At 40.8% G+C, this 72,089-nt stretch overlaps 1 protein-coding gene across 2 annotated transcripts; it reads right to left on the reverse strand.

The window, feature by feature from the left end:
* Positions 1-22,874: 22,874 nt before the first annotated feature.
* On the reverse strand, positions 22,875-39,981 carry LOC103039471 (uncharacterized). Of its 2 annotated transcripts, XM_049471691.1 has the most exons (6): positions 39,840-39,981; positions 34,767-34,891; positions 25,016-25,187; positions 24,172-24,578; positions 23,952-24,081; positions 22,875-23,261 (listed from the first exon to the last, which is right to left on the reverse strand). In XM_049471691.1, the coding sequence occupies exons 3-6, from the start codon at positions 25,140-25,142 to the stop codon at positions 22,981-22,983; spliced, it is 945 nt and encodes a 314-aa protein (XP_049327648.1). In that variant the 5' UTR covers positions 25,143-25,187; positions 34,767-34,891; positions 39,840-39,981; the 3' UTR covers positions 22,875-22,980. The 2 variants fall into 2 exon arrangements, with proteins under 2 accessions (XP_049327648.1, XP_007240610.3); XM_007240548.4 differs by lacking the exons at positions 34,767-34,891; positions 39,840-39,981 and having other exon boundaries at positions 25,016-25,435.
* Positions 39,982-72,089: the final 32,108 nt, after the last annotated feature.

Here is a 72,089-nt window from a genome sequence, read left to right on the forward strand (position 1 = left end):
GCAGAGGTATTGCAAGGGGGCCGTAGGCCAAAATTCTTTTTTTCCATATTTTGCAAAGTAAAAATGATTTTAAAATATATAAATAGTTTAGCAAATGTATTTATAATGTGATGTCAATTAGTACTGATGCACACATTGAATTGTTAAATATGACATAGGTGTACTATAACGCTGCTCTTAGGGCAGCAGATCTTTGATTTTGTTTTACATTATGCGTTACACAACTGCTTCCAATGTACTGTAAGTTTGGCCTTTATCTGTTACGGTTTAGTGGGGGGAGGTGGACTCAAATGCAGAGTTATTTTATTTGTTAATTTATTTTTTTTTTGCTTATTTATTATTTATTGGTAATATTATATTTGATATATATAGTGTGTGCAGTTGGTTTGGTGTATCTGTGATGAAGTGCTTGAACCGGGATTTGAACTCCCAACCTTTGGAACTCCAGACAGGTGTGCTACCACTGCACTACTTAGAGTGTGTGCAGTGGCTTTGGATGAGGGCCTTAAATGTGGCAGGGGAGAAAAAGGGCGGGAAAATCAAACAAAGGATCTGCTGCCACATGGCATGGCTCAAACAAAGGAAATGAAATCAAACTTTAAGAAACTTAGGAAAGACTTCTTGAAAACCAAAAGTTCAAAAATAAACTGGAGATCTTTTCTCTCTCTTTTTGTGGCTTCTTTTAAGATCTCTCTTTTTTGTGAGCCTTTGTTTCTTTTGAGATCTCTTTTTTTTGTGAGCCTTTATTTATTTTAAGATTTTTTTTTTGTGGCTTCTTTTACGATCTCTTTTTTTTGTGAGCCTTTGTTTCTTTTTGGATCTCTTCTTTTCTTTGTGGCTTCTTTTAAGAGTTCTTTTCTTTCTAATCTCTTTTCTTCAATACCCACTGTTACCAGTCACCCCTCTACAAAGGTGTGACAGTGAACTGAGGTTTGGCTGGGGTTTTTAAGCTGTGTTCACAGCTGAGCCTGATCTGAACTAATTACCGCTGGGGATTCTGGGACTTGGAGTTTTTTGCCCCAGATCCACCAGCTCTTCCACCGCAGTGTCCAGGCCCTCTGCTGGTGGTTGGCGGCGCATGCCGCTTTCTTACATTATCATCCTGATTATCATCATGATTAATGTTGCATTTTGATTTGATTTAATCATATATTGACATAGGTTTGTTTAATTGAAGAATATCTGATTACATACAGCTTATTGCTGCTCTTGGAGCAGCAGAATTGAACCATTGGCAAAATGACAGATTCAGATGTGCATTTGAAATTAGTGCACAGCATAATGCTGCTCTTGGGGCAGGAAAACTGAAACATGTACAAGAATAATCTGTAGGGTTAGCATTACCACTTTATATAGAGGCTAACGCTGCTCTCAGGACAGGAAAGCAGTGGTTTAACAATCAGAAGTAATTTATTATGTTTGGGCTTTTTTATACTGAATAATTTTAATGCAGATTTTGGGTCTGTAAAATTGAGCAATACCAATATTCAATTCTGAAATTTAGCATGTTTATATTATATAAAAAATACTGCTAGTCTTGGGTACAGGGTTATGTTCTGGGGCAGCAGAACAGTAGTTTTTGCTGTAAATCTTCATTACATACCTGTTGTAAAGGTGGCGGCAATGTACTATAAATTTGAACTGCATCTTACTGTATCTTACTGATTTATACTAATGTTCATTTTGGGTCAGTAGAATTGATTCATAGCCATATTTAGCAGTAATATATTTTATACCAAATAGTGCTGCTCTTGGGGCAGCAGAACTGTTGTTTTGGTGTAAATCATGTTAGATTAAAATGTTTTTAAAGCTGTAGGTATGGCTTTTATCATGTTGATTTAGATTAATGTTGCATTTTGGGTAAGGAGGATTAAATCATATTTTGACATAGGTTTGTTTATTGAAGAATATTTGACTACATACAGCTTATTGCTGCTCTTGGAGCAGCAGAATTGAACCATTGGCAAAATGACAGATTCAGATGTACATTTAAACCTAGTGCACAGCATAATGCTGCTCTTGGGGCAGGAAAAAATCTAAAAACAGTAAATCTAAATAACTTAACTTATATTAAACAATCATATCCAGACTGTAGTACTAACATTTCAAGCCTAAAGATTGGTTTACTTAATATTAGATCTCTAAATTCAAAAGCAGTTCTGGTGAATGAAATGATAACTGATCAGAAATTCAATATTCTGTGTCTGACAGAAACCTGGATTAGGCCAAATGAATATGTAGCATTAAATGAAGCCACCCCTGCAGGCTATAATTATATACACAATCCGAGACTGTCCGGTAGAGGAGGTGGGGTCTGCATATTTTTCCAAAGTACCTTAGTTAGCAATCAGAAACACTATGATAATTTTACTTCTTTTGAGCTTCTTTACACCAGTATAATTAATCCAGTTACAAAAAAGAATGCATTTTCTTTAATTAACATCTACAGACCACCAGGGCCCTATTTAGAATTTTTAAAAGAATTTAGTGATTTTGTCACAGACTTAGCAGTAAGTAATGATAAAGTGATTATAGTTGGAGACTTCAACATTCATTTTCGAAAAATTGGATGATCCATTAAAAAAGGCATTCACATCGATTTTAGACTCAGTTGGTATTATTCAAAATATAACAGGACCTACTCATTACTGTAATCATACTCTGGATTTAGTTTTGACCCTGGGTGTGAGCATAGATAACCCGAATATTCGTTCTCAAACCTCCGCAATTTCAGATCATTACCTTATTTCATTTAAATTACATCTTAGTCATAATATACGTACATCCCCTAGCTACTCTGTAAAACGTTCAATTACGCCTTTTACAGCCCAACAATTTACAGATAAGCTTCCAGACTTATCAACTCTAATGTACTCTCCTATATACCCAGTAGAACTAGACAAACTAACCGAAGGTTTAGAAAATACCTTTCGCTCTACCTTAGATGTTGTAGCACCCCTTAAACACAAAATAGAGAGACAGAAAAAGCTCGCACCATGGTACAATGATCAAACTCGTACCTTAAAGCAGTTAGTACGAAATTTAGAGCGTAAATATCGATCAACTAAACTGGAAGTGTTTCACTCTGCGTGGAAAGACAGTCTTGTTAAATATAGAAAAGAACTAAATAAAGCCCGCTCAGCGTATCTGGCCTCACAGATCGAGATAAATAAAAATAATCCTAGAGTTCTCTTTAGTGTTATTTCCAAATTAACTAAAAACCAGGCAGGTACTGAACCTCAGATTCCAGCCATTTACACCAGCAACGATTTTATGGACTTCAATAGTAAAATTGAAAACATTCGGGATAAAATTAAACAGATAAATATTACATCCTCTCTGTCATCTGGTCTGGCTGATCTAGAACAAAACCCTGTTACTGAAGTTAGGTTGGAAGTCTTTAACCCACTTCCACAGCTAGAACTAGAGAAAATTATCTCCTCTTCAAACAGCACAACCTGCACACTTGATGCTGTTCCCACAAAATTATTAAAACAGGTACTGCCAGATATAATTAAACCTCTGTTAATGATAGTAAACTCATCGCTCGCCCTGGGCCATGTACCTGTCAGGGTTGACCCAGGCAGAGAGACGAGGAGGCGGACGTATGTGCAGGTAAGGTGAGAATTTAATAAACAAAGAACAGCGAAACAAACCAAAACAAACTAAACAAACGAGGGAGGCTAGAGAACATAAAACTAAACAAACGCTGGAAAATAAACTTAGGAATAAACAAGAGAGAGAGACTAATGATAAATAAACAAATAAACAAGTAAACAAGAAACAAATAAATAAACAAGAAACGGAGGCAAGATAAAACTAAAACAAATAGGGAGGCTACTAAACCAGAAACTAAACAGAGCTAAGAACATAAACAGGGAATAACTAAAGACTAAACACTAAGCAGGTGAATAGGGAACACGGAAACAAACGAGATACTAATGATAAACTAAAACCGGGCAAGGAAAATAAACTAGGGAAAACACAGGGAACTAAAAAATAACAGAATAAACAAAAGATATACAAAGATATATATATATACTAAGGAGGGAACTAAGGAGCACGAGAATAAACAAGAAGAATAATATAAACTACAAACAAAGAGGGGGGCTATACAAGGAAAACAAATGAATAATGAAACAAGACTATGAACTAAACAGAGCAAGGATAATTACAAGGATTAAACTATAAAAGATAGACACGGAGAGAAACACTGAGAGAAACACTGAGAGAAACACTGAGAGAAACACTGAGAGAAACACTGAGAGAAAATCTGGGAACACGGGAAGACAAACGACAGGAGACAGTGCAAAGACCGACCAGGACAAGTGACAGAGGAAGTCTTTTTAACTAAACAGGAAACACACTGGGAGTGGAAACACCTGGGGAAGGGGTGGAGCTACAAATGAGACATGAGGTAATGGAAAATCACAGGCAGAACACAGGGGCACGGGTCACGTGGGACAACACAGGCATGAGGACAGACAGGAAACAGGGCCAGGCGTGACAGAAACCTCCCCCTAAACGCGCAGCTCCCGAGGCGCGCAAAAACAAACCCCGGGGGCTGGCGGCAGGGAGAGGCCGGGGAAAACAGGAGACCGAACGGGAGACTGGACAGGGAACTGGACAGGCGACGGAGACTGGACGGGGAACTGGACAGGAGACAGAGACTGGACGGGGAACTGGACAGGTGACGGAGACTGGACATGAGACGGAGACTGGACGGGGAACTGGACGGGTGACGGAGACTGGACATGAGACGGAGACTGGACGGGTGACGGAGACTGGACATGAGACGGAGACTGGACGGGGAACTGGACGGGTGACTGAGACTGGACATGAGACGGAGACTGGACGGGGAACTGGACAGGTGACGGAGACTGGACATGAGACGGAGACTGGACGGGGAAATGGACAGGAGACTGAGACTGGACGGGACCGGACATGGGAACAGGGACGAGAACATTGATGGGGACGGACACAAACACGGTGACTGGGACAGGAACAGTAAAACCACAGGGGACAGGAACAGGAACGAACACAGATACAGGGACCAGGACAGGGAGAGACAGGGGAACAAAAAACAAAGGTGGGTGCCCAGGACTGGCAAAAGTCTGTGGGGATAGCCTGGGCACATAACTGGGGGCAAAGTCAGGAGGCCTAGGAGCAGGCCTGGAAATACGGGGCCTGGGCCCAAACATAGTTCTGGGAGCTGCAGGTGCTTGGGCTGGGGCCGGAGCAGCTGGAACTGCTGGTGCTTGAGCTGGAGCCGGAACAGCTGGAACTGCTGGTGCTTGAGCTGGAGTTGGAGCAGCTGGGACTGCTGATGCTTGAGCTGGAGCTGCAGCAGCTGGGACTGCTGGTGCTTGAGCTGGAGCTGGAGCAGCTGGAACTGCTGGTGCTTGAGCTGGAGCTGGAGCAGCTGGGACTGCTGATGCTTGAGCTGGAGCAGCTGGGACTGCTGGTGCTTGGGAGAACGGCGCGGCCGCCGCTGAAATCTCGGAGAGCGGCGCTGCCGCCGCTGCAGTCTGTGAGCACGGCGCGTCCGCCGCTGTAGTCTGGGAGAGCGGCGCGGCCGCCGCTGCAGTCTGTGAGCGCGGCTCGGCCGCCGCTGAAGTCTCGGAGAGCGGCGCGGCCGCCGCTGAAATCTCGGAGAGCAGCGCTGCCGCCGCTGCAGTCTCGGGGAGCGGCGCGGCCGCCGCTGAAGTCTCGGAGAGCGGCGCGGCCGCCGCTGAAGTCTCGGAGAGCGGCGCGGCCGCCGCTTGTATCATGGGGTGCAGCGTTTCAGACGCGTGCTTCACGGGGCGTGGCATGAAGAGATCCGACGCTGCAGTACTGGAGCCTGAAGCTGCGGTTGAAGTAAAATCCCGGACTGGAGTCCTACTCTCTCGTGCAGCGTCAGGTGTGAGTAGCGCGGGGAGCGCTGGTTCGCCGGTGAAAGCTGGCGCGGGGAAAGTCTTTGACCGCGGCTGGCTCGCCGCGCAGGGGGTCTCGGAGCGCGGTTCAGCTGCTACCGCGGGAATCACGGGCTGCGGTTCGGCTGCCACCGCGAAAGACACAGGGCGCGGATCGGCAGCTACCGCAGGAGGAAGTAGCGGCTGGCGGGCTGGTGCAGGAGGGCAGTCCTCAAACTCCTCTTCACTGGACGCAGGTGTGAGGAGATCGGAGTAGTCCCAGGAATAGGACTCCTCACAGCCTGCATCCATGCCACCCCCGTCCTCGTCGGGGCGAGGATCGAGGCTGACCGCACACAGCCCAAGCGCCCCCCCAAGAAAATCCTCCCCGGAAACGGGCTCCTCCTCCGGCTGGCGGGACCCCTTAAAACGTCTACCCCGAGGCCTGCGGCGTCCTTGGGGCCTCGGGGATTCCAACGCCGGGGTCCCGAATGGAGCATGGCGGATTGCCATCCTGGAGCCAGTCCACGGGCTCCCCTCGTGGGTCTCGGTGGGCGCCACTGAAGCTGGGCTCCAACCCGAGGAAAGGCGCTGGGAGCGGGTCATCTCCCCGGATTTGCTCGGCCAGGAGACGGAGAAACTCCAGGTCCGCCTTCCTTGCAGCGTGCCATTCTGCTACATCCATGGGTCGGTCTTTTTGTCAGGGTTGACCCAGGCAGAGAGACGAGGAGGCGGACGTATGTGCAGGTAAGGTGAGAATTTAATAAACAAAGAACAGCGAAACAAACCAAAACAAACTAAACAAACGAGGGAGGCTAGAGAACATAAAACTAAACAAACGCTGGAAAATAAACTTAGGAATAAACAAGAGAGAGAGACTAATGATAAATAAACAAATAAACAAGTAAACAAGAAACAAATAAATAAACAAGAAACGGAGGCAAGATAAAACTAAAACAAATAGGGAGGCTACTAAACCAGAAACTAAACAGAGCTAAGAACATAAACAGGGAATAACTAAAGACTAAACACTAAGCAGGTGAATAGGGAACACGGAAACAAACAAGAGATACTAATGATCAACTAAAACCGGGCAAGGGAAAATAAACTAGGGAAAACACAGGGAACTAAAAAATAACAGAATAAACAAAAGATATACAAAGATATATATATATATATACTAAGGAGGGAACTAAGGAGCACGAGAATAAACAAGAAGAATAATATAAACTACAAACAAAGAGGGGGGCTATACAAGGAAAACAAATGAATAATAAAACAAGACTATGAACTAAACAGAGCAAGGATAATTACAAGGATTAAACTATAAAAGATAGACACGGAGAGAAACACTGAGAGAAAGACTGAGAGAAACACTGAGAGAAACACTGAGAGAAACACTGAGAGAAACACTGAGAGAAACACTGAGAGAAAATCTGGGAACACGGGAAGACAAACGACAGGAGACAGTGCAAAGACCGACCAGGACAAGTGACAGAGGAAGTCTTTTTAACTAAACAGGAAACACACTGGGAGTGGAAACACCTGGGGAAGGGGTGGAGCTACAAATGAGACATGAGGTAATGGAAAATCACAGGCAGAACACAGGGGCACGGGTCACATGGGACAACACAGGCATGAGGACAGACAGGAAACAGGGCCAGGCGTGACAGTACCCAAAGCCTTTAAAACAGCTGTAATTAAACCTCTGATCAAGAAACCAAATCTTGATCCTAGTGTACTGTCTAACTATAGACCTATTTCAAACGTACCCTTTATTTCTAAGATTTTAGAAAAAGCTGTAGCCCAACAACTTTGCTCTTACCTGCAAAGAAACCAGATCTATGAAAAATTTCAATCTGGATTTAGGCCTTATCATAGCACTGAGACAGCTTTAGTTAGAATAACAAACGATCTACTTATAGCCGCCGACCAAGGCTGTGTTTCCCTACTCGTACTTCTCGATCTGAGCGCAGCCTTTGATACAATAGATCATACTATCCTTTTAGAAAGACTAGAGAACATGGTCGGTGTAAACGGAACTGCCTTAGCATGGTTTAAATCGTACTTAACCGATCGCTATCAGTTTGTGAGGATAAATGATATGTCTTCCAGTTATACCAAGGTAAGATATGGAATCCCACAAGGCTCTATATTAGGACCGTTATTATTTACATTATATATGCTCCCACTGGGCAAAGTTATTAGAAAACACAATGTGAATTTTCATTGTTATGCGGATGACACGCAGCTCTACATATCAGCCAAACCTGAGGACAGAGTGAGATTAAAGAAAATCGAGGATTGTGTAGAAGATGTAAAATCATGGATGTCGCACAACTTCCTCCTATTAAATAGTGATAAAACAGAAGTTCTCCTATTAGGCCCCAAAGCTGCTAGAAATAAATTATCAGACTTAATGCTAAATCTGGCTGACTTCTCAGCCACCCCTGGTTCAGCAGCTAAAAATCTTGGAGTTATTATAGATTCAGATCTAGCATTCGATAAACACATATCTAATGTTACTAGAACAGCTTTTCTACACCTCCGTAATATTGCCAAGCTAAGAAATGCCCTATCACTGCATGACGCAGAAAAATTAGTACATGCCTTTATTACCTCAAGGCTAGATTATTGTAATGCGCTACTGTCTGGATGTTCCGGCAGTAACTTAAATAAACTTCAGCTAGTTCAAAATGCTGCAGCCAGGGTCCTTACTAAAACTAGAAAATTTGACCATATTAGTCCAGTACTATCAGCACTGCACTGGCTTCCAGTCAAATTCCGCATAGACTATAAAATTCTCCTGTTAACGTATAAAGCCCTACACGGACTCGCTCCTGAGTATTTACAAGACCTCATCTCCTGTTATGAACCACCGCGATTACTCAGATCTCAGGGTGCTGGTTTATTAGTAGTTCCTAAAATTCAGAGGAGCTCTGCAGGAGGAAGAGCTTTCTCTTATAAAGCGCCTCAACTCTGGAATAATCTCCCCGAATATGTTCGGGACTCAGACACAGTCTCAATCTTTAAGTCTAGACTGAAAACTTACTTGTTTAGTTTAGCTTTTGGTAATTAATGTTTTTCCCTTTAGATAAGGCTGCAGATTCAGGGGTTCATGGACAGAGGAAATTGTGGTAAACTGAGATGCTGGTGCTGTTGTTCTCCCACTGCACACGGTCACTCAGGTTTGTGGACGGTGGAGTGGGTGGATGCTGGTGTTTCAGGGTGCCTCCATGTCTATGTTACCTTCTGGCTCTCTGCCTTTAGTTAGGCTGTTTTATTCAGTTCTGCCGGAGTCATTTGCCACACTCTGATAATGTTTTAATATTCTCAGTTTTGCATAAATCCAGTCAAAACTAATTCCATCTCTCTGCTTTCCTCCGAGTTACTGACTGCCCACCTGTCTGACCCGATACCGATGTTGGACCCTCAGGCTCTCGCGTCTCCTGTCCGGCCAGACTGATGGAAGTTTCTGAAGTCAGCTCTTCTCCACCACCACCACAGATCAGCTGCTCATCGTCCATCTTATTCTCCACTACTCCACTCCATTACATCCAAGCCATTAGTGGCGCTATTACACTCCTGAGTACATAAAACCTATATGGATGTATAAAAGACTTTTTAAATTTTAATTTAAAAGCCGTTTGACCAGTGGTAGGATGGTCCCCCCTCAAATGTGAGTCTTGGTCCTCCCAAGGTTTCTTCCTCCTCCTGCAGCTCTGAGGGAGTTTTTCCTTGCCTCCGCGCTCACTGGGGGTTCTATATTATGTATATTCTATGTTTAATGTTTTGCCTGATTCTTTGTCCTGTAATCATGTTTCTGTAAAGCTGCTTTGTGCCAACACCTGTTGTAAAAAGCGCTATACAAATAAATTTTGATTTGATTTGATTTGAAAACTGAAACATGTACAAGAATAGTCTGTAGGGTTAGCATTACCACTTTATATAGAGGCTAACGCTGCTCTCAGGACAGCAAAGCAGTGGTTTAAAAATCGCAGTAGTAATGTACTGTATGTTTGAACTGCATCTTATTGATTCATATTCATTGGGTCATAACTAACTCATGGTAATATATATCAATAGTGTATTTTTCTTCAAATCATGAGCTTTGCTACTGGCATAATGGTCAACTTTTTGTAAGAAAAAATTTGGAATGGGCACTGTAACTCCTGTATAGAAGTAATGGTACTATTTTTATTGTTTTCATGTTTTGTTTAGTTTTTTTGTTTAGGAAAGAAAATGGAGAATATCTGGATTAAAGGTGTAAGACGAAAGGTGAAGAAGGTTACAGATTACTGATGTCATACAAGAAGTAGTTGTTTTTGACGAGCAATGAGACTTCATGCAATCTTATATCAAGAAATTGGAAGATAAAACTCAAAGCTACTTTAAATCTCCTGTATGTACTCACAAGAACTACAATTACTATGCATTTGAGAGGTCCAGCAAACCAACTGGAAAGAGCAAAGGAAAACCAACACAAACCAGGGCCAACTCTTGTGGGGCCTATGTGTCTTTTAGAATAATAAGAGATGCTGAATTTACAGGTGCTGTTGTGAACAAAATGTTAAAACACCATGGACATGATGTTGACATTCAAGAAGAGGGTGTAAAAAACCCTGTTGACCCAGAGCTACTAGGTTTCATTGAAATGTGGCTTTTCAGTTTCTGAAACACTTTTAAAGAGTGCTGATTGGGAAGAACATCATGGACATGTAGACAAACACAATTGTCGTTACTATGTTACACCAGGAGACATAAGAACAATCAAAAAGAGCATCAATGCACTATTTTTTCCTGATGAGAATGAAAGTGTCAGTGTGGATATTCTAGCCACATCAGAGCTGAAAGAAAATATGGATCTTAAAAAATGGATTTTTTATGGAAAGTTATTTTTTTGCCAATTGTGGGGTATTTCACTTTTTTAACAGAGCCTAGTGACGTATTAGTGTTGTTTCACTTTATGTTTTTGCATTTACTTTTGAGATTTATGGTGATATATATCTATATATATATATATATATCTATATCTATATATATATATATATATATATATATATATATTCTCTTTTCATTCCTCTGTAGGTCAGTGATGGTTGACAAGGACCTAAAAGAGCTCAAGGCAATAGCACAGGTTTTTCCTTCAACAAAGGTCCTCATATGCTGGTTTCTGCAGGTAAACATTAGAAAACATTTGGATGGCAACTGCTACTGATATTCAGAAAGTTTTGCTTGAAATTGTATGTATATATTACTATTATCATTATTGATAACTTTAATACACTATTAAGCATATTTTATTACAACTCCAATTTCAATGAAGTTGGATGTTGTGTAGAACATACATAAAAACAGAATACAATGATTTGCAAATCCTTTTCAACCTACATTCAATACACTACAAAAAAAAACCCGGATAAACATTTAAAAAAAAATATTTATATATATATATATATTTACTCATTTTGAGTTTGATGCTGCAACATGTTCCAAATGGGTCATTCTCACGAAACATCCAGTATGAAAATTTTCAAAATGCATTTAACGACAAATTTCCTTTTGAGGATTTAAGATTAAGGTCTACGCTTACTATAACTTTTAATTTCAGAACATTTTTAATTTTTTTTTTATTTTATTGCATATTTAAATTGCATTTTAAAGATGAAGTGCACAAAAATGTATCATTACCGCAATGTGATATGACATCTAATATAGGGCTAAAAATGTATATTTTTGGCCATTTTGAAAGCAGATTAATGTCACTCATGTACAGGGCTACATAAAACTATTTAGAGTATATTTTTTCATAATTGTTATTTTTAATATTTCTTACATTTTTCTAATTACCACAACATAGTCAATGCTTTATAACTTGTTTTTTTTAGGATATTTAGTTGAAAACTAATGTTTTTTTTTATGAACAGAGATGGTTTATGGATTATGTAAATATGATTGCAGACGAAATATGACCATCTGATTATTAATAACTTTGTAAATAAACAACAATTTCAGTAATGAGAAATGTGTTTCGGAAATGAACATTTCAGAAATGAGACTTATCAAAGTTTAGCAGTTATGTACATTTAGAGTTAAGCTGTTTAGATTACTTTTCTTCTTAGCTTACGTATTGAACACACAATTCTCTATTAAGAAAAGAATGTTTATTTTCCAAGAACATTTAATATTATTTAAGACAATTTAATATGCAAATATATACTACAGCACCATCAACAATAAAACAGCTCATTTAACTAATGGAAACCATCCAACAAATGTCAAAGAAAGACCTCTCAGAAACTCTGAAATCCTGACTATATTTAAGCACCATCCAGCATTTTATGCCTACTAAGACCAGACTTTAATCTTTATTCATTTACATAGTTTTTTTGTGTTTTGCCCATACTTCAGGCAAATATTTTGACAGCCTATCTTTTGCTGCTGCCGTTCTTTTCTCAATAGCTACCTGCCTGTAAACAAATACACATTGCAAATTACAAACCAGATTCCAAAAAAGTTGGGACACTAAAAAAAATTGAAAAAAAATGAAATTAAACTTTACAGTGCAAAGTGGAAGCCATTTCTAAGCAAGCTCCACAAGCTAAAATGGAAGATGTTCTGTGGTCAGATGAGTTACGATTTGAAGTTCTTTATAGAACACTGGGACGCCATGTCATCCGGACCAGAGAGGACAAGGATAACCCAAGTTGTTATCAATGCTCCGTTCAGAAGCCTGCATCACTGATGGTATGGGGTTGCATGAGTGCTTGTGGCTTGGGCAGCTTGCATGTAATGTAGAGAACTATGTTCAGGTTCTAGAACAACATATGCTCCCATCTAGACGTCATCTCTTTCAGGGAAGACCCTGCATTTTTCAACAAGATAATGCCAGACCACATTCTGCAGCAATCACAACATCATGGCTACGTAGAAGAAGGATCCGGGTACTGAAATGGCCAGCCTGCAGTCCAGATCTTTCACCTATAGAGAACATTTGGTGCATCATAAAGAGGAAGGTGCGAAAAAAGAAGGCCCAAGACGATTGAACAGTTAGAGGCCTGTATTAGACATGAATGGGAGAGCTTTCCTATTTCTAAACTTGAGAAACTGGTCTCCTCTTTCCCCAGACGAATGTTGAGTGTTGTAAGAAGAAGGGGGGATACCACACAGTGGGGAAAATGGCCTTGTCCCAACTTATTTGGGATTTGTTGACGCCATGAAATTTTGAAACAACATATTTTTCCCTTACATTGATACATTCTCTCAATTTAAACTTTTGATCTGTGATTTTTGTTCTATTCTGAATAAAATATTGACATTTGCCGTCTCCACATCATTGCATTCAGTTTTTATTCACAATTATTCACAAATTGTTTAGTGACCCAACTTTTTTGGAATCCGGTTTTTACAATAACATATAACAAGATGAAAAAAAACTCTAGTTATGTGGCCTAACATCTAATTCTGTGTATGGATTTAGATTTAGTGTAAGGCCAGATAAAACAGAACATTAGTGACCTCTACTGGTGGTCTGCAATAGCTAAGTTAGAATATTCTACTGTAGAAAATGTTCAGGGTAACGCTCATGTTATGACAGTTAGGAAGTAAAAAGCATTTGTATTATGTTTCCTAATCAAATTCTCATTACCGAAACAGTGCATGTCATCACCGCAACAGGTATTGAAATGTAGCGGTAAGTGAGAATGCGGTTGCGGAGGATGAGTGACTTTAAACTTTTATGCTAACTGTAGAGGCACCATGAGGGCTAGATACATTTTTACTCACATTTTCCATTAAGACCTTTATATTCTATATTATAATCAAAAATAAAAACTGTAAGTTCAAACTGTAAGTTCAAAACTTGATATATCAGTAATGACAATGAAAAAGTCGTGCAGAAGTTGATGAGCAATCTTTTAACTTTTTTTCCAGAAAGACATGGGGGAGCCTTTCAACCACGGAGAAGAAGCTAAATAAGGATTTATAGAACTATAGATCACAGTGAGGTTGATAAAAAATCTTAAACTTACGATTGTTGCTTGATTTGAATAAAAAAAACGTCACGGATACGCCCACATGGCGAGCTGAGTCATCAGGTGTTCTGTCGAGTTGTGCTACCCTGTCAAACCGCGCTACTTTTATGTGTATATTTAAAGGTAAAAATACAAAAGAAGCACAATATTAGAGCATGTTTCCAGTAAGAAGTTGTACTATATTTGGAAACTTTTATAGTGTAGTAACTAACTCAGTTACTTTTTTGGAGGAGTAACTAGTAACTATAACTAATTACTTTTTCAAAGTAAACTTTTTCATCTGGCTGAACTCGACACCTGATTGTCTGACAGACCTCATTTGCATTCCATCACGTGCAGTAGAGTGTGCTCTGTAAGCAGACACCGGACACTCTGCAGAGCGTCGAATAAAACGCTTTTAATAAGGAGTTAAACTTCATATTAATTTCTATCTGCCTGAAATGATATAAAGTGGATATAAATTGGGATTATAGAAGACTGGATTGATGGATTCTCTTAAGTTTGGACGCGTTTTGAAGGTAAGATCTTGGGGGACGCGGTGGTGGGGGTGTGTGTGGTGTGACCTGAGGTAACCCCAGGACTGTAAACATGCGCTCCGACGCGCTCTTTTAGCTATAATTCAGTAACCGTACATCCTACTGTAAAACGGAGCAGCCAGACGGTTCGAATGGTGTATAACCGCATTTGATCCAATATGGACGTACGATAAACGCAAATATGAAAATTATTAATAATATCTTTATGAAACTAGGCATATTTCGCCCTAAATGTTTATTTTCTGAAAGGAGATACTGCTAAATAGGCTAAATAACTAAAAAAAGCAGAGATTCTAAGCTTTAAAATGTTAGGAATAGGTTAACAATTGATTCAGGAGGATTTAATATTGATTAAATTGCAAAAAAAATGCCTCACCTGTCCTTGTATCGAGCGTCCACTAAAGTGGCAACAGCATAGAGTGGCTCACTTTCGATGTCGCTGAAACGCCGGTTCACAGCTTGGAGGAGCGTAGTTTTCATTGTTTTGATGCCGGTACTTGTGTTCTCAGCGAGCAGGTGTTGTAAAACTGTGACGGCTGGAATTACTTCGGCTGCAGTGGAGGTCGCAGAGCTGGTTAATTCCTCGAAGGGCTCCAGTACAGCCGCTGTTTTTTCAAGCAAAGCCCAGTCGTTGGCTGACAGTGTTGCTGGTAAGTTGTGGTCGGTAACGTACGCCTGCTAGCTTGTTGCAAACTATGGCATGGAATTCTTGAACGGAGGCGTGTTTGTGCATTACTCAGATCATTGAGATGACCCGTTTAGGAAATCCATTCCAGATCTTGCAGTAGCAAAGCAGCATACCAGGAACCGTGCGCGGGGAATCTTTTCAGCAGAATGTGTGGATCGGAATCTTAACAGGGTGGATCGGAAATTTCCGATACGTGAATTAGGTTGATATCGGAACCCGATACCGATACTGGATCGGATCGGCCCCATCCCTATCTAAGACTCAATCTAAAGCGGATATATATGCTATAAAAGATACAAACGGACAACTTGTGACTGAACTGTCAGCTGTCAACAAGGGTTTTAGGGATTTCTATTCTGATCTGAAGTCAGAAATTCGCTTTGATCTCTCTCATTACAAATTCCTCGATCAGGTGGATTTACCAAAACTCTCCCCGGACAAAGCGGGTCAGTTAGAAACGGCCTTATCATAGGATTAAATAAGGGATGCACTTACTTCTCTAAATACAGGCAAATCCCCTGGATTAGATGGTCTTCCTCCAGAACATTTTTCAGCCCTTTGGGACATGCTAGGGAATCTTATTTTAAATTCTTTTAATTATGCTCTGGAGTTTGGTCATTTCCATAGAGATCAAAATATGGCCCTTATCTCTCTTATTTTGAAAAAAGGGAAGGATCACCTGGATTGCTCTAATTTTATACCTATTTTGTTGATTAACTGTGATGTAAAACTTTTTGCTAAAGTTTTGGTCCGTAGGATGGAACGTTTTGTGGATAAACTAGTTCATTATGATCTAACGGGTTTTATTAAAGGACGCTCAGCCTCTGACAATTTACGCAGGTTACTGCATATTTTGGAAATGGCAGACTCATGCCCCGACCCTGCAGCTGTTTTCTCATTCGATGCGATGAAAGCTTTTGATAGATTAGAATGGGAATATGTGTGGGCCGTGATGCAAAAGTTTGGTTTTGGACATGGGTTTCTATCTATGAGTAGGACTCTGTATCAGGGTTCAAGGTCATAATCATTGTACATTATTCTTTATCTGTCAAAATGAAATTGTCCCTACCTCAGGTTTTGCAATTGTTTGAAGAGTTGGAAATTTGGAAATGGGATATGTCAGTACTGATGCCGTTTAACAAGATAGCCCCCGCAGCTGTTTCACCTGCCTGCATGCCTATTAAGGATTTCTTCATGTATTTGGGTATTAAAATATACCAGGAGATAACAAAGATTATGAAAAAGAATTTTATCAAAACTCTTCATAAAATATATCCAATTGGATATTCATAGATGGATTAACCTGCCAATATCACTTCAAGGTAAAATTAATATAGTAAAAATGAATATACTGCCCCGGCTTAACTTTCTATTTTTTATGTTACCCCAACCCCCTCCTCAAACTTATTATAAAGACATTGATTCAATTATTTCTAAGTTTATGTGGAACAATAAAAGACCTAGAATACGTTTAGCTACTCCACAATGACCCAAATCACATGGAGGTCTCTCTCTTCCTAATTTTAAATTTTATCATTGGGCTTTTCAATTAAGGGCTCTCTATGTTTTGTGAGACGAACACTCAAGAGTTCCCTGGAGGACTATTGAAGTGGGCTTAGCTAAACCTCACAGACTTCAAGACTTACTGTTCATCGGATATGGTAAATTAAAGCGCAGTTCTAAAATGGGCTGCATAATATTAAACTCTTTGGATATTTGGAGTAAGGTGGAGAAATTTATGAAGGTTCCAAGACAACCCTATGTACATACTCCTTTGTGGCATAACTATAAGTTTTTGATTGGTGGAAAACCTTTTGTAACTCTTCATGGTCTTCTCAAGGTATAAATACAATAGGGGACATGTGTGGCAGTAGTGGCTTGCTCGAATTTCAGGAGCTTCAGGTGCTTTTCTATCTTCAGGCCTCCTGATGGGTACTCTACCCATGGGTAGAGTATCATTTATATATAATGCTTTGGTAGAATATTGCATTAAACCATTGAGTGTGGAACAACTTTGGGATCGAGAGATTTCCTCTACTGGCTCTTCTCTGGATTGGGATACTGTTTGGTTTAACTTAAACCAAACTTTCAAAAACTTGGCTCATCAGCTTATTCATTACAAAATTGTACATAGAGCTTATGCAACACCATATAGGAGATACCAAATGAAACTTATTTCCAGTTATGCTTGTAATATCTGCAAGTCAGCACCTGGGACATTCATTCACATGTTTTGGGAATGTCCAAATGTAGCGAATGTATGGATTAGAATGGAATATTTAACAGCTAAAATTAACAAAGCAAAATTTTCTACAGATGAATTTTTATAAGTCTATCCAGGATTGTGTAGCTATTTGAGTTATTTGTTTCACATTTTCTTATTTGATTGTTCTTTAGTAGCACTTTCATCTTGGATTTTAATACTGTCTTTGTTAAATTTACTGTATGTGGTTGTCTGCTCCCCTTTCCCCACCCCTGTTATTAAAAATGTTTGTATAACAAATAAAAAGTTGATCACAAAAAAAAAGAATAATCTGTAGGGTTAGCAATTACCACTTTATATAGAGGCTAATGCTGCTCTTTGGGCAGCAAAGCAGTGGTTTAAAAATCAGAAGTAATTTACTATATGTTTGGGCTTTTTTATACTGAATAATTTTAATGCAGATTTTGGGTCTGTAAAATTGAGCTATGCCAATATTAAATTCTGAAATTTAGCATGTTTATATTTTATAAATGTGGCAGGATGAGTATTTTGTTTTTGTAGCTTGGAAGCATTTGGGCTAAATAAAGCTATGGGTCATTAAAACATTACTGCTCACTTGTTTATTTGGAAATTGACAGTATTTCTCTACTTTAACTGATGTGTTTTCTTTAAACATTTAGTGAGTCCGTTTTCCTTCCTTGTCAGCCTGCTGTGGGCAGTGTAATTCCTGTGTGCCTAATTACATTCTATCAGTTTCAAGGGCTTTTAGTTCATTGGCTAGGTAATCTTACATAGGGCTATATTTAGGCCAAGTGGCTGCTACCTGTGGCATACCCTCTGTTGTTCCCACCCCCTTCCTTGGCCTGCTGCTTGGTGAGGTCTGCAGCTTGGCCTGGGTGGGTGAATGCTCTCCTTTGTTCTGGAAATTCTCACAAGCGTGCGGTAGGCTGAAGTTTTGCTTCTTGGAGTTTTCTCTGACTAATCCTGGTGCTAAAAGTTTGTCCTGCTCCAAGCTGAGACTTGTGAGGTGAGATTGTTCCAGTGGTTTATGCCACGCTCAAAGGTGCCAGTCAGTGGTAGGTTGTAACTCTCCATCATTCTGATTCTAATTCTATAAATTCCTCGGTGGGTTAAATCCGGTTTGTATCTCTAGTGTGAAGATACTAGAAGCGTTGTGACTTTCCCGCTGTCTGACGTGGAGAAGTGAAGCCTTGGTGGGTATGAGTGAGCTCCCATACACTTTTATTTTTTATAAAAACTGTAGTTCTAACGTTATGGGGTGGTCATAATGTTTTGCAGGAAGCCGGGGTGGCGGAGTACGGGGAGTGTCCAATTCAGCTCTTCCCAATTCAGTGTGTGTGATCACCTGTTCCCCCTATTCTCTGATGCTCCTCACTCTGCAATAGTGCTACTGTTTTTTTTCCCTTATTGTTTTTTTGTTCTACTTATTTGTTACGTTTCATGTTAATTATTTTTATATATATTTACGTAGTCCTGGTTTGTGAGCTGCCTCTGGTGAGCGGCAGCGGTTTATTTTGTTTTTTTTCTTGAACGCGCGGCGCACGTGACTCAACGTGGCGCACGTGGCTCAGCGCGCGCGCGCGCGGGAGAGAACCTGTATGGTCAGTAAGCGTGATTGTCTTATTATTGTTGGTTTGTATTAATTTACTTATGTTGGTGTTTTGTTTGTTTTTGTTTGCTTAAATAGTTTTCTTTTTTTGTTTCTGAACAGGAGCTGTGAGCGGTGACAGGCTGCTGAGGTGGTGAAGTCTAACTGGGTTTTCTAAGTGGTGTTTGTGTGCTGTGTAGTGGGGACTCCTCTCACCTGCAGTCAGCACTGTTCAGTGTACTCCAGCCCTGTTCAGGTTTTGTTTTTTTGTTTGTGTGATTTGTGTTTCTTTCTTTATTTCTGTTTTTTAGTTAATTAAATTTATTTTGAATTATTGTGTTTTTTTTTTTTTTTAATTATTAAAATTTGAATTTTAAATAGAACCCTGTCTCAGACCATGTGACTTGAACCTGTGTGACCTATTTTTTTTTTTATTTGTAGATTAGACTTTGGTTTTGGGTAATTTTTCTTAATTCCTGGGTTGTCCAGGTGGCGTAGTTGGCTACAAAATTTATTTATTTGATTTATTACTTTAAGATTATATATAACTGTCCTATACCTTGCACTTGCCACATAAAGAATACTGCTACTCTTGGGTACAGGGTTATGTTCTGGGGCAGCAGAACTGTTGTTTTGGTGTAAATCATTAGATTAAAATGTTTTTAAGGCTGTAGGGTTGGCTTTTACCATGCTGATCATATTCACATAGAATCCTTTTAATAGAGCAATACTCTACTATATACAGGGTATTGTACTGTAAAATTGAGCAATACCACTACTGAATCCTGAAGTTTAGCATTAGTGTATTATATACAGAGATCTGTAATATTTATTACTGTAGTTTAGTTTTTGGACATTATATACATGATATAAGCTGTTAGAATATTCAAAGAATGGTGGTATGATATGATGTATTTTCTTTTGACACTGAAACATGGAGGAGTGAGGAGCAGCACGCCGCATTCGTTTTAATAAATAAAAAAGTTTGATTAATTGATGATGTTCAGTGTTGCAAACCCAGTTTTTACATAAACAATAAACAGAATAAAGAATAATATAACATTACTCTTCACTTATATGAGCTGCTGGTGTATCTTAACAGCATATGATGGCGCAGGTCAGTCTCCTCTGTTGAGATTCACAGAGCTCAGCGTTCTTAAGATAGGAATGAACAGAAGTCCAAGCGCACCTGCGTCTTAAAGGAAATGAATACTGACACAACGATTGGTTTATTTGACATTACGCCCAAAACACACCCAATTAATAAATCGGATCAAGTGTAGTTCAAATCATCTTTACTGCTATTTAACCAAGAGAGAATCGGGCAAAATGCGCAGCGCCCATCTCTCTCTCTTTCACAAAGAGTTCAAAGCCAGGGTAAAATGTAATATAAAACTCAGTTCAGTTCAATAAATTTAAGATGAATGAGGACCTGTAAAGTTAATTAAATATTGTCCAATATAAAGGATAGGTTGAGGTTATGGTGTGCTGTTTCAATTATTTGAAACTGAAACTAATGTCAGGTATTCTGCGCACCATCAGAATGCCTGTGATTGTTTTATTTATTTATTTATTTTATTATATTTACTTTTCATTTGAATTAATTTTATTTGTATTTATCATTATTTTTTGTTTTTATTTGGATTCCTATGTTCTGTAAACAATAAACAGAATAAAGAATAAAATAACTTTACTCTTCCCTTATTTGAGCTGACAGTGCAGTCAGTCTCCTATGCGCTCTTAAAATATGAATGAACAGAAGTCAAAGCGCACCTGTCTTATAAAGGGGATGGATGCTGACACACTGATTGGTTTATTTCACGTTACACCCAAAACACACCTGTGAAAATTAAGAGAATTAAAACACGCCGTTGGAGCTGCGTAAGGCGTAATTTTTGTGCCCTTTAGGACACAGGACACGCCCCTAAATCCAGCTGCGCAAAGTGCTATTAACTAGTGCGCTATAGATCACTAAAATAGGGCCCTTGGTGTCAAATGTCTTGGTGTCAAAAGTGTTGTAAGAAGGAATGGCAATGTTACAAAGTGTGATGCAATGTGTTGCAGGCCTAAAGTGCAGGAGTGGACGTATATAAACAAATTACAAATGTGACAGATAAAACATACTGCCTGCAGTGATAGTTTACCATTATTCTTTAAACATCATTGTTTCTTGAAAAACCGTCAACACAAAACTACATGCATCTCTCACTTTTAGAAGTGTTTTCCTGATTGTTTTCATTATCATTCTTTGATCTTTTTTTACTCAGATCGTGGATGCCTTGTTCCATCTGTTCAGCATGGTAATAGGTTGTTAAATCCTATGAATGACAATATATGACAATATTTAATCATTATTTTCTGGGTATTAAGATAACATGAGTGGAGAGCACTTGTCAAATGTGCGTTTCTTTACAAAAATGTGTAATTAGCCCGGTTTTAATGAAACTTATTTATGCGAAATCATCAAACTAAAAGTTATTCAATATTACAAATCTGTGAATGGCAAAAGTATGTAAAGCTTTGTCTTCAGTATCTGGTGTTGCCCCTTGTGCAACAATAACTCCAACTAAAAGTTTACGATAACTGCAGATTAGTCCTGCACATCAGCTTGGAGGAATTTAGCCTGTTCCTCCATACTAAACAGATTTGGCTGTGTTATGTTGGTGGGTTTCTTTTTCCAGGGTGTCTACAGGTTTGACCAAGTGAAAATTAAGACATTTTAAGACTTTTTAATACCCTTTTCCAAATAAAATTAAGACCAACTCGCAAGATCATACACGTTAAAATAAAAAACAATTGATTATTTACGTTTAATCTAGCTGCTTGAAAACTTCAAATGTGAATGCACAAGACATACATAATGAAACTTTATACAAAACAAAATTTAAACACTGACAACAGCATAATACAATACGCGCTCACACGCGCGCACTCACAAACACAAACACACACTAGGCCATTTTCCTAAGTTTTTCTGATTTACACTCCAGCTCACGCTCAACCCCTTTTCAATTCTGATACTTTTTCTCTGAAACACTTTCTAAGGATGTTTGATTTTTTGATCAGTTGGGCCATCAGAATCCGTGTATCATTCGTTCATTTGATATTCAATTGAGAATCAAAATCGGAAAATTGAAAAACCAATTCGTTTTTTCGTTTTTTCGTTTTTGAATATAATACCAAAAAACGAATAACGGCTTGTATTTTGTATTTTTATTTGGTTATCCAAACAAAAATTGGAAATTTAAAAAACGGACCAGGAGCCGAATTTGATTTTGATTTTGAACTTGACCCATTTGTGTGCCCCGGAAGTTACTGATTTGTTTATTCTTGGTGGGTTTCTGTTGCGCGGGAGTTCACTGCAGTGTTATCTACACAGTCTGTATTGCTGTAGGCTTTGGATGGAGTTGAGGATGGAGAGTTTTATCTTGTTCAGAGGAACTAAACGCGTTGCAGTGAAAGAAGACGATATGACAACAGAAAAAATCGGCAGGATCTTTCAGGTGTTTGTCTAACGTTCCGTAGCTAAATGTCATATTTAGTTAATACCTTCAAAAAGATCTTTAATTAGGCCAGAATGTGGTTCCAGTCCGGCCATGCTGCCTACAGCAATACAGACTGTGTAGATAACACTGCAGTGAACTCCCGCGCAACAGAAACCCACCAAGAATAAACAAATCAGTAACTTCCGGGGCACACAAATGGGTCAAGTTCAAAATCAAAATCAAATTCGGCTCCTGGTCCGTTTTTTAAATTTCCAATTTTTGTTTGGATAACCAAATAAAAATACAAAATACAAGCCGTTATTCGTTTTTTGGTATTATATTCAAAAACGAAAAAACGAATTGTTTTTTTAATTTTCCGATTTTGATTCTCAATTGAATATCAAATGAACGAATGATACACGGATTCATCAGGGTTCCTGCTTTCCCTTCGGCTTGTTCAGCAAGCTTGTCGGCATCTTTTTCAAGGCTGGCGGCCACTTCGTTCAGGACCACCCTCTTTTTTCTTAGTTCCTCAACCTGGTCCTCGGCAGCCTTTCTCTTTTGTTTCTGTGCCTGGCTCTCCTGTTTTCTTCTTTCTCCTTCCAGGTATAGAAAAGCCACGTTCCACAGTTGTTTGGCCATGGGAAAGAAGCAGAAGCTTCTTACAGAAAGTCCAAAGCTCAGGATAGGACTTGCACAGGTGGCCATGTAGGAAAACATCAAGCCTGGTTTGCATCGGCTGGAATGACAAGAAGGACTCTGATTTTGCCTCCAATGACAAGCATGCTTCAAACTGCTGGATTATCACATCAGCTGATAAAAACAAACACACAAACACGTCAATGTAAGGAAGTTAACCATGAATCAAACAAACAGATGACTGAAAAACCCAAGTTTATATTGTATATGATATTACATTGTGACCACATAAAACAGATAAAATAGCTTTGTATTGTTAAGTACCGACAGAGACGCCTCCTGACAGCTGGCCTTCCTGCAGAAACTTCTGCACAAGACGTTTCATTCTCTCCTTGAACAAGTATGGGTCAGAGAACATGATTCCTGGGTCCAAGGACACCATTTGCCTCACAATACTGTACTTCGACAGGCTCTTCATCTGAGGTTTTGGACTATTTTTTTAATGCAGTCTTGCCTAAACTCCATCTCTATGCGTTCACTTAAAGTGCTGTGATGCCTACTCTGGAGTTCCTAACAGGTGTGGTGGGAAAAAAAACCCTGATTACCACATTACTTTGGCCATCTCCCTGGCTTGTGCTTTCCTGATGACAGAGCATTTATTTGTGAATTTTCATAGCTTAAAAATTGTATTTCATGCTACACATGTGGCACAATAAGCCTATTTATACTCATAATACCATGTGCATGATTATGCATTTGTTACAATGTCAGATGGCATGTGGACCAAATAGCATAGTTTAGGATGTGGTGAGGCAAAGGTTTTGATCATTGATGCAAGGAAAGCAAAAATCTCTCATTATTTACCTTCAGGACGGTTTCTGTCAACATTCTTGAGTGGAACTCTTGCCGTCTTGTCAGTGGAGTCCAATTTGACAAGTTGAAGTGGAGTGATGCTTCTCAGGACCTCGGATTTGATGAACCTCTTAAGTAGGCTCTGAGAAGATATGAAACATAATGCTTAAGAACACATTTAAACTTATGTTCAAAACAACAACAAGGCAAAACCATGTCATCTGTGCATTACCTTGATCAGCACAGTCAAATCTTGACTGATGAATGGCAACACAGGCTCGTCTGTTTGGTATTTTGTGAGGAATGGTGTAAAGATTCTGGAGATAGCCATAAAGATGTGAAACTTCGCCATGATGAGAGGGTCCTGCCTCGCCACAGCAAGGTAGTCATAAGATGCTGTTCTGGGAGCCGGGAATTGTTTGTTTGTAACTGCATCGACGTACTTCTCAATCTGGGGCCATACGTCAATGGCTCTGCTCACCACTGGCAGGTTCTCGATCCAGCAATGGCCACAGAATGGTAATGGGAAAACAGACGACTTTGTGAGGGTGGTGAAGTCTTCCCTTCTGGCAGAAGTGTTGTGGAAAATGGTGTGGAGTGCTTGAAGTACCTTGTTGATCTGCCAGACAGCAAATCCACCTTTGAAGGACAGAGGGACACATAGTTTGACATATGTAATTATTATTTTCTATTAATTTCTAAATTAACTTAATATTTCAAGGTTAATTATATTTTGTAGCCCTTATGAAGAGAGTACTGTAGTCCTCATAAGTAGCAAATGGTTTTTAACGTGGGTATGATGCTTTTTATGTGTGACTAGTTACCAATTGACTACAAGGTGGAGTTAAAGGTGAGTCTATGCACCTGCCACTTAGTTGTATTTGAGTGTTTGAGCCTTCTCTTTGTTATAGGGACTTGGGAATTAGTTAATGGATAGGCTCTGTAGAAGACACTTGTGGCAACGTGTGGCATATTAAAGGCTTTTTAACCTAATCAAGCAGTTTGCCTTTGGACATTTTTGGCAAAACTCTAACATCAGCAACATCTGTAGCTAAGTTTGACATTTTTTTAACCACCTTTGAAGGAGTTATGGAGTGTATGCAGACCACAACTTCCCACTGCGATCAGCTGGGAACCAAATTCCTCTGCATGGTCCTGCTGCAGGTGCTCCAAGAACTTCCAACTGACGTTCGGACCATCCATGGAAACGGACACCAACTTCCTCAGTTGCAGGTCCTGGACACAGTCCTGGGGAACAGAAAGAACCATTGAACAGTAGCAGGTCTGGCAAAAGACCAGACAAAATTATTTTACAAACATTTGCACCAGGCAACCTCTACTGAAAAGCCAATACTGATGTATACCAAGGTCTGGTTAACGCCTCCATAAAAATGGCAAGGCCTAATTGCATTTAAGATGACTAAATTACAGATGAAATGCTTTGTCCATATCTGTTTATCAGTTTTCATTTGCATAATTTGCTCCTACCAAGTAACACAGATGAAATAAATAAATAAATTAACAAAAAATATAATAACTGCATTATAAAAACTGCAGTTTTAGACAGTGAATGCAAAATGATTTTGACACAATAACACTGCAATCCTTGAAAAAAAAGAGGATTTTTCCCCCTCCTTGTCATAAGGGAAGTGGCACTTGTAGGCTCATAACTTCTCTGCTTGATCAATTTAGCAAGTTAAGGAAGGAAGGTTATGCCCCATACCCATTATGCGTCAGCAGGTGGCAACAAAGCATACTTGATGGAATCATAATGTACTGTGGGCAGCAATTTAATTTTTAGATAGATGAAAAAGCGTTTTCCCTCATTAGTTTCTCTTATATTGCACACAGTTACAAACACAACAACAGTTTTATGGTTTCTATTAAAAACATTGCATCTGCATAATTATTTTCAAAAGCAGACAAGGCTAGCCTAGGCTCAGACAAGACATATTCAATGGCTAACAACCAGAAAACAAAGTTAACTCACTTTGAATCGGCAAGCAAATCCTGGGCGGTCACGTGTCCCAAGAACTTGGAACCAAGAAACCGGGACTGGACACGGTCTTCCTTCAGGACACGGATGTGGATGTCGAGTTGCTTGTTTTTCGTGCTGTGGTTGAGGGTTTCATCAAACATGAGGATGAACTCGCTGCAAGAATTCACCTCTGCCACCAGCTCTTTTTTAAAGAATGGGGCTAGACCGAATGCTGCAACATATCTTGTTTTATCTTTTCCGCAAGTAAATAATTTAACTAAGGCGGAATCAGGGAACATGGTTTTAAACAATGAGTCAATTCCTTCGTTGGATCTGTATGACTGGTGACTCGTAACTGTTTTTAGCACCCATATTACCTCAGCCTTCAAAGAATTGGTAGAGCCGCATACAGTTTGAATGCTAGGTTGAGCAGCGCTAGCAGCAGGGCAAAGCGTTGATATTGCAGGCTGCTGCTGAAGAGCCTTCGCGAAGGCAACATGTTTTACGCTATTCATGTGGGAAACCACCGCTTTAATCCCCATTGTGCCGAGCTTGAACACTTTGCAGCACACCGAACAGCTTGCCTCGCTGGTATCTGTGGCAGCTCTGAGCCACCAAGAATATTTCGGGTCTTCCAACCATTTCTGGCTAAATTTGCATTTCCCCATCTCTCCTAACAGACGTTAATGTACACACAGCCCGCATAAAAAATTTATCCCGCCAGTCCAACAACTAGGGGTGCTCGTAAAGCCCGAAATCCTTGCGAGCAATACTGCGAAGGTTCTGCACTGCATGGCTAACTACTGATTTCCACCCCCAAAGTTCAACACATGGCTGACAGAATTATTCCCCCCTAAATTTAGCTCCGCAAATTTAAGACAGTTTTGTCGAAAATTTAAGACAAAAGACTTTTCAAGGCCTTATTTCACAAAAATGAAATTTAATGCCATTTAAGACTTTTTAAGAACCTGGGGCCATCCTGTTTTCTATAAACTGCTGCTTTAGCTCTGCTTACAACATTTCTACTGGATTATGATCAGCACCACTGTAATATCAATATTAAGTTATTTTTAATAATAGATATAGTTTTGGTAAGTTTCTATAAATCAAAAATCCCAGCAGTGCCACAAACACTGAGTTTGATGAGTTCACATAAACTAATTCTACTAAAGCAGGGCTGATTACACTTCTTTGTAAAGAAAACAAAGAACTTGACTTGGTCCCCGTATTACCTTTAAGGACATGTTCATCATAATTAAAAAGATCAGCCTCTGATTCACAAAAACATGCACATCCTGTTCTACTCCAGGAAGAGGTTGGCTATCTTGTAATGAAAACAAAACCCAATTGCAAACATTTGCTTAGTTTGCACTTACTGTAAAGCATTTGTAATTAAGTCACATAAGTAAGCATTCTGTGTACATATTTTTTTTCTAGAAGCGACCAGGTATACTAGCAATCAATGCTTATACTCTTTCTCATATTCTTGATGGGGGAGCAAGGGCAAGGAGCCATTATTTAATCAAGGTACTTTTTTTAACTAGAATTTTCTTGCTTTATTTGCATATACTCACACTATTTTATATGTGAGTATAATATATAATATAAAATTATATTTCAGTTTTACATTGTTTTTGTTTTCTCTTCAAATAAGAGGAACATCTTTAAAAACACAAGGGAGGTTATTGGTCCTTACTTGGAACACGGGAATGACTGGACTTTTTTTGTAAGTTAATAAATGAAAGTTTTGATTTACATAGTACTGCATGGTTCAACATGCAAATGTGTTAATAACTGCTTAATTGCATGATACTCACACACTCATAAAGTCACTCTTTTGCAAAAGTCATGCAGTACTTGATATTTAATTAAAAGCATTTTTGTTGCCAAAATAAGGTCCTAGATTGTAGAAATGTCTCATTCATTCATATCTCAATTCGCTTGGGGAACAGGATCAGCAATATGATAAAATTACAAAAAATGGAGATAGAAAGATTTTATATATATCTGTAAAACAAGTGTTTGAAATATAGTGATGGTATAGTTACTTTGAAAAAGTAATCCGATTACTGATTACTCCTTTAAAAAGTAACTTAGTTACTTTATGGATTACTTGATTTTAAAAGTAACAAAGTTACTTTACAAGTTACTTTATTAGTTACTTTCAGCAGCTGCAGACACCACCTCCCGCCGCCTTAACATAAAAACTATAACCAGTTTTGCCAATACTCCCTTTATTGGAAAATGCATTTTTAACAGCAACAATGTATCTCTAGACATTTAAAGTTGTCACCAATTGGGAAAAAAACAGTCACTCGTAAGGATTTACAACGTTTCCTTGGTTTTGCAAATTTTTACCGTAGATTCATTCAGAACTTTAGCTCTGTGGCTTCACCACTCACCTCTTTGTTAAAAGGGGGGGGCAAAAAATTGACCTGGACTGTTGATGCTGAAGATGCTTTCAAGGTACTTTATACAAGATTCACCTCAGCACCCATGCTAAAACACCCTGATCCTACCTTGCTTTTTGTAGTGGAGGTGGATGCCTGTGACTCCGGCGTTGGTGCTGTTCTCTCCCAACGACATGGTAAAACTCTTTCCTTGTGCTTTCTTTTCCAAAAAATTGTCTCCCACAGAGCGCAATTATGACGTGGGCAATCGAGAACTGCTGGCCATCAAGTTAGCATTGGAGGAATGGCGCCATTGGTTGGAGGGAGCTCACCACCCATTCACTGTTCTGACAGATCACAGGAACCTGGAGTATCTGCGGACTGCTAAAAGACTGAATTCACGGCAAGCCAGGTGGGCGATGTTCTTTTCTCGCTTTGATTTTGTGATCACCTACAGGCCTGGATCTCAAAATGGCAAAGCAGATGCCTTGTCAAGACTGTATGAAGACAAGAGAACCAGCCAAGAATCACAAACCATCCTAAATCCAGCATGTATTGTGGCACCAATTCAATGGAATATCGATGAGGACATAAGGCAAGCCTCTCTATCAGATCCCACACCTGTTAATTGCCCTAATGACCGAGTTTTTGTACCCCAGGTTTGCAGGGATCGCCTTATCAAGTGGGCACATGCATCACTAGCCACAGGACATCCAGGTACGAGTCGTACTACCCACCTCCTGTCTGAACGTTATTGGTGGCCTAGCATGGAGAAGGATATCCATGCCTATGTCCAGTCATGTTCCCTGTGTGCTATGACAAAGACTCCTAGATCGCTACCAGCTGGTAAGCTACAACCCCTACCTATTCCCCACAGACCATGGTCACATTTGTCTATTGACTACATCACAGATCTACCACCCTCACAAGGTTTCACCACCATTTTAGTGATTATTGACCGATTCTCCAAGGCCTGCAAACTCATACCATTCTCCTCCATACCCACTGCTTTCCTCACAGCCGAGGCCCTGTTTACTCACGTATTCAGAAACTTTGGCATTCCAGAGGACATTGTGTCGGACAGGGGCCCATAATTCACTTCTCAAGTATGGAAGGCATTCATGGATAAATTGGGAGTGTCTGTCAGTCTTACTTCAGGTCATAGACCACAAGCAAATGGTCAAGTGGAACGTCTTAATCAAGAAATAGGTCGCCTTCTTCGTCATTATTGTCATGATCAACAGAATGAATGGTCACGTTTTCTTCCATGGGCAGAGTATGCACAAAACTCCCTCCACAATGCATCCACAGGCTTAACACCTTTTCAGTGTTTTTTAGGATTCCAACCCCCACTTTTTCCCTGGAATGCTGAGAGGACCGAGGCTCCTGCTGTCAATGACTGGTTCGAACAAAGCGAAAGAGCTTGGGAACAGACCCATACCCGTCTTGGCCTGGCAGTACGCTGCCAGAAGGAGCAGGCGGATCGACATAGAGGTGATACACTTACCTTTATTCCTGGTGACAGAGTATGGCTATCCACTAAAGACCTCAAACTAAGACTCCCATGTAAGAAATTAAGTCCTTGTTTTGTTGGACCTTTCAAGATTTTGAGAAGAATCAATCAGGTAACATACAGATTAGAATTACCCCGTCAATATAAAATCTCACCCAGCTTTCATGTCTCACTCCTCAGGCCGGTGATCCCTGGTCCACTGGATGATGCCTCTCCTCGTGCGACCCCTCCTTCTCCACTGGACTTTGATGGTGTCCAAGCTTACAGAGTAAACACCATTTTGGACTCTCGTCGCAGGAGGGGGCTCATCCAGTATCTAGTGGACTGGGAGGGATACGGTCCTGAGGAGCGTTGCTGGGTGCCAGCAGCTGATATCTTGGATCCATCTCTCACTACTGATTTTCACAGACACCGGCCTGATCGTCCTGGCCCCAGGCCTCGGGGTCGTCCTCCTCGTCGTGTCCTTGGCGCTCCCGGAGTCGCGCGTCGGGAGGGGGGGTTCTGTCACACCTACTTGTTGTTCCAGCATTCAGAGATCAGCATCTCCGGACTATTGAACTGACTCCTCCCACACACACACACACACACACACCTGTGTGGAATAGCTCATTAGTGACTCTATATACTGTATACCTGGACACTAACTCTGCCTCCTTTCGAGGTATTGCCACTCTCTGTGTCTCTATCAAGCGTTATCTGGTTCATTGTATGTATTTTCTGGTTTCGACCCTTTGCCTATTTGACTCTGATTTTTGCCTTGTGGATTTTGTAATCTGTTTTTTTGACATTTTTGCCTGTTTTTGACTCTGAGCTTGCCTAGTGGACTTTTGTTAATAAACTCTGCATTTTCATCCTTAAATCCTTGTCCAAGTGTTACAATTATCTTACATGCCCACCAGTACATGAAGAAAGACAACGATTGGATCTACTTCTTTTTATACTTGGCAAGTATAAAATATATTCACATATTAACAGTGGATGTCCCAGTTGATTCACTCCAAAGTCAAAATGTGCAATGCTCAGGAAAACATAAAAAAACAAGAGCTATACAGGTTTTAGGAAGCATGTTAAATTTGTTTCTAATAAGAACATGACAGCAAAGCCTAATGAACAAACCGCAAGGCTTTTGAAACAGTGTCCAACCATTACAGCAAATTAGAGGTATGGACCTAGACAACTTATAGTCTTTTATAGTCAACCATTAACTGTGTATACCAAAGTATTCTACAGTCAAATGTGAGGCCATCTATCAAACAGCTAAAGTCAAGAGTTGGTATTCCAGGAAAAAACTACAACAGAATTGCTGTAATTTGTAATTGGTTTCTTGTGTGAGTACACATAAGAAACCAAGTTTATTGCTGGTTGAATCCCATTAAATAAATTTATTTGTGTTTTAGATAGGTCAGGTGTTTGTGGCATCTGTCATAAAACAGTTTCTAAGAAGAGCAAGGCAAGTGATGCAGTTTTCACCTTTTAATACATTATATAAACATTACAGATTCTGTCATTCTAACCTTGAGTAAATTTTCTTTCCTTACTAAACATGAAATTAACCTTAAAAAAAAAAGATTAAATCGTTGTAATCATTTATAATATTTTTTTAGGACATGTTTAGCAAATATCCATGCAAAATGTCTGCCTGTGAATCCAGAGGACAGCAAGTGTCTTTTTTGCAAAGGTACTGAATTTTATCGTAAATAAACCTTATTCATCATTGTTCAGCACAAATAAAAAACATCCAAATCCTTGAATTAGGTGCATAAACACAAATGGTAAATATTAATTTATTAGTTTAAAACTAATTAAATAAATTTGCAGGTTGACACAATAATAGAGTATTATTATAGCTCTATATACTAGGTTTATAATAAAAAAGTAATAGAGATGGAAAAGATTTTTCCTAATTCAGCATATGCTAAACTAGACTACAAGAAACATGGTGTTTAAATAGTAATTTACTCACACATCAAAACAAAATTAAATACTGTTTTTCTGATTTTCATTAACTATACACCACTCTGAAACTTATAATGAACATAAAATGTGACATTTGAGTCAAATTATGAAAAATGTATGCTTTCATAATTGTATTAGCAATAGGATTCTCAATTTCTTGGGATCCACTACTATAAGCCTCTCTGAAGTAATAGGCTCTCTAATTGAGTTTTGAATTTATAGGGCAGGAAAAAGAAAATCCAGTTAAGGTAGAGGAGGACAAAATGATGATAAAGTTCAAAGAGAAGATGGTCCAGGACAAAGCAACAAAGACTATACAGCTCTTAATGGAGAAGACAGTTCAAAACAAAGCAACAGAGACAAAGAAGCTGAGGGAGAAGACAAATCAGGACAAAACAACAGAGACAAAGAAGCTGAGGGAGAAGACAAATCAGGACAAAACAACAGAGACAAAGAAGCTGAGGGAGAAGACAAATCAGGACAAAACAACAGAGACAAAGAAGCTGAGGGAGAAGACAAATCAGGACAAAACAACAGAGACAAAGAAGCTGAGGGAGAAGACAAATCAGGACAAAACAACAGAGACAAAGAAGCTCAGGGAGAAGACTGTTCAGGGCAAAGCAACAGAGACAAAGAAGCTGAGGGAGAAGACAGTTCAGTGCAAAGCAACAGAGACAAAGAAGCTGAGGGAAAAGACAGTTCAGGGCAAAGCAACAGAGACAAAGAAGCTGAGGGAAAAGACAGTTCAAGACAGGAGATCAGACAAGTAAATAGAAAGTTAGATGACTAGTGTAACTGGCCCAAACTTTAAACTTCTGCTTAATTCAAGGGCGTTAATGTTGTGTTAATTTGTTGTATGCAAATCTTCTAAAACAATTTTGTTTTGGAATAGTTTTACACATGATTTAGTACATTTTTGGACTAGTTACTCCAGTTACTCTAGTCACTCTAGTCTAGCCACTATTTACTCCAGTTAATCTAGTCAGTTACTGGTCAGTTGTTCTTGTTTCTTTGTTCATTTGTTATTTATTTATTAAATATTTCTTTTCTTACCTGCATTTACGTCCGCCTCCACGTCTTTCCTGCACCTCACCATGACAGAAAGACCGACCAGAAACATGGACCTAGCGGGCACTCTTTGGGCTGGATCCAGGATGGCCATTCGCCGTATTCCAGGCGGGATCCCGGCGCAGGAAACCTCGAGGCCTCATGGACGCCGCAGGCCTCAGGGTAGGCGCTCTAAGGGATCCCGCCAGCCGGAAAAAGACCCCTTTTCCGGGGAGGATTTTCTTGGAGGGGGGTGGGGGGGCCATGAGGGTTGGTGCGGTGAGCCTCTGTGCCTCCGAGTACCCGATGCTCATAGAGCGGGACCCGTGGGACTTTCTGGGGTGCGAGCCCAGCAGCTCCGAAGAGGAGGAGGACTTCCTTCCTGCTCCAGCTCGTCTGCCGCTGCCTCCGGGGGCTGTTCTGCCTCCGGCTTTCATGTGTCCACCCTGGCTCCTGGAGGAAGCGGCATCCACCCCGGGGAGAACTGCAGCAGCGCCAGCCTCCCAGAAGCCAACTCCTGTCCGTTCCCCTGCGGCCAAGACGCTCACTTCACCGGCACCTCCTGAGCTAGCTTCCCCAGTGGCTAAGGCGCTAGCATCCCTGGCGCCTCTCAAGCTGGCATCTTCAGCGGTTAAGCCGCGCTCTGTGACATCCGGGGCAGCTGTGAATCCATGGCCCGTAATTCCCGCGGTAGCAGCCGAGCCGCGTCCCGTGACTCCCGCGGTGACAGCCGAACCACGCAGCGAGACCTCCTACGCGGCGAGCCAGCCACGGCCAGAGACTAACTCTACCGGAGAAACTACTGCTCCAGTCCGGGTTTTTGCGGCACCCGCAGTCTCGAGCCCCACAGCTGCGGCGCTAACTCCTCAGGCGGAGGCTTTCATGGCGGCTGCAGAGCTGGATCCCGCCGCTGCGATCGAGCCTTGCTCTGGGACTCTCTCCGCGGCGACCCAGCCGTGCTCCAGGACTATTTCAGTCAGTGACTTTCCCCGCGCCGGTCTCTACCGGCCCACTACGGACTCTGCCGGCGAAGCTGCAGCTCCAGTTTGGGTTTTTGATCCACCCGCGGTCTCAGGCTGCTATGCCTGATCTCCACACGCCCAGCTCCGAGGCTCACTCGGCGATCACGCCCAGCTCCGAGGCTCACTCGGCGATCACGCCCAGCTCCGAGGCTCACTCGGCGGCCACGCCCAGCTCCGAGACTCACTCGACGGCTACGCCGATCTCCGAGGCTTCTTCGGCTGCTGAGCCACGCCCCCGGACTCCTGCCGCCCCAGTCTCCCATCCAGTTTCCTGTCCAGTCTCCGTACAATGTTCAGTTTCCGTTTCCCCGGTCTCCTGTTTTTCCCGGCCCCTCCCCGCCGCCAGCCCCCGGGGTTCGTTTTTACACACCTCGGGAGCTGCGCGTTTAGGGGGAGGCTTCTGTCACGTCCTCGCCCTGTTCCTGTCTGTCCTCGTGCCTGTGTTATTCCCACGTGACCCCTGCTTCTCTGTGTCTCCTGTCTCAGTAGTTTTCCACCACGTGTCTCATTTGTAGCTCTGCCCTTCCCCAGGTGTTCATTGTTTCCTGTTCCTATTTATAGTCTTCCTGTGGCACTTTGTCTTTGTCGGTCTTTGCACCTTCCCATGTTGTTTTGTCCCTCTCAGTGTTTCATTGGTCCTCTTAGCGTTTCTCTGTTTTTGCATAGCTGTAGCCTTAGTCCCTTGTATATATCCCTGCTTTGTGTTTAGCTGTTTATTTCTAGTTTCCCCTATTATTCTCTTGTATATAATTCCCTAGCCCTGTTAGTTTATTTATAGTATCTCTTGTTTGTTTAGGTTTATGTTCTTTTGTTTCACTGTTTATTTTGGTTATTGGTTTTTGATTTATCTTTGTTACGTGTTTACTTGTTCCTTGTTTCTTTGTTTATTTGTTATTTATTTATTAAATATTTCTTTCTTACCTGCGTTTATGTCCGCCTCCACGTCTTCCCTGCACCTCACCTTGACAGCCATTGACTGAATTACCATGTTTCTTTGGTCCACTGAAAGGTTTCCTCCGTCTCTCTTCACCAACCCTGTGTACTGCCTATTTGGTAAATGGAATAAAAAAAAATATTGAAATGATCAATATTTATATAATTGTTTTAAATAGTCAAAGAATGCATTTCTTGTATGCATATTGGAGTGAATACCCTAAACAAGGCATCCACACAGATCTAAAAAACACCTGGATGGATCATTATATGGGTAGGGTAATGGACTAAATTTATCCAAATTAATTAGGTATTGTACAGTGAGACCTGGAGAGGTGTGGTTGGGAGAAATGGCCCTCCCGATCGTAACCCGAGTGGTGTTTTGTTATTGGACTTCTGTGCTCGTCATGGATTGTCCATAACCAACACCATGTTCAAGCATAAGGGTGTCCATATGTGCACTTGGCACCAGGACACCCTAGGCCGCAGTCCAATGATAGACTTTGTTGTCGTGTCATCTGATCTGCGGCCGTATGTCTTGGACACTCGGGTGAAGAGGGGAGCGGAGCTCTCCACTGACCACTACCTGGTGGTGAGTTGGCTCCGATGGTGGGGAAGGATGCCGGTCAGACCTGGCAGACCTAAACGAATTGTGAGGGTCTGCTGGGAACGGTTGGCAGAGTCTCCTGTCAGACGGAGCTTCAACTCCCACCTCCGGGAGAGCTTCAAACACGTTCCGGGGGAGGTTGGGGATATTGAGTCCGAGTGGGCCGTGTTCCGCACCTCCATTGCTGAAGCGGCCTACCTGAGCTGTGGCCGCAAGGTTGTCGGTGCCTGTCGTGGCGGCAATCCTCGAACCCGCTGGTGTTGCTGTCAGGCTGAAGAAGGAGTCCTATCGGGCCTTTCTGGCCCGTGGGACTCCGGAAGCAGCTGACGGGTACCGGCAGTCCAAGCGGCATGCGGCACGGGTGGTTGCTGAGGCAAAAACTCGGGCGTGGGAGGAGTTCGGAGAGGCCATGGAAAATGACTTCCGTACGGCTTCGAGGCGATTCTGGTCCACCATACGGCGTCTCAGGGGGAAGCAGTATCCCACAAACACTATTTATAGTGGGTGTGGTGTGCTGTTGACCTCAACGCGGGACGTTGTGGGCCGGTGGGCAGAGTACTTCGAAGACCTCCTCAATCCCACCAGCACGCCTTCCATTGAGGAAGCAGAGCCAGGGGACCTTGGGGTGGGCTCTCCAATTTCGGATGCTGAGGTCACCGAGGTGGTTAAAAAGCTCCTCGGTGGTAAGGCACCGGGGGTGGATGAGATCCGCCCGGAGTTCCTTAAGGCTCTGGATGTTGTAGGGTTGTGTTGGTTAACGCGACTCTGCAACATTGCGTGGACATCGGGGGCAGTTCCTGTGGATTGGCAGACCGGGGTGGTTGTCCCCTTATTCAAAAAGGGGGACAGGAGAGTGTGTTCCAACTACAGGGGAATCACACTCTTAAGCCTCCCTGGTAAGGTCTATTCGGGGGTCCTGGAGAGGAGGGTTCGTCGGATAGTCGAACCTCAGATACAGGAGGAGCAGTGTGGTTTTCGTCCTGGCCGTGGAACACTGGATCAGCTCTATACCCTCAGCAGGGTCTTGTGTCTACATGTGTTTTGTGGACTTGGAGAAGGCGTTCGATCGTGTCCCTCGGGGAGTCTTGTGGGGGGTACTCCGGGAGTATGGGGTACCGGGCCCTTTGATACGGGCTGTCAGGTCCCTGTATGACCGGTGTCAGAGCTTGGTCCGCATTGCCGGCAGTAAGTCGGACTCGTTTCCAGTGAGGGTTGGACTCCGCCAAGGTTGCCCTCTGTCACCGATTCTGTTCATAACTTTTATGGATAGAATTTCTAGGCGCAGCCAAGGTGTTGAGGGGATCCGTTTTGGTGGCCTTGGGATAGCATCTCTGCTTTTTGCAGATGATGTGGTCTTATTGGCTTCATCAGCTCGTGATCTACAACTCGCACTGGAGCAGTTCGCAGCCGAGTGTGAAATGGCCGGGATGAGAATCAGCGCCTCCAAGTCCGAGGCCATGGTCCTGAGCCGGAAAAGGGTAGAATGCCTTCTCCGGGTTGGGGAGGAGGTCCTGCCTCAAGTGGAGGAGTTTAAGTATCTTGGGGTCTTGTTCACGAATGAGGGAAAGATGGAGCGGGAGATCGACAGACGGATCGGTGCTGCGTCAGCAGTCATGCAGGCGCTGTACAGGTCCGTCGTGGTGAAGAGAGAGCTGAGCCAAAAAGCAAAGCTCTCGGTTTACCAGTCGATCTATGTTCCTACCCTCATCTATGGTCATGAGCTTTGGGTCATGACCGAAATAACGAGATCACGGATACAAGCGGCCGAAATGAGTTTCCTCCGCAGGGTGTCTGGGCTCTCCCTTAGAGATAGGGTGAGGAGCTCAGTCATCCGGGAGGGACTCAGAGTAGAGCCGCTGCTTCTCCACATCGAGAGGAGCCAGTTGAGGTGGCTTGGGCATCTGATTAGGATGCCTCCTGGATGCCTCCCTGGTGAGGTGTTTCGGGCACGTCCCACCGGGAGGAGGCCCAGGGGAAGACCCAGGACACGCTGGAGGGACTATGTCTCTCGGCTGGCCTGGGAACGCCTTGGAATTCCCCCGGACGAGCTGGCCCAAGTGGCTGGGGAGAGGGAAGTCTGGGTTTCCCTGCTTAGGCAGCTGCCCCCGCGACCCGATCCTGGATAAGCGGAGGAAAATGGATGGATGGATGGATAATTAGGTATTTGAAAAAACCATCATACACAAACTGTTCTCCTTTTCTAGATGTAACTACACGCTTACTGATGAATTAAATGAATTAGCTGAGGGGCAAATAATTTAATAAATAACTGGTATAGACTTAAAATCTCCCTGTAATGAGCATCAGTCATTAACAGATGCTGTACCATTGTACATCTCTTACAAAACTAGACTAATTTAGTATAGCTGCAACTTTATTTACCTAAACATTACAAAACTATTATAGATGTGCACACAAACTGGAGGCTATTTTCAGGAGATTCTACAATACTCAAATATGTCTTAAAGAGTAATTACAGTCTAACCCAGGGGTATTTATTTAGAATTCAGTACAGTCCAGTTGAAGAAACTTTCGTCAGTCCAAGGTCCGTACCGTCGCCAGTGTTTATATATATATACAATGGATATAAAAAGTCTACACACCCCTGTTCAAATGGCAGTTTTTTTATGTAAAAAAATGACAGTAAGACAAATAATTTCACACCTTTTTCCACCTATAATGTGGCCTACAACCTGTACAATGCAATTGATAAACAAACTGCTGTTCTAGTAGGCTTGTCCCGACATTTTTGCAGCCACATCTTTCAGCACAATCCATGGTCCACAAAGAGCTGCCAGAGCATCAGAGGTATCTCATTATTCATAGATATCAATCAGGTGAAGGCTACAAAAGTCATCAAATATACCATGAAATACTCTGAAGACTATTATTATCAAGTGAAGAAAAAATGGCACAACAGTGACATTCCCAAAAACAAGACATTTGCCAAAATTTGATGATAAGACTCTTGTGAGGAGGCTGCCAAGAGGCCGACAGCAACACTGAAGGAGCTGCAAGAATTTCTGGCAAGTACTGGCTGTGCAGTACATGTGACAACAATCTCCCGACTTCTTCAAATGTCTGTGCAAACAAACATGTGGGAGAATGTGTTTAATGAAACCAAGGTTAAACTTTTTGGACATAATTTACCAAAAGGTAAATTGGGCGCAAAAACAACACTTCTCATCACCAAAAGAACACCATACCTACAGCGAAGCATGGTGGTGGCAGCATCATGCTTTGGGGCTGTTTTTCTTCAGCTGGAAATGGGGCTTTAGTCAGGGTGGACGGAATTATGAACAGTTCCAAATACCAGTCAGTATTGGCACAAAACCTTCGGCCTTCTGAAGCTGAAGATGAAAAGGAACTTCATCCTTCAGCACAACAATGACGCAAAGGACAGATCTAAATCAACAAAAGAATGCCTTCATCGGAATAAGATTAGGGCTTTGGAATGGCCGAGCCAGAGTCTAGACCTGAATAGGGATGGGGCCGATCCGATCCAGTATCGGTATCGGGTTCCGATATCAACCTAATTCACGTATCAGAAATTTCCGATCCACCCTGTTAAGATTCCGATCCACACATTCTGCTGAAAAGATTCCCCGCGCACGGTTCCTGGTATGCTGCTTTGCTACTGCAAGATCTGGAATGGTCATCTCAATGATCAGAGTAATGCACAAACACGCCTCCGTTCAAGAATTCCATGCCATAGTTTGCAACAAGCTAGCAGGCGTACGTTTAGCATACCACTCTGTGCCTATGCTGCCGACCACAACTTACCAGCAACACTGTCAGCCAACGACTGGGCTTTGCTTGAAAAAACAGCGGCTGTACTGGAGCCCTTCGAGGAATTAACCAGGAAAATCAGCTCTGCGACCTCCACTGCAGCCGAAGTAATTCCAGCCGTCACAGTTTTACAACGCCTGCTCGCTGAGAACACAAGTACCGGCATCAAAACAATGAAAACTACGCTCCTCCAAGCTGTGAACCGGCGTTTCAGCGACATCGAAAGTGAGCCACTCTATGCTGTTGCCACTTTAGTGGACGCTCAAGGACAGGTGAGGCATTTTTTTGCAATTTAATCAAAATTAAATCCTCCTGAATCAATTGTTAACCTATTCCTAACATTTTAAAGCTTAGAATCTCTGCTTTTTTTAGTTATTTAGCCTATTTAGCAGTATCTCCTTTCAGAAAATAAACATTTAGGGCGAAATATGCCTAGTTTCATAAAGATATTATTAATAATTTTCATATTTGCATTTATCGTACGTCCATATTGGATCAAATGCGCTTATACACCATTCGTACCGTCTGGCTGCTCCGTTTTACTGTAGGATGTACGGTTACTGAATTATAGCTAAAAGAGTGCGTCAGAGCGCATGTTTACAGTCCTGGGGTTACCTCAGGTCACACCACACACACCCCCACCACCGCGTCCCCCAAGATCTTACCTTCAAAACGCGTCCAAACTTAAGAGAATCCATCAATCCAGTCTTCTATAATCCCAATTTATATCCACTCAGTGCTTGAAATCATTTCAGGCAGATAGAAATTAATATGAAGTTTAACTCCTTATTAAAAGCGTTTTATTCGACGCTCGGTGTCTGCTTACAGAGCACACTCTACTGCACGTGATGGTATGCAAATGAGGTCTGTCAGACAATCAGGTGTCGAGTTCAGCCAGATGAAAGGGGGGGTGGGGCTGCTTGAACACAGATACTCTCTCTCAGAGACTTCCCACTCTGCAGAAAGCGCTCTGTTAAAGAGACACTGCGGTTTTCTGTATGTATAGGAGTAGACCACACAAAAACAGCCTTATTATTGAAGGCCAACTTGAAATCCTGCTTGAGTGTAGTTTATTAACAGTAATGGTGATGATAATGTATGTCCTCATAAATGTAAGGGCTATTTTTTGAGGTTTAGTACAACTTCTACTTAAGTGCTTCCAGTTTCAATATACTATGGTCTATCGTCAAGTGGCTGGTATAATTTCAAAGAACAATAGTGTCACCAGAGGTATCGGAATAGTATCGGTATCGGCAGATATCCAAATTTAGTTATCGGCATCGGATCGGAAGTGAAAATATGTGTATCGGTGCATCCCTAGTCTTAGAGCGAGAAGACGACCAGACCTTTCTCCCTCAGCATAGTAATGGTACGTTCACACTGCAGCGGCGCGGCATCGCGGCCAATCGCTTTCTCCGCCTCCCACTTGCCGCTTTGGGGCGTGTCGCCTGACCAACATGTTTGTCTGCCACCAGCAAGAGTGTGTAGAGTTGTAGTTCAGTGCTGTGTTCGAATACGATGCTGTTACATAATTTTTATCAACTAATGTGTGTAGTTTCCACTGAATTTATATTTTAATACTGAATAAATTATAAGCTGAATCCAATGTGAGCACTTTCCGCTTGTTTTAAAAATTCTGGAGGTTGTAATCAGCAGTATTAAACTGGGTTTCCAGTCGTTGTGCTGCTATTGTCATGGATCGGTTTCAGAAACAAGCTGTGATCCTCCTGCTTTATTCGCGGAAAACGGCAACGCCGTCGATTTTGGGTTCATGTGGAGCAACGTCATGTCCGCGTGGCGCTGATTGGCTACCGCTTAGAGAAATTCGCTTCTCATTTGCATAAAGTAGAAAATATCTCAACTTTTTGCCGCTCTGCCGCCGCTCTCCATAGAAAACAGTGGGAGGCGGAGCGAAAAACGCTTCGTGCCGCTGCAGTGTCTGCCGGGTACGGTGAACAATAAATTCTGCTTTAGAAAGGGATAATTTCTAATATTCGGAAAGCGACGATAATAATTCTGAAACAATAGAAGGGTTTTGCTTTTGTTTGGATTCAAGTAACTTAATTTTGGCTTCCAGTTCAGCAAATTGTTGATTTTTGACTGAATTGAGGTTGGAAGAAAAAAGAGATACAAAAACCTCTAAGAAAACATTTTGTTGTTTCCCATAGTGTCTGAGGATTATCACACTGTGCACTATTGATCTCAAGAAATTCTACCAGTTTTGTATTTATTTGCTCTAAAAACATTTTATCCATCAGTAAAGAGGTGTTAAAATGCCATCTGATGGCTCTTTTCTGTTTGGCGTCAGGAAGAATGAATGAACAAATGACAGGAGCATGATCTGAAAGAAAGATGGGAAGAATTTCGGCTGTGGCTGAAAGGGACAGACTTACAAAAAGAAAGTCAATACGTGAAAAAGATTTATGTCTATTAGAAAAAAAAGTATAGTCTCTCGTATGTGCGTTATGAAGGCGCCATATGTCTACTAAATTTAACTCCGAAACAAAATCTTTAAGACCTTTACTTCCGGCGCCGACGCGAGTGGCTGCCTGTTCCAGTAGCTCTGTCTCCTTTGTATGTTTTTTCAAGTTTTTTACGTTTATTTATCGTCTCTGTGCTACTACACACATCTAGTGTGCATCTTATTTATATCCTTAGGATATTTTTATCGTAAACATGCGGGGCAGCGAGGAATATCGGGTTTTTTCCCGTGAAGAACTGCTGGCTCTTCGACCCAGGGGACGTGGGGGCATTGTCCACACAATACCGGGGGAACTGAGAAGGAAATATCGCGGCTGCAGGGCCGGAGCTAAGCTAAAGGCTAAGCTAACGGCTAAGAGGACGGAGAAGCGCTGGAGGTACAAACCCTCAGTTCCGTCGGTGGTTATGGGGAATGTAAACTCACTGACCAACAAAACCGATGAGCTAACCTGTCTGGTGAAGAATCAGAAGCTCTACAGGGAGTGTAGCGTGCTGTGTTTCACCGAGACCTGGCTCACCCCCGACACGCCGGATGCTAACGTGGAGCTACCCGGCTTCTCTACAGTGGCTGCGTCCAGAAACCCCAAAAGTGTCTCCTTTTTCCTACCGATTATCCTCCTCTCCACCGTGACGCGGAAACTGATTTCGTGACGCCATCTTGCGGCCTGTCCAAATACCGTAGGAGACGAAAGAAGCCGCTTAAAATCCACCTGTAGTAGGCTTCCAACGGAGGTTACATCAGTGTATCCTACTCCGGAAGACTTTTAAGGATTTTCCAATGACATCACTGCATCCACGCCCACAGAGCACGCGAAAATGGGGAAGGCAACGCCCAAATATGTCAGAAACATATTAATAAACTAGGTTCCTTATCTAATTGAACAACCAGTAAAGCAGTAATATAATTTATAGTTTAGATAAACTGTATGCTCAGTAAAACTATATTTATGACCCTATGTGTATCATGTTATACATATAAAAACATATATTATTTATAATATATATATAACTTTAATTAATTCATTTATTTACTTATTTATTTTAACTTAGGGACTGATGAGGAAACTGAATCCCTCATAAGGCTGAGGTCAGACAGGGCTGCCAGAGTCACTGGTCAGAGATGCGGCCTAAAATGCGGCTGGGACTAAACAGGATTTTATTGGAATATCTGAATTTTTAGCTGTGTGTGATAGTAATGTTCTGAAACGTGCTGAAAGTGAGCGTTGTGATTGGCTTAGTTCAACGGTAGTCAACATCCTATCTAAAAGGGATTAGCTGTCCCATTTCCCCAATTACAGCTCCTTCCCTCCATTCCTCCTCCTCCTCTCCTCTCCTCGATTCCTCCACCTTCTTCCGGGGTAGGAGAGGAGGAGTAGGAAAGGAGGAGTAGGAGAGGAGGAGTAGCAAAAGTTTCTGGACGCAGCCAGTGAGGGCGGACAGGGACCCGGCGCTATGCGGCAAGGTGGGGGGATCGCGCTTTTCATTAACAACAGATGGTGCAACCCTGGACATGTAAACGTGAAGGAGGTGATCTGCTGTCGGGATATTGAACTGTTAGCGGTGAGTCTCCGACCTTACTACATGCCGCGGGAGCTCTCTCACGCGATCCTCGTCTGTGTTTACATTCAGCCGAGAGCGGACGTGCAGGTGGCGTGTGACATCATCCACTCCACCGTCGCAGCGCTGCAGACACAGCACCCTGACGCCTTCTACATGATTACTGGAGATTTTAATCACGTAACGCTGGACTCTACACTGCCTGCCCTTTTCCAGTTTGTGGACTGTCCCACCAGGAATAACAGAACCATAGACTTGCTGTATGCTAATGTGAAGGATGCATACAGGGCTATTCCACTACCAACGCTGGGGAAATCAGATCACAACCTGGTCTTCCTACAAACCACTGGTACTGAGGCAGCCCACTACCACACGCTCATTCAGAGTCTGGTCTCCTGAAGCAGAGGAAGCCCTCAGGGACTGCTATGACACCACTGACTGGAGCGTGCTGCTGCACCCACATGGAGAGGACATTGAGGGGGTGACTCACTGTGTTACAGACTACTTGAATTTCTGTATGGATGTTGCTGTTCCCACAAAGTACGCTGCTTTCCAAACAACAAACCCTGGATTACCAGCACCATCAAGGACCTCCTCAACCAAAAGAAGAGGGCGTTCAAAGATGGAAACCTGGTAGAGCTGAAGCACGTACAGAGGGAAGTCAAGGTACATCTTAAAGAGGCCAAGGAGTCTTACAAGAAAAAGGTGGAAAGAAAGCTGCAAGATAACAACATGAAGGAGGTCTGGGGTGCGATGAAAACCATCACTGGGTGCAAGAACAACAACGGCAACCCAGTAGATGGGGGTGTGGACAGAGCAAACCAGTTTAACAACTTTTACAACAGGTTTGACTGTCCTCCTGCTGCCCCCTCCTCCTACCCTCCTGCAGCATCACCATCATCTCCATCTCCACCACCATCACCTTCAACTCCAACTCCACCGTCTTCATCTTCATCACCACCATTACCCTCACCTCCATCTTCATCACCACTATCACCCATCATCATCATCTTCATCAGCACCATCATCCTCACTTTCACCATCTTCATCACCACTACCATCACCCCCACCTCCACCATCTTCATCAGCACCAACATCACCCTCACCTCCACCATCTTCATCATCTCCACCATCAACACTATCAGCTTGCAGACAAATCAGCTCCACCAGTCCACCAACCTTTACTGCAGACCAAGTCAGGAGACAGCTGAGGAAACTTCACCCCAGGAAGGCAGCTGGCCCGGACAGAGTGTCCCCCAGAATGCTCAAGGCATGTGCTGTTCAACTGGGTGAGGCCCTCCAACATGTGTTTAACCTGAGTCTGTGTCTAGGGAGGGTACCTGCCACGTGGAAGACAACCTGCCTCGTTCCAGTTCCGAAGAAGGCACACCCGAAGGAGCTGAATGACTACAGGCCGGTCGCTTTGACATCTCACGTGATGAAGACCATGGAGCGACTGCTGCTGGACCACCTCAGACCTCAGGTCCACCATGCTGAGGACCCACTGCAGTTTGCGTACCGTGAAAAGGTGGGAGTGCAAGATGCCATCCTCTATCTCCTGCACAGAGCTCACTCTCATCTAGACAAGGGGGAGGTGCTGTGAGGGTCATGTTCTTTGACTTCTCCAGTGCCTTCAACACCATCCAGCCCCTACTACTGAGAGACAAGCTGATGGAGATGGAGGTGGATATGCACCTGGTTACCTGGATCACTGACTACCTTACTGGGAGACCACAACATGGACCTGGACGATAGGCTGGACTGGTCAGTGAACACTGACTCCCTCTACAGGAATGCACAGAGCAGACTGTGCTTCCTCAGAAGGCTCAGGTCTTTCAACATCTGCCAAAAACTCCTGCTGATGTTCTACCAGTCTGTGGTAGCCAGCGTCCTCTTTTAAGCTGTAGTGTGTTGGGGAGGCAGCATCAGCAAGAGGGACGCTGGACGACTGGACAGGCTGGTGAGGAAAGCTGGTTCTGTGCTGGGATTAGATCTGGAGTCCTTAACACCACTGGCAGAGAGGAGAGCCCTCAGCAAGCTGCTGAACATCATGGACAATGTTCACCACCCTCTGCACAGCACCATCACCAGGCAGAGGAGCTCATTCAGCGGCAGACTGCTGTCCCAGTCCGGCTCCACAGACAGACTCCGAAAGTTTTTTGTCCCTCAGGCCATAAGACTTTTCAACTCATCTCAGCACAGCAAACTGAAGACTCTGTGACACTTTTTCACCCTGGCAACTCTGGCCACACTATGGACACACCCTCAGCTATGGAGACACTGTCAGACTTGCTGATGCCTATAACACTATTTTTATAGTTCTACCCTATTTTGCACTAGTAGTTCGTTCACTAGTTCATTCGTCTACTGTTTACGTATCTTTTGCAGTGCTGAATTTAAATCCTTATATAACTGTTTATTTGCACTTTCTGTATGGCTGACATCAGTTATCCTCACTTTATGCACATCAACTGGTGTTCACTGTCTATTGTTCAACTGCACTACCTCCATTCTACATTACACACACACTAAAGACTAAAGATCTATCTATCTATCTATCTATCTATCTATCTATCTTGATAACAGTTCTGTAGGACTTATTGACGTTTTGTCAAGTTCGTTTATAATTGAATTAAAATCCCCTGTTACCAAAAAATTTAATTCTGCCAAACCTTAAAGTTTCTCACGTATCTCAGGAAGAAAATCCGGATAAAAATCATTGGGTGCGTACAATGATGCCACTACCATCCTAACCTGATGAATAGTAACCACTGCTAATACAAATCTACCAGCTTTATCTCTAAAAGTATAATGAAAAGTTAACGAAAGTTTCCGATCAACTAATACCAGTACCCCTTTTGTCTTGGTAGGGGCGCAAGAATGCGCTTAAACCTTATAATGCCTATTCTGAAATTTGAGGACCTCTGAATCCTTTAAATGAATTAAGGCCAACAAAATTTTCTTACGGTGGAGAAATTCTATAACTCTAGCTCTTTTGATAGGAGAATTTAAACCGCTAACGTTCCAGGATATAACTTTTTGATCACCCATTTAAATAATCATACAGATAAATCCAAAGAGAAAACATATGGTGATCGAAAATATAAAAAAAAACAACAAGATATGTCTGTGTATGTCCATATTAAACTCTCTGCAATCAAACACATTGTCTTCCAAAAGGAAAGGAAAGGGAGAGAATCGCTGGAGGAAGGGGCGATGCCCAGCGGCTTGCAAAGTTTTAATGGCTGAAGCAAATGCGCTCCTCCTTGCAGCCTTGTGGCTGTAGTCAGGAAAAATAAGCAGCGTAGCATTGCCATGCTTAATCGGACAAGCATTCTGAGCTTGTTTCAGAATGGTCTGCCTGTCAGCATACCTCAGCAGCCGAAAGATGACCGTACGCGGCTTCTGGCTTGTTGTAGACTTGCTATCATATACACGATGGCACGGTCAATTTCAAAGGCACGACCCGCCAAAGACGGGATCCACTTCGGGAGATGAGACTGTAGAAATCCCATGCAATCCGAGCCTTCAGCTGATTCAGGCAGGTTAACTTATCTTTTTTTTTTCTTTTGTGAGTATAGTTAAGGGGGATTACAATTACAGGGATTTGGGGGAGGGTGCTGGGGGATGAAGAAAAGGCGATAATTGGGGGAAGATGAGATAACGGGAAAAAAAGGAATAGAAAACAAGTTTGAAAGTAAGACTGATAGAGGTAGGAAGAAAAAAAGTAAATAAATAAAAAATAAAAAGAAAAAAAGAAATAAAAAGAAAAAAAGAAAAAGAAAAGTATATCTATCTATAATATTTGTATGTTTGATGACTAAACAGAGACATGAACATGTGTGCTGATTTTGTCTAATTTTTGGTCCATTCATTTAATTTGTGTGTGTGTGTGTTTGTGCATGTATGTATATGTGGGTGTATGTGTATAGCGGGGCTCTTTGTTAGCTATTGCTGATATTTTTTACTGTAGTATTTGAATTAGAGGTGTCCAGGCTGAGTCTGATTCGATGGTTCTGATTGGTTGTGAGAGTGTTTCTAGGGAGAGAAAGTCTGTTAACAGATTTTTCCAGTGGTTGATGTTATTATTATGTTTGGTTTTCCAGTTCATGGGAATAACTTTCTTGGCGATGGATAGCGACACCAGGAGGATTTTATTGTTTTCGGTAGTTGTGTTAGTAGTTGATGTGTCTCCTAATAGGCAGAGTGATGGTGATAGGTGGATATGAATGGTTAGGGCATGGGATAGGAGCGTGATGACTTCTTTCCAGAATTTGTTGACGGGTGTGCAGAGCCATAAAGCATGAATGTAATTATCACTTGTGTTTTGAGTGCAGTTTGTACAGATAGGTGAGCTTGTGAATCCCATTTTGAAAATTTTGTGAGTGGTATAGTGGACTCTATGAGTGGTCTTATACTGAATGAGTTGTAAGTTTGTGCTTCTAATCATGTGGTGATTATTATTGCGTACTTGAACCCAGAAGTCGGCATCAGGAGTTAGTAACAGGTCTTCTTCCCATTGTTTGATGGGCAGGGTAATTGTGAGATTTAATTGAGATAATATTTTATATATTTTAGATAATGTTTTTTTTAGTAGTATTAATGTTTATAAACTCAGAGATTGGAGGAGGTAGATCTAATGTACTTTGATTGATTTTTGAATTTATAAGTGATCTGGTGGTACTGTAAGAATTGAGTTCTCCCGATGTTGTATTTCTGGGTTAGTTGTGGGAGTGACATTAAGATGTTATTGTGATAGATGTGCTTGAGGTGTGTCATGCCTTTCTCAATCCAAGGTGAGTAGTTTAATGTTTTTTTATTGACGATGAAGTCTGGGTTGTTCCATATGGGGGAATGTGTGGTTGGTGCGATTACAGAATTTATCTTGTAAAATTTCCACCAAGCTGTCAGAGTTGCTACCACTGTTAGACTGTTAAAGCATGGGTGTTTTTTAATTGATTGGCTGATAAACGGCAAGTCTGATACTGGAATATCTTTGCATAATGTTTGCTCTACGTCAGTCCCAGATTTGTCCATACTATCGTGTTTTATCCATTTTAGAATGTATTGGAGCTGATTTGCTAGGAAGTAATTGTGAAAATTTGGTGCTTCTAGACCTCCATGAGATTTTAAATTCTGTAGTGTGGTGAGTTTTATCCTAGGAGGTTTATTTTTCCAATAGAATTGAGTTAGACTAGTATTCAGAGACTGAAACCAAGTGTTTGGGGGTTGAGTAGGAATCATTGAGAATAAGTAATTTATTTTTGGCAGCACTGACATTTTGATTGTAGCTATTCTGCCAATGAGCGTTATGGGAAGTGTTGTCCAACAAGTGAGTTCATCACTTATTGTTTTGGTTAATGGGTTGAAGTTAAGTTTGAACAACTCTGACAGCTGGGGGGAAACTCTAACACCCAGATATGTGATATAATTTGTGCACATGGGGATGGGTATTGTTTTAAATTTATCATCAAGTCTATTCATGTTTATTGGAAGAACTGTGGATTTTGACCAGTTGATAGAATAGTCTTATATTTTTGAATAATTTTCAATTGTTTGGATGGTTTCTGCTATTGAGATATCTGGTTTCTGTAGAAATAGTAAGATATCGTCTGCATAAAGACTGATTTTGTGTTCCATGCTTAGTGTTTTAATCCCCTTAATATTTGTATTTTGTCGTATAGTTGCTGCTAGTGGTTCTATAAAGAAGGAAAATAGATATGGAGAGAGTGAGCATCCTTGTCTAGTCCCCCAGTGCAGTGTGAAAGGTTGTGATGTTACCTCGTTGGTGTTGACTGTGGCCTTAGGTGCAGTGTATAAAATCTTAATCCAATTAATAAATGATTCTCCAAACACAAATTTGTGCAGTGTGGTGAATAGGAATTCTCTCTGTCAAAGGCTTTTTCTGCATCTAGAGTAACAACTGCTGTTTGTATTTTTTGGTGAGAAGTGTAATCAGTTATGTTCAGTAATCTGCGCATGTTAGTTGAGGAATGTCGACCTTGGAGGAACCCAGTTTGATCAGGATGTATTAGGTTATGAATTACTGTTTGGATTCTATTGGCTAGTGCTTTACTTATGATTTTTGTGTCTGTATTCATTAATGATAACGGCCTGTAACTGAAGGGTAGATTGGGATCTTTGTTTGGTTTGAGATGGAGGGAGATGATTGCAGTGTTCATGTTAGTTGTAAGTTTTGCATTTTGTTTAATTTCTGAGATCATTCTATTGAATAACGGAGATAGAGAGGGCCAGAAGTGTTTGTAGAACTCGTCAGGGAATCCGTCAGGACCTGGTGCTTTGTTGTTGGGCATGTATTTTAGGGCTTTATGAACCTCTTCTTGTGATAATGGTAGTTCGAGTGTTTTTTTTTGTTTTTCGGTTAATTTGGGGAGATTGATGCAGTCTAGGAAATTATTAATTTCTTCTAAATTTGAGTCATGATCTGATGAGTATATTTTTTTCAAAATTTTTTTAAAGGTGTCATTAATGTCCTCAGGTGCTTGGACGGTTTTCCCTGTTGAGTTTTTTATAACTGTAATATTGTTGTTTTTTCTTTATTATACCGGTACTTGATAAGATTCGCTAGATATTTTCCAGATTTATTTGCGCAATCTATGTTTTCCTGTCTTAATCTCTGTAGTAAGAATTTAGTTTTCTTGTTTGTTAATTCATTGAGCGTAGTTCTTTTTGATTATTAATGATCATTTTTTCTAATTCTCTGATTTTTTATTCTAAATTTGTTTCATGTTCTATTTCCTTCTTTTTTATAAATGTAGCATATGATATTATTTTCCCTCTTAATACTGCTTTGCCGGTCTCACATAGTAATGATGGGGAGATGTCTGGAGAATCATTTATTTCTAGAATAGATGCCCACTCCCTATTTATATGGCTGTGTGTATTCAGGATTGCTAAGTAGTGAAGTATTAAAGCGCCATCTGAAGAATGATTTGTATTCCAGATCATTGAGACAGGTGCATGGTGTCTGATAGTGATAGGGTGAATTTGTAAATGTGAGATTTTAGGCATCATTGAGTTACTGAATAAGAAGTAGTCAATGCGTGAGTATGTTTTGTGTACTGCTTAGTAAAATGTGAATTCTTTAGTTTTTGGGTGTTATGGTCGCCAGCCATCACCAATGCCGAAATCCTGCATGAACTGTTTTATTGTTTCTGTGGAATTCCAGGTGCGTGTGTTGTGAGTATGGGGTGACCTATCTAACGATGTTTCAAGAACTGTGTTAAAGGTCACCTTCCGTCGTTTTTTCTTTCATTTTAAAATGTCTAGTTGTGGTCTCTAGTATGAATGAATGACATGTGAGCCGTTTTTGTAAAAAAAAAAGTGCTCAGGTGTCTCTATATAGCTCTTTTTTAATGGACTGTTTTAGGGGTGTGTCCAAAATGACCGGATTCCAGCTTTGCTCATGAATATTCATACATGCAAACAGCATGCAAATATCTCTCCTCTGATTGGCTAGGAGCACTGCGACGCCCCTCCACCGCTCTGCCGCTCACTGCCTCCCACCTCCTAACTGATGAGCGGTGATGTTGCGTCGCTTCAGCTCCGCCTCTGGGAGTTTCTCGAGCCAAGGTGGGCTGGTCTGTGAGTTTCTGCCTACGTAGGCAGAAAGATAATTCAAAATTCACCCGTTTTTCGGAGGGGGGGAGGGGGGATTTCTTTGCTTAGCTCCTGCAGACAATGGGGGCTGCAAAACAGTTTAATGTGCAGGTGTACACATTCAACTCGGAGAGACCTACTGTATTCCACAAAAAACAAGGAAAATCGGATTTTCGCGGAAGGTGAGCTTTAAAGTCTCCTCCAATTATGATTGGAGAATCGAATATAGTGGAAAAGTGTGTAAAAAAATCATGAAAAAATGCGGGATTGTCGGTATTTGGTCCGTAGATGTTGGCAATGGTGCAAGTGTTGTTGTCGATGGTGATATTTATTATGATAAAACGTCCGTTGGGTTCTGTGATTGTAGTATTATGTTTGAATCTGACTTTTTTATGGATTAGAATTGCTACACCTCTTTGTTTGGAGTTGTAATTGGCTGTAAATATGTGCTTATATTCTGCTGATGTCAGTTTATGTTGATCAGAGTCTGTTAAGTGGGTTTCTTGTAGGAGGCAAATATCTGCATTTATACGGTTGAGATGGTGGAATATTTGGATTTTTTTTGTCTGGGGAGCCCATTCCGCATATGTTCCACGTGATAAACTTCAGCTGTGACATGTTGGTGTGTTAGGTGTCAGAATTTGAATAGGTGATGTGGTTATGTTCATGTCTCTGTTTAGGTAAACGTAATTGATTTTGGATAGGTTGAGAGATAGAAAGAGAGAGAGAAGAATAATTATAGGTGCAGACAGTGACGTGTTTAAAGGGTAGTGCAGAAGTTTGTTCCTTTTAGCTCTCTTCCTTTGCTGAGTATGAGTTGTTTGTGTTTGTAGTGTTCAACTTTTGCCACGATGGGTCTTGGACGATTATTTTGAGGGGTTTTTGTTTCCCAGGCGGTGTGCGCGGTGGAAGGTTATGGTTTTGGGTGTTTCGGGTGGGATTTTTAGTTTGGAGATCATGAACTCCGTAATGAGTTTTTCTGGATTTTCTGGGGTGTTTTTGGGAATGCCAGAAAACACTATATTGTCTCTCATACTGCGAGCCTGTAAGTCGAGGATTGTTTCTTTCATGTCCTTGTTTTCTTTTATAACAGATGAGAGTTGGGATGTGATGGTGTTTACACTGTGATGTAGCGCTGTATTCTCCTTTACCAGAGATGCGATCTGTTCCTGGCTGAACAACAGGCTTTCACGCAGCGCGTGGAATTCCCTGTGTAGGACTTCCACTAGTGCTATCCTCGCATCGAGGGCTGATAGTTTGGTGTCGATGGAGATGCGCGTCCACCCAGCTCACCTGGAGACACGGCAGAACAGGACTCCCACACAAAGATGAGCGCTCTTTCCCTTTTCTTTCTCCCTTGTCCGGGCTCATGCTGCAGTACAGATGGTAGAACTCGTCGATCAGTTCTTCTATTGCTTCCAGGTCTGTTGAGTTGTGGTTATTGTTGATGAAATGCAGAAAGTCCAGTAGTGTTTCGGTTGTTTATTTTGTTAGTTGCTGGGGGTCGCCATCTTGCTAATCGCACCTTAGATTAGGTTAACTAATCTAAGATTATTCCTTCAGCTCCTATCCTGTAGCTCCATTAGCCTGACCTTCATCTTGGCCATCTTGCTAGCTACGTCATTAAGCTTGTGTTAGTGGTGCACCAAGTCAGCCGCCAGTTGTGCTGAAGAAATTCCGCTTTCAAGAGAAACCAGCTGAGGTGTGAGGGTAGCGGCGAAAGCTTCTTTCACAGCTACGGCCACCGAGGCGTCGAAAATTCGCTGCTGCTCCTGAAGAGCCTAAGAGATTCCTTTCAATATGGCGGTGTCGAGGTCTCCTCTGGAGATTGGCTCCAGCTCTCTCGGTTTTTCTTGATTGGTAAAGAAACCTCAAGCTCTCTTTTTTGTCCAGTCTTGTTAGGGGCATTTGCCATAATCAAAACCAAAGTGGTGGACCAAACTATATACAAATCCATAAGAATAAGGCAATCTGCGAATGGAGCTTCCAAACTCTACATCTGCATCACAACCAAGCGGTCACATTTTTCTTGTACATGTTTTAGTGTTTCTGCCCCAAGAGCAGCATTATGCTGTGCACTAATTTCAAATGCACATCTGAATCTGTCATTTTGCCAATGGTTCAATTCTGTTGCTCCAAGAGCAGCAATAAGCTGTATGTAATCAGATATTCTTCAATTAAACAAACCTATGTCAATATATGATTTAATCCTCCATGTCAAAATGCAACATTAATCATGATGATAATCAGGATGATAAAGGCCAAACTTACAGTACATTGGAAGCAGTTGTGAAACGCTTAATTTAAAACAAAACCAAAGATCTGCTGCCCTAAGAGCAGCGTTATAGTACACCTATGTCATATTTAACAATTCAATGTGTGCATCAGTACTAATTGACATCACATTATAAATTACATTTGCTAAACTATTTATATATTTGAAAATCATTTTTACTTTGCAAAATAGGAAAAAAAAAGAATTTTGGCCTACGGCCCCCTTGCAATACCTCTGCAGCCCACTTGGGGGGGTGTGGCCCACAGGTTACAAATCACTGTTATAGAGTCTTTTATGCATACCTGTCAAGTTTTAGATTTAAAAATAAGGGATATTTTCCTCTGTCCACTTAAAGCCATCCCACCAGCCCAACGAAGGTTCAGTATCCCTTACATTTTAAGACACATGTAAACCACCTACACACTACAATTAGATTATCAGAATCTGAAATGTTGTGGACATTCCTACATATGTCATTCTTTTAATACAGCCAAATTAAAAACCCTTTTCTAAATATTAAAAAAAAGTTAAGATTTCATGTCTTTTTTGGCATAAATGCACTCTTTTATATGATATATTTTTTATTTATTTAATGGATTTAAAATTGAACAAAGGGTGCGCAAATTCTGCAAAATGACTGTTGGTGACCTAAAAATAGTATCATGAGCTTTTACTAAAAGGACATGGACCAGATATATTCCATCAGTAAAAATTAGTCCTAAGGGGCCTACACAATTAATAACTTTTAATTAATACTTCTTTCTTTTGATCACTCCACCCCTGATCAGTTCAGATAATTTCGGTCCTCTCACAAGCTGTATTTTTATTTTTTTTTTTAAAGGTTTAATCTGTGTGTTTTATTTCGGAGACGAGTATTTTTAAGCAGCTATCAGAAAAATCACCTCACAGTTTCCATGATTAGCCTATACCGTTACCTTTCTTTAAGAAAAATCGCTGAATATCCAGATATGTTTTAACATCAGCTGCTCCGACTAGCTGCTTGAACTCACAGCGACGGGGGGGGCTTCCCCACACTGACCCTCCTTTGCAAGCTGATTGGCTGTTTCTCCTGAAAGGCGGGACTTTCTCCTTGAACCGGCTCCACGATTGGTTAAGAGACACAGAGGGTCAGTGCCCTGTCTCCTCAATAATATATATTTTATTATTTTAATAAAATACGGGAAATTTACGGGAAAATACTAATACAGGAGGACGGCGGGAAAGAGGAGTAAAATACGGTAGTTTCCCGGCCAAAACGGGAGACTTGACAGGTATGCTTTTATGTGTTTATCAATTTGTCTGCCCCCAGAGCAGCAAAAAGCTATATATTAACGTTACAGTGGCTTGAAACACAGCACAAGACACATTTCTATAATTCCTGTAGAGCAGTATAAAACTTTTCCATTCTCAAGTTGTGTATGTATAACTTAATACACTACTACACATCCAAGTAAGCAAGAGTAAGTACACCAAGCATGCTAGCTAAAGCATGTTAAACACTGCTATTATCTGACTAACATTAACAAGCCCTATGCAACCCTCATTTCATATAATTGTAGATTATATCAGACTGAATTTTGTTTAATAGCTGACAAATGTCTAGCTGACCTTATCAAAAATTCTTTAAACTATGGAGCTAACTAGCTAACCTAAGTATCTGAACTTGCTAGCTAGCAAGGTTAGCTGGCTCATTAGCCTGATAATGCACACTATTATTTTAAGTTTATTTAATAAGGCATATCTGTTCCCAAAATAAACTCTTTAAAATAATAAAAAAAAATACTTACTTACTTTTGCAATTTTTTTGGCTAGCTGACTATCGAAAATACTGTAAACTATGGTAGGTAGGGGTTTGCTAGCTAAGGTGCTAATCTTGCTAGCCAATTAGCCTGAAAATTCACTCTACTGTTTCAAGTTAACTTAAAATGCTCTTATTCACTAAATTAATATTATTTTAAATATCCAACATCCTGGCTTTTTTTTTTTCATTTAGCAGATCCTGCCTTTTGCCCCGCCTCTTCTTTAAATTGATTGGTTGTTTCTCTGAACCAATCAGTTTTCTTTCTGCCCTCAGAACCCTTTTGTGTAAGTAAAACTCCCATGGGGCGGTGGTAGGGTGGAGACATAATAACAAAACAAAGCCATGTGCTCTAGCAGAGCATGGGGGAGTAAACATGAGAGCAGAGGACAGAAACAACAGACAGACACAGGCTAAGGTGTGATAGTAGCAGTGTTGCACACAGCTTGTTTTGAGAGACTGATCATGTAATCGACTAAAAGCATTACATCTATACTCTTAAAGTTTTCTGATAAATCACCTAAATCTGTGGGTTTCATTACTGCTTCAAAATCAAATAGGATGTTAGACAAGAGAGTACCTAATCCAGTGTATGGACCTTTTATCTTTTTATAATTTGGTTTCGCAATCTGATAATGAAAATGACTGGATTCCAGTTAAAATATTGCAAGATTCTGGGTCTGAACAGTCTTTTATTTTGGAATCTGTTTTGCCATTTTTTGCTGTAACTTCGTGTGGGATTGATGTGCTTATTTAAGGCACTGAGTTGGGTACATGTAGAATTCCTTCCCAGTTTCCAATGAAAGACATTTACTTGGGGAATGATTTAGCTGGTGATTGTGGATAAGCCTGACTGTTCCCCTTTTATTGAAGAGGAAAGTGTTTTTCCTATGTGCACCATGGCTCAAGCACAGTCTCATAAATATGCATATTAGATTTACTTATCTGAGATATGTATGGATTCTTTAAATTCTGTCTCTGATATGCTGACTATATGTGAGATTTGATCTAATGAGATTGTATCTAAAATGACATTAAAATTTGAGAATGAATCTCCATCAGAATTAAAATTTGGGACAAATCCTTTAATATAGATCAGAATAAAGATGCCTCTCTTTTAGAACTGTAGAGCTGCTGTAACTTCATTGGAAATGACTAAATTCATCTGCACGGTATCCTGAAGCCATTCTGTTGCACAACATAAAAGCCAAGGGCATTGTGAAAGCTTTGATCAAGTTTTGGGTTACCCAAAGACATTCTGACCGACCAGGAGTCTGATCATGAAATTACTAGCAGTGAAACATCCCATATCCAGCAGCTATTACCCAGAGTTTCTGAGCGCTTTAAAGAGATTCCATCAAACGCCTAAAGTGTTGTTAAGAATTAACAAAATTTTGGGATATGAACCACGCCTCAATTTCCTGAGCTCCTCCCCCTGGTCCTATATATACCTCCCAGGTGCTCCTCGCCTTCGTGACTTTCGACCTCGCACGTGACTTTCGACCTCGCACGACAGCACCTGTCCATCCTGCCGCCCTGGACCTTGATCTGGTTGCTTAGGATTTCGAACTGTTCTCTGACCGCTCATCCTCTGCCGCTCTACACGTGCTCCAGGCTGCACTCTGTGGTCTCCTCTGTTCAGCTTTTCAGATACCCGGCCCAGCACGTTAGCTGCCTGGCTCGACTCGCTGATTCCCCAGCTCAGCGAGTCAGCTACCCGGTTCGGCTCATCGGATCCCTGGCTCACTGCCATCTAAAGCTACTCGGCTCAGCGTGTCAACTACCCGGTTCGGCTCATCAGATCCTTGGCTCATCACCAGCTAAAACTTCTCGGCTCAGCGAGTCAGCTATTTTATTTTATTATTGTTCCCTCTATTTATATAATTGTTTCCTCTATTTTATGTATTATTTACTCATTCATTGTTCCCTCGATTTATTCAGTGTTCTCAGCCTTTGATACAATAGATCATACTATCCTTTTAGAAAGAGAACATGGTCGGTGTAACCGGAACTGCCTTAGCATGGTTTAAATCGTACTTAACCGATCGCTATCAGTTTGTGAGGTTAAATGATATGTCTTCCAGTTATACCAAGGTAAGATATGGAATTCCACAAGGCTCTATATTAGGACCGTTATTATTTACATTATATATGCTCCCACTGGGCAAAGTTATTAGAAAACATGATGTGAATTTTCATTGTTATGCGGATGACACGCAGCTCTTCATATCAGCCAAACCTGATGACAGAGTGAGATTAAAGAAAATCGAGGATTGTGTAGAAGATGTAAAATCATGGATGTCGCACAACTTCCTCCTATTAAATAGTGATAAAACAGAAGTTCTCCTATTAGGCCCCAAAGCTGCTAGAAATAAATTATCAGACTTAATGCTAAATCTGGCTGACTTCTCAGCCACCCCTGGTTCAGCAGCTAAAAACCTTGGAGTTATCATAGATTCAGATCTAGCATTCGATAAACACATTTCTAATGTTACTAGAACAGCTTTTCTACACCTCCGTAATATTGCCAAGCTAAGAAATGCCCTATCACTGCATGACGCAGAAAAAATTAGTACATGCCTTTATTACCTCAAGGCTAGATTATTGTAATGCGCTACTGTCTGGATGTTCCGGCAGTAACTTAAATAAACTTCAGCTAGTTCAAAATGCTGCAGCCAGGGTCCTTACTAAAACGAGAAAATTTGACCATATTAGTCCAGTACTATCAGCACTGCACTGGCTTCCAGTCAAATTCCGCATAGACTATAAAATTCTCCTGTTAACGTATAAAGCCCTACACGGGCTCGCTCCTGAGTATTTACAAGACCTCATTTCCTGTTATGAACCACCGCGATTACTTAGATCTCAGGGTGCTGGTTTATTAGTAGTTCCTAAAATTCAGAGGAGCTCTGCAGGAGGAAGAGCTTTCTCTTATAAAGCGCCTCAACTCTGGAATAATCTCCCCGAATATGTTCGGGACTCAGACACAGTCTCAATCTTTAAGTCTAGACTGAAAACTTACTTGTTTAGTTTAGCTTTTGGTAATTAATGTTTTTCCCTTTAGATAAGGCTGCAGATTCAGGGGTTCATGGACAGAGGAAATTGTGGTAAACTGAGATGCTGGTGCTGCTGTTCTCCCACTGCACACGGTCACTCAGGTTTGTGGACGGTGGAGTGGGTGGATGCCAGTGTTTCAGGGAGCCTTCATGTCTATGTTACCTTCTGGCTCTCTGCCTTTAGTTAGGCTGTTTTATTTAGATCTGCCGGAGTCATTTGCCACACTCTGATAATGTTTTATATTCTCTGTTTTACATAAATCCAGTCAAAACTAATTCCATCTCTCTGCCTTCCTCCGAGTTACTGACTGCCCACCTGTCTGACCCGATACCGAGGGATGTTGGACCCTCAGGCTCTCATGTCCTCTGTCTGGCCAGACTGGAAGTTTCTGAAGTCAGCTCTTCTCCATCCACCACCAGATCAGCTGCTCATCATCCATCTTACTCTATAAGCCATTAGTGGAGCTGCTATACACCTGAATATATAAAACCTATGTGGATGTATGAAAGACTTTTTAAAATTAATTTAAAAGCCAATTGACCAGTGGTAGGATGGTCCCCCCTTTAATGTGAGTCTTGGTCCTCCCAAGGTTTCTTCCTCTTCCTGCAGCTCTGAGGGAGTTTTTCCTTGCCTCCGCGCTCACTGGGGGTTCTGTATTATGTATATTCTATGTTTAATGTTTTGCCTGATTCTTTGTCCTGTAATCATGTTTCTGTAAAGCTGCTTTGTGCCAACACCTGTTGTAAAAAGCGCTATACAAATAAATTTGATTTGATTCTCTAGAATTAATTAATTGTTCCTTCATTTACTCAATTTATTGTTCCCTCTATTTAATTTATTGTTCCCTCTATTTCATTTATTGTTCCCTCTATTTAATTCATTGTTCCTTCTATTCATTGTTCCCTCGATCTATTTCACTGTTCGTTTCAATTCATTGTCCCCTCGATTCATTCATCGTTCCCTCGATCTGTTTCACTGTTCAACTTTATTTATTGTTCCCTCTATTGTACTTATTGTTCCCTCTATTTAATTTATTGTTCCCTCTATTTAATTCATTGTTCCCTCGATTTTTTTCACTGTTCCCTCAATACATTTCACTGTTCCTTCGATCTATTTGAGTTCCCTTAATCTATTTCACTGTTAGATTTAATTTAATGTTCCCTCTATTTATTCAACATTCCCTCAATTTATTCATCGTTCCCCTGATTTATTCATCGTTCCCTCAATCTATTTCACCGTTCGATTTAATTTATTGTTCCCTCTATTTAATACATTTTTTTCCATCTATTCATTGTTCCCTCGATCTATTTCACTGTTCCCTCTATCTATTCTACTGTTCTATTAAATTTATTGTTCCCTCTATTTAATTCTTTGTTTCCTTTATTTAATTTGTTTCCTCAATTCATTTCATTGTTCCCTTGATCTAATTTCATTGTTTCACCGATTTAATTTATTGTTCCCTCAATTTAATTAATTGTTTTCTCGATTCTTTTCTCTGTTACCTCCATCCCTGCCAGCGAGGCGGACCCCTAATCCGGCATTTCTATGTACACTTACTATAACAGGCTGCGACGACTCATTTTTGTTCCCTCAATTATTTTCTGCTCCCTTGATTCTTTTTTGTTCCCCTTACATTCTTTTATGTGTTCCCTCAATTATTTTCTGTTTCCTCGATTCTTTTATGTTCTTCGATCCCTGCCAGCGAGGTGGACCCCTACACTCGGCTTTACTAACGTTCATTTACTATTAAGGGCTGCGACGGTTCCTTTCTGTTTCCTCGATTCTTTTCTCTGTTACTTTGATCCCTGCCGGCGAGGCGGACCCCTACGCCCGGCTTTACTATGTACATTTACTATTAAAGGCTGCGACGGCTCTTTTCTGTTTCCTCGTTTCTTTTCTCTGTTCCCTCGATTCTTTTCTGTTTTCTTAATTCTTTTCTCTGTCTCTTCAATCCCTGCCAACGAGGCGGACCCCTACGCCCGGCTTTACTAACGTACATTTACTATAAATGGCCATGACGGCTATTCCGAGTTCCTCCTCCCAGACCGTTCAGCAGCCAGCCTCATTTGTTTTCTTTGCTCCTTCCTTAGGTGCTGCATTCTTCAGAGCTTCTCTCTGCCTGCTGGTTGTATCCCCTCTGGTGTCCGTGTTCTTCATCTGTGCGCCCCCCTGTCTGCTGTGACAACCATTGGTCCTGCCTGTTGCTCAAATTTTTTAAGGACTACGCAGGACTCTGTCTACTTCAGGCTTCTCTTCCTTGATTTTTGGAACAATCCTGTTTTACAAGCAGCAGTTTCTTACTCCTCAGTCAATCGCTACATTGTGCAAGACCCGCCATCAGATGCCAGACGGACCGACGTCAGGCTGAAAGAGACAGTCAGACCACTATAAGCTTCATGAGATCAACCCCTATACACAGCCAAATGACCAAAAAATTCGAACACAGATGGGAGCAGGTGTCAAAAACTAGACATCGGTTTAGATAGACATGGTTGTCACATTCCTTTTGTCAAGAGAAGAAAACTCACCGTGCCACGAAACCTGTCGAACTCCCCATTCAGTCAAACATTATACTGGTATGCAAATCGTATCATGAGGACAATGCTAACTCTGTATACCATCTACTATAAAGACATTTTCGCTCATACCACCCCTGAAACGCTGTTAAAGATCTTATGAAATTCTGCTGAAGACCTCAGACTCTCACTATCGCTTACCTCACATTCAGTTCAGATTCGGCCGCTGGTCCTCCCACTTTCCGACTTTTTGGGGGGACCTGGCTTGAGAACCGTCTCAAGCTGTTCTGAACTGTACCCCGAACAACATAATCACAGTTCCCGTCCCCGCATCGTGTTGGCGGGGTTTATTATAGCAAAACAATGCTTTGTACCAATTGCCAGCATTCTGAAAGTTTTTTTTTTTTTTTTTTTTGCTGTTAGAGAGACGCAGGAATATTTTGGATTTAGTTCTTCACAGGAAGTTTTTAGTGACACAGTGCATGGTCCATTAAAATTAATGCGAGAGAATTGATTTCAGATGACAATGAGAGTACAAATAGGACTATGTCAGTTCTTTCTGTAAACGCTTGTTACAAGCTTGTGAAGTTGCAAAAGCCTTATTAGCTTTTATTCAGTCTTAGATTAAACCTCATTTTGATGAAAATTCAGTTCAGTGAGAATTTAAATGTGCTAATAGTACTGTTGGTATATCTTGCATATACCTGGCTCAGCTCTTGGGTCATTATGCAGTAAAAGTGCAAGTTGAGCAAAACCGATTATGTTATTCACACCAGATCATCAGAGAAAGCCTTGGGTTTGTCGCATTAATATGTTACACCTTGTGAACAGAGAGAGAAACAAACCAGTTACACCTAGTGCTAGCTCTCTGGTTCCTAAACCTGATGGTACTAATAGATTATGTACAGGTTATAGGAAGTTTCATTCAGTTATGAAGCCTGACTCTTCCGTCGCTGAAAAAAATCAGACTGTATTGATCGAGTTGGTGCAGCCAGATGTGTAACTAAATTAGACTCTATAATGCATTTTGTATTTTGAAATGCACCTGACACCTTTTAGAGACTTGTGGAATGTTTTGGCTAATGTTAACCATTGTGAAGCCTATTTAGATGATCTGGTAGCTTATTCACAGACTTGGATGAACATCTAAAAATACTCAGAAGTGTTTCTGACTGTGTAATAGCTTTACTTACAATCAACCTTGCTAGGTGTGAATTTAGGGGAGAATATTTAGGAAAGCAAGTTGGCCAGGGAAAAAAAAACAAGTTATAATGGGCTTTCCGGTTCACCAAGCGTGATCTACGCAGTTTCTTAGGGATGGTTGGCTAATATCGAGGTTTTTGCAAGAATTTTGTTAGTGTTGTTGCACCCTTGATTAATCTACTTAAAAGGACAGTTATGTGGACTGCAGAATGTGACCATGTTTTTAACTCTGTCAAAACTTTATTGTAACACTTCTAACTTTCGTAGCTCCTGATTTTTCCAAACCTGGGGTTGATGCCAGTGCTTCTGGAGCTTGATGTACTATTTTAGAAGATGTCTGATGTATTAAACACCCTGTTTGTTGTTTTTCAAATAGACACTAGGTGGTGTAGTGTAGGTAGTTTCCGTTCCCGGTTCCCTGAACTGATGTGGTGCAGATAAAAGAACAAACTAGCTGCCCTTTTTATAGTTTTTATAGGCTATGTTTGTGTTGTATAGCTTTCATTGTAGTAGTCTATACTTTAAAACTGAGGTTTACCACCAGACTTTTGCATATTACTATAGTCGTAATAAAAAAATGGTTTGATTAAAAAACAAACCATAACATGACCCCAAAATATTTGTCTGCTATGTGTTGTTATAACATGACATGATTTGTTTGTTTTAGTCACCCACTAAGAGACAGGTGCCTGTTTACAACCCTCAAAATCAAAGTCCTGGATTAGTAGTATTATCATTTGCAAAGTTTGGTTCATATAGCTGTAACAATATTGAATTATGAATAATAAAATTGTTTCTAGGTTTCAGAAAGGTGATGACAGCAAAAACCCAAGACCTCCACTGAAGATCTCCAGTAAAAGACCTCTTGCACTTTTAAACACTTTTGAAAAGGTGCTGCAATAATAAAGATTATTATTATTATTATTATTATTATTATTATTATTATTAATAAACAAATTAAGCTCAAAATAAAGACACATTTAATCTTTTATATGGGCTTTGCATTCTCCAAAATGTATTTTTTTGCCTTCTTTTAAATATTAAATATTAATTAAGGCTATATGAGGTGGAACACAGGGCTGGTTCACCTGCGCAGGGCTGGAGGAGATTGTGATTTATAAAGAGGACACAGCGTTCAGGTGTGCAGAATATGCAATTTTTTTTGCAAATCTGCCCCAAATTTTTTTGCCCGCATGCCATTTTCTGTCTTTTGTGCGTGCTCACATTTTCACTCCAGAAACTACAAAGAGTTACAGAGACAGAGATGTGAAAGATGATACTACTGGACTCCGGCTTAGTGTCTCCATTACTAAGTACGGCCAGAAGAGGGCGAAGATTCTACGTCCTAAAATATTATACCATGTGGTTTTACTGAGAAATGCTGCTTTGTGGGTAATGCCTGACTCATACGTGTTAAATCTTGTGTCCACATCTGTACATAACCTCAGCACATCTGAAATTAAGTAATAAATGTATTTAATATAGCACAGACTTTTACATTTATTTCAGTTTTGCATTTTTTTTATAAAATGTTGCATTATAACTGTTTAGCATTTCCAGCATTTTTTTGTATAGTAACAGACTTAAAAAGTAAGTGGACAGACTAATGTACAGTACTAATTTACAGTAGCAGTGAAAAGTCTGGACGCACCTTCTCTTTTAATGTTTTTCGTTGGACTGTCTTTCTGGTTTTGGATCTTGGAAAACGAGAAACCGAGGATCAGTAGTTTCCTGTCGTGATGATCCTGTTCATGAATTTTGTTGATTTTAATGGTATATTTTTGTAATGATGTATATGAATTAAAACAGTTCAGTATTTAATAAAGTGTTTGGTTTACATGTTTAGCTGCATGTATTAAATATCAAGTGGTCTTAAAGAATTTCACATTCATATCTTGTAAAAGCAGGCTGACCTACAGAGTGGCTGGAGTGCCTCTGGGCCACTTGTTGCTGTTATTTACTGACCTTTTAAGTTTGCAGATGAAGGTACTTCACATAACATGCAGATACTATAGCAGAGGAGATTTTAAGGTTTATAATGCAGATGTATTTTATTAAGTTGGCTTCCCTACTTCCCTACTTTTGTTAAATGCTACTCCTCCTACAGCTTTTAATGTTGAATCACGAAACTTTGAGGGATCATAGGACCTATAGTGAATTACGTTGCTTGTAGAGGTTAGATCGGGCCCAAAAATCCGATCCGACCCGACCCGAACCATAAACTGTCATTATGAGCCTGAGCCCGACCCGCCCCATAAACTGGCTGTTTTCAGGCTGTTTGAATGAGCGAAGTATGATCAGAATTATGTTAATTAACACTAACATAGAAGCATAGAACTATTTTTGAATTAAAATGATTTTTAAGAAAATCTACACACAGTGCTGCAAGTCAAACGCAGAGGAGTTCACGTGCAAGAGAGAGAGAGATTTGCGTGCTCTGGTGTATGAGCTACTCACAGGTAAAGGTTCTTACATACTGTATCTCCTGTTTCTCTTTTATCTCTTCGTGCTCATATTCTAGTCTCATACATAATTCTGCAGCTCCCTCAGTGTTTTCTTTCATATTTTGCGGCATATTTTTACAACTAACACTGCGGACTGCGAGACTTCCTGCTGAATCTGACTCCTGCTTCGCGGACAGAATCGGCACAACACCCCCCGCTGTACAACTGCGGGAGTGAAAACGGCGATTATAAATAAATTATTTTATTCACTTTCAGTTTTCGTTATTTGGTTTGTTTTCGTTAACAATAATAATTGGTTACTTAGCAACATTGTGATAATCACACCAGAGCTTTATTTAAAAATAAAAATATAATTAAAAAACAGATGCCTACATCTCAGACTATTTTCTGGAGCCCGAACCGACCCGATTTCGTGTCGGGCCTCAGGTCAGGTCGGGTTCGGGCAGACAATCTAAGCTCTGGTTGCTTGCGCTTTTTGGAGCGATATATCGTACGGAAGAGCTGGGCAATATGGCCCCCCAAAAAAATCTTCGATTTAAAAAAAAAAATCAGATTTTCAATTAAAATTGATTTTTTCCCCTACTAAAATCTCCTAAAAGTGCTAGAAGTCGCTAAATGACGTCATCGCCTAATTTGCATAATACATGTTTTTGAAGCTGTAAAGGATTAACATTGTGAGAGAAAAAAAAGTGAGTTAAAAAACACTCTAAATATGTTAGAAATGATACAAATGAACTCCAACAAATGAACAACTTCTGTTGCTTTTTAAATAGGCAGTCACGTCTCAAAATAACTTTATTTTTACGTAAATTACAATTAGTTTTTTGCCTTGTTGTTAAATGTTATTATAAGAGCAGTTTTTTATTTCATTATTTTTTTTTTAGCTTTCTTAAGTTTTCTTTATTTTCAAATCTATTATAGACAAATTGTTGAATAGCTTTTTACAAAGAGGGAGACACTGTGGACGAGGTGAGTGACAGGCTACGTGGTGAATGAGTTAAGTGACTGACTGAGACTGTGTGAGTTTTTTCTCCTGTCACACTGAAGACACTTTTATATTTATATTTCTGCTCTGTAAATACGGGGCGGGGTCAGTCAGCACGCACAGTGTGTTCGTGGAGTGGTGTGTGTGTGCTGAGTGTGAGAGACTGCACTGTGAGTGGTGTGGGGCGGGGCTCACGGCAGCACACGCTGCAGCTCGGAGGTCAGTAACTGAAGAGCGTGTGTTTATCACAGAGTCGCCAAAAGTCTCCAATAACACCACAAAAACTCGCTAGATTTGTCGCTAGTAGCTTTTTTTTTTTTTTTTTTTACAAAAATGTCGCTAGAGGGTCTGAAAAGTAGCTAAATATAGCGACAAGTTGGCAACACTACTCCGCCATGTTGTGTGTGTGTGGGGGGGGGGGGGGGGGGGGGGGCACGCGGGAGGGAGGGAGAGAGGGGCGGGGCTAAGCTCAGGGGAGCGTCGGTGGTGAAAATTAAAACTTTTCATAAAAACACATCGCCCTTAACTGTAAATTCGAATTAAACGATAAAATCCACTAATCGCCCAGCTCTATCGTACGGTTTTCGTAAAAACTTCGTAAAAGTGCGCCCTTTTTTCCATAGACAATGAACTAGGAGAAATTTGAATGCCTATGTACGTCACAATTTTTGAGATACGAAGACGAAATTCGAATGACCTATAGTTTTTTCCGAAAATATGCTTACCGAAACGATACGATGTACGGTTTTCATTCAAATGTCCTACGTAGAAATAATAGCAACTGCCTAAAAACCAGCTAGCAACACCTTAGCAACCACCTGGAAAACATTAGCAACTGCCTAGCAACCACTTAGCAACCACTTTAGAAATGATAGCAACTGCCTAGCAACCACTTAACTATATCTTAGCAACCACCTGGAAAACTTTAGCAACTGCCTAGCAACCACTTACCAACGACTTAGCAACCACCTGGAAAACGTTAGCAACTGCCTAGCAACCACTTAGCAACCACTTTAGAAATTATAGTAACTGCCTAGCAACCACTTAACATCTTAGCAACCACATGGAAAACGTTAGCAACTGCCTAGCAACGACTTAGCAACCATGTGGAATACGTTAGTAACTGCCTAGCAACCACTTAGCAACCACTTTAGAAATGATAGCAACTGCCTAGCAACCAGTTAGCAACACCATACCAACCACCTAGAAAATGATCGCAACAGTCTAGCAACACCTTAGCAACCACCTAGAAAACATAAGTAACTGCCTAGCCACAACTTAGCAATACATTAGCAACCAGAGACTGTAAAAAAAGATGGACGCTGTGTCGCCGTTCCCATTCATTCAGTGAAAATGAAGCCAAAATCTTCCGCCATGTTGGCGATCCTGATACCTGAGTCTGCACAGTAGAGACCAGAGGAGGGAGAAAGACTGTGGAGAGACAGCCTACTCATTTGAATAACCCAGCCCCTGAGGGCTGCCTCGCGGTCACAGGCTGCAGAGCGGGGTGGCGTAAGTATGCATAATTAAATCTGCTTGTTTTCTTTCTCTGCTAAATGTAAAACACTTACAGACTGAATTAGTGAGTTTGCAGTATTTGCAGTATAGCTGAGGAATGCTGACTGAAGAAATTTCGCGCTCTGTAGTCCTGTATGATTTCCATCAAGCAGTAAATCAGTGCTTAGCTAAATAAACACTCAAAGATGATTGAGTTGCATAATGCTACTCAATTAGGAGACATAGCTATCTTAAAAAGAAATATCTTAAATTTTCTTTATATTTATATTATATTTAAATATAAATTATATTTATAGTTTAAAATTTCAAAATTTGCAATTTATCATCAGAAATTTGTGTTTTCTGAATTCTGAGCATTTTGTTAGCTTGTAACATGCTTTTTAGCATTGTAGTTTAATACTAAAGTAATCCAAACTATAAAGAAAAAACATATGGAATAATTTAATAAGCAGAAAAGTGTTAAATAAACCAGAATATGATTTATATTTTAGATTCTTCAAAGTAGCTCCTCTTGCATAGATGACAGTTTTACTCAACTTCACTGGATTTTTTTAGTCAGCTTTATGAGGTAGAGTCACCTGGAATTCAGGCTTTCAGTTAACAGCTGTGCTGAACTCACCAAGAGTTAATTACTTGAATTTCTTGTCTCTTAATATGTTTAAGAGCTTCAGTTGTAAAGTTGTGAAGAGGTAGAGTTGGTATACAGTGAATAGTGAATATTTGAGTAATGTTCTAATCCAGATTATGAGAAGCAAGAACTACTCAACTAAATAAAGAAAACAATACTTTTAGAAATGAAGGTTGGTGAACACTAAAAGAATTTTGAAAGTATCCTTAAGTACAGTTTCACAGATTTAAAAAAAAACGTTGAAGAAACTAGCATCAGGATCGCCCAGGAAAGGAAGACCAAAAGTTACCTCTGTTGTACAGGATAAATTCATCAGAGTTACCAGCCTCAGAAACTGCAAGTTATCAGCTCCCCGAATAAGAGATAAAGGTATTTTAGTTTGTTTAACACTTTAATTTACTACATGATTCCGTATATGTTCCTTCATAGTCTGAATGAGAAAGTGATTAAAATAAAATACCAATAGCAAAAATATAGCAAAAAAGTATTAATTCTCACAAAATGCTGACTAAGATTCTACAGTTCTGATACATCAGCTAACAGATGCCTGTGCTGGCCACAGTTGGAGTGATGAGGAGAGAGCATGGCACATTGTGCTCTCTCAGAATCTGTCTGCTGATGGCAAGTAGCATTACCCAAAATTCAAACTGACGATCTTTAGACCATAGTGACAGGGCCTTATTCCAGTGGATAACTTATTGATAAATAAATGTGACCACAAATGAGTAATATTTGAAAATATCAAATCTTTCCGCATTTTGATATGTTAAATACTTTTTTAGGGCTGAACTGCTCTGCTGTGTTTTTGTGTTATGTTTTTTTTCCTGTGCACTCATCCTTCTCTTCCACAGCTCAGAGGCACAGTACCGACGGTGGCCGACCTTTTGCAGGTGTCAGCAGCTCTTTCTCTTTCCCTCCCTCCCTCTCTCTCTCTCTCTTTATATATATACAGTGCCCTCCATAATTATTGGCACCCCTGGTTAAGATGTGTTCTTTAGCTTCTCATAAATTGAGTTTTGTTCAAAATAATATAGGACCACGATGGGAAAAAAAAGTAAAGTCCAACCTTTAACTCAAGTAAATTTTAAGGGGGAAATAAAATCCCTGACTAAGAAATAATTATTCTTCATAAAATCACCTGTTCCACAATTATTGGCACCCCTAACAATTCTTAGGAAATAAATTTAATAAAAGTATTTCTGTCACTTCTACAGTAGTTTACGAAGTTGATCAGAGTATGTGGGAACATTTAATTAGTAATTCACAACTTCCTGTTTCCCTGGGGTATAAATATGACGTGACACAGAGGCCATTTATCTTCAACATGGGAAAGACAAAGGAACATACCATTCAAGTGAGGCAGATGTGTGTTGACCTTCACAAGTCAGGCAATGGCTACAAGAAAATCGCTACTCGCCTACACCTGTCCATATCTACTGTCAGAGGAATTATTAAGAAGTTTAAAACAACTGGAACAGTGGTAAACAAGCCTGGACGAGGACGCAAGTTTATTTTGCCACCACGCACAGTGAGGAGGATGATAAGAGAAATAAAAAGTTCTCCAAAGCTCACTGTTACAGAATTGCAACAAATGGTAGCTTCTTGGGGTCACAAAGTCTCCAAAACAACCATCAGGCGCTATCTACATGCCAACAAGCTGTTTGGGAGGCATGCACGGAAGAAACCATTTCTCACTCACAATCATAAACGCAAACGTTTGGAGTTTGATAAGCGGTACTGGGACTTCAACTGGGACCGTGTGCTTTGGTCAGATGAAACAAAGATAGAGCTTTTTGGCAACAAATGCTCTAAGTGGGTCTGGCGTAACACAAGAGCTGAGTATGCAGAAAAGCACCTCATGCCCACTGTGAAATACGGCGGGGGATCAGTGATGCTGTGGGCCTGTTTCTCTTCTAAAGGCCCTGGGAACCTTGTTAGGGTGCATGGCATCATGAATGCTCTAAAATACCAGGACATTTTAAAACAAAATCTGGTGGCTTCTGCCCGAAAGCTGAAGATGGGTCGTCACTGGGTCTTTCAGCAAGATAATGACCCTAAACATGTGGCCGAATCTACACAGAAATGGTTCACCGCACACAGAATCAAGCTCCTCCCATGGCCATCTCAGTCCCCAGACCTCAACCCCATTGAAAACCTGTGGGGTGAGCTGAAGAGGAGAGTGCAGAGGAGAGGACCCAGGTCGTTGGATGATTTAGAGAGAATGTGCAAAGAGGAATGGTCAAAGATCCCTCTTTCTGTATTCTCCCATCTTGTGAAACATTACAGGAGAAGATTAGGTGCTGTTTTGTTGGCAAAAGGGGGTTGTACAAAGTATTAACATCAGGGGTGCTAATAATTGTGGCACACATGATTTGATGTTAAATAATTATTTCTTAATGTGGGATTTTTTTCCTACTGAATAAATTCACTTGAGTTAAAGGTTGTATTTTACTCTTTTTTTCCATCGTGGTCCTATATTATTTTGAACAAAACTCAATTTATGAGAAGCTAAAGAACACATCTTAACCAGGGGTGCCAATAATTATGGAGGGCACTGTATATATCCCTCTTTCTTTATATATATATATATATCCCTCCTTCTCTCTCTCTCTATACATATATCTCTCTCTCTCTATCTCTCTGTATCTCTCTATCTCTCTCTCTCTATTGTAAGAGGAAGAGTTACATTATAAAGAGGAAGCTGCTAATGAGATGAAAGTTACTGAAGTGCAGAATCACAAACTGTCCTTTCTTACTTATTATAATACATCATAATAAGGTTGAGACCTTAAATTTTGCGGTTTAAGAGATATGCCACTAAAGAGCTCTAAAATACATAATTTTGTTTTTATGTTAAGGCTCTAATAATACTTTTCATTTTTTATAAAACTTGCAGTCTCATATACATATATCACTATACTCAATATACTATACTTCTTGAATGGGCTTACAATTAGACATACTGTGGGCTTCTCTGATGATCTTCAACATTGATTGGGAGAAAGTGTTTCCACTCCTCTGTTGTATTCTTTTATTGGTGCTTACTTCTGTCTTCTTAACCACACATTTAGATTTCTCTAAATGGGTCAGTGAAGCAGTGAAGAGAACACTGGATCTTCTTGACGTCTGCTGACGTCTGCTGTTCAACAACGTACCAGTTCCTGTAGATGTAGATTGCAGAAGAAAGGAGTCTCAGAGATCGTTATTGCAGGAAGGTTTTAGCTTTATTCGGATAGTTGTTTAAAGCATGGACACTGAGCAAAGCATGGTCCAGCCTTAGCACAGCCTTACGGCTGTCTCTCTCCAGCTCACCTCCAACACCAACTCCCTCTCTGACTGACTGACTGACACACATTGGCTAAATAGTGTTTAGACATGGGGGGAGGGGTAGGATGTGTGACTCAGTACTAAAGCCAGATGTCTTCCCTGGCTTCCCTTTATCTTATAACCTGGTCTCTGGTCTAAGAAATGAAACTAACACAGAAACTAACAATGATTAAAAATTATATTTTCTACACCTCCATACAGATTTTTTTGTTTTTATTTTTTTTATTTAAATTATTTTAAAAAAAATTAAATACTTTATGGTTGATTTTTTTTATCATCTTTTTATTGGATTTTACATTGTTTATAACAATATGTAAATGTAGAGAAATATACAGAGTCCGGGGTAATCATAAAATAAAAATACAATAAAGTTTGTGTCTCTTGATGTAAAAAATATAAGAACATCTTTTCTTCAGGTGCCAAGTCTAAACACAGAAGGGGCATACAATAATAGCATAAAGAGGTAAGCATGTAGAAGGAATCTCAGTTGGCCTTTTGCAGATACAATTGTAGAGGGGACCAAATTCTAGTGAACCTTTCTGAGTTCTGATGTAACTCATAAGTTAATTTTTCCATAGGTAACCATTTGACAATTTGCTTCAACCACATCTTTTTGGAAGGAATGTCTGTTTTTGACCATAATAACAGGACACACTTTCTAGCGAGATAAAATAAAATATGTAAAAGACTAATAGTGTCCATGTCCAGAGAGGGGTCAACAGCATTTAAGAGATACACTTCTGGAGACATGGCAAATTGTATACCAGTTATTTTTTGTATGGCCAAATGAATTTCCTTCCAGTATTTCTGTAGTTTGACACATGACCAAAAACATGTAGAACTGTACCCACTTCAGTAGAACATTTAAAACACATGTTTAAAGTATTAGGGAATATCCTGTGCAGGCGCACTGGGGTAAGGTACATTCTGTGTAAAAGTTTGAATTTTTGTTCATGGATATTAACAGAAGTACATTTAGGAAAGATCCAATTACAAATATTTGACCAGATTTCATCATCAAACGTCAAGCCTAGATCCTGCTCCCAAGTTAGTTTCAGAGTATCATAATATAAAGAGTCCATATTGGATAGAGTAGTGTAAAGGTTTGAAATTCTATTTTCTGAGCTGTACAAAGTAATTTGTTTCTCTAATTCGTTAAGTTGAGATCTACATTTGTCGCTTTTCTGACAGGACTGGATAAAATGTCTGATTTGAAAGAATTTATAGAGCTCAGTGTTGGGTAGTCCAAACTGTGCTTTGAGTTGTTCAAATGAGTTTAAAACTTCTGCTGTAAATAAACTAGAAAAATCCTCTATGCCCCTTAGTTTCCAATTATTAAGACCAATGTCCCTAAGCTGAAATGGTAGGTCTGGATTAAGGGTGAGTGGTGACCATAAAGAGATACAATTAAGGATTTTCATATATTTTCTAGCATCTCTCCAAGAAAGCAACGTATTGTACACGGCAAAATTATCAGAGAGATAT

This window comes from Astyanax mexicanus, chromosome 24 (assembly GCF_023375975.1).
Source record: "Astyanax mexicanus isolate ESR-SI-001 chromosome 24, AstMex3_surface, whole genome shotgun sequence".
NCBI classification, from domain to species: Eukaryota; Metazoa; Chordata; class Actinopteri; order Characiformes; family Acestrorhamphidae; genus Astyanax; species Astyanax mexicanus.

Coding starts and splice junctions, on each gene's coding strand:
- LOC103039471 (XM_007240548.4), bottom strand. CDS start 25,208: ATGGTTCTTTCTGTTCCCCAGGACTGTGTCCAGGACCTGCAACTGAGG. Junction 24,579..25,015: donor ACTCCATAACTCCTTCAAAG/GTGGTTAAAAAA, acceptor TGTCCTTCAAAG/GTGGATTTGCTGTCTGGCAG. Junction 24,082..24,171: donor ATTTGACTGTGCTGATCAAG/GTAATGCACAGA, acceptor ATATCTTCTCAG/AGCCTACTTAAGAGGTTCAT.